General features: G+C 44.0%; 1 protein-coding gene across 1 annotated transcript; it reads left to right on the top strand.

Moving 5' to 3' along the window:
- The first annotated feature begins 30,467 nt into the window (after nt 1–30,467).
- PLA2G15 (phospholipase A2 group XV) lies at nt 30,468–68,827 on the top strand. Its single transcript, XM_075008786.1, has 6 exons — nt 30,468–30,717; nt 44,483–44,639; nt 47,313–47,431; nt 48,647–48,745; nt 50,585–50,809; nt 64,632–68,827. The coding sequence occupies exons 1-6, from the start codon at nt 30,576–30,578 to the stop codon at nt 65,141–65,143; spliced, it is 1,254 nt and encodes a 417-aa protein (XP_074864887.1). The 5' UTR covers nt 30,468–30,575; the 3' UTR covers nt 65,144–68,827.
- The last annotated feature ends 3,262 nt before the right edge of the window (nt 68,828–72,089 follow it).

Below are 72,089 nucleotides of genomic sequence, written 5' to 3'. Positions count from 1 at the left end.
GCTGCACATCAAGGACTTGGACGACCTTGAAAGAGACTTTGCCCCAGTGGAGGTAGAAGCCTGGCTTAATAGGATCACCAACACTGCTCCCAGGAGGGGCCACTCCAGGTGCCCAATTTGACTGACAATGGGAAACATCTAAGCAACAGGCCTACAATGAAGAAAGATGCAGTGGGGGACCCCATTTCTCGCCCCTCCCCCCCGCTCTTCCTTTTCCAATAGGTGCCACTAGGAGCCACAACAAGAAGTCAAGGATGAGAAACCAGACATGCCACCACCTGATGATCACTGGGCTCACACCAGCCAATCATCCCAGCTAAACATTGGCTCGGCCCCTGAGGAGACTCTGGCAGCCTTCCACCTGAGTGGAAAGGAGCCAGAGTCCTCACTGTCCCATCTCCCCAAAGGGCCTCTCCTTCTTTCATCCACATGTGGAAGCAAGAGACCAGAGGCCTAGGAAACGTTTGGTCAAACTATAGCCTGGACTGAAAGGAATGATGGGTACTACGCTGAAGGTATGAGGAGACGAGAGATGAGATGCCAATGCTTCTAGCTTACTGATAATGTCAGGAGCTTTGAGATAAGCCAGACCCAGGCAACGCCAGCTCCCATTAATTAGGAGAATAAGCTTTGAAGTTTGTCTGTGACTAAGCCATGTGACTATTGTTTTCTTTACTTGTAAAAGTACATATATCTGCCCAAATTGGTGTTCGGGGAGACACCTGTCACTGGCTAGGGGAAACCCTGTCAGTTGGTGCTTTCCCCTGCAGCTGCTTGTATATTCTAATAAAGAGTCTCTGACAGTTTCTAACCAAATGCAGAGTGAAGCTTTGTTTGTTCCACACACAGATGTGGATAGAAACCACCTCTGGGTGAACCCAAGATAGGACTGGGACCGCCGGCGAGTGACAGGATGAGGACACATCCACTGCTGTCCTCCTAGTGACCTTACAAGAAAACATATGGGACTACCCGCCATGAAGGGCCACAGTGAGTAGGGGGCCCTCAACACCCCCCTCACTTTCTTTTCTCCTTTCATGTTTGTTTCTCCCCACAGATGCCGGAAGAGGCCACAGACAAGGAGCACAAGGGGCCAGAGAGGTACAGGACAGGGGATGACGAGTAGTATGCCCCAAATGAAAAAACACAGTAAGAGACCTAACAAAGAACCACCATGGCTTAACAGCCATGTTAAAAAGGCAGTGAGAGAGAAAAGGGCAGCTTTTAAACAGTGGAAGTCAAATCCTAGTGAGGAAAATAGAAAGGAACATAAACACTCCCAAATTAAGTGTCATAGGCTACGTCTACACGTGAAGCCTACATCGAAATAGGCTATTTCGATGAGTAACGTCTACACGTCCTCCAGGGCTGGCAATGTCAATGTTCAACTTCGACATTGCGCGGCACCACATCGAAATAGGTGCTGCGAGGGAATGTCTACATGCCAAAGTAGCACACATCGAAATAAGGGTGCCAGGCACAGCTGCAGACAGGGTCACAGGGTGGACTCAACAGCAAGCCGCTCCCTTAAAGGGCCCCTCCCAGACACAGTTGCACTAAACAACACAAGATACACAGAGCTGACAACTGCTTGCAGACCCTGTGCCTGCAGCATGGATCCCCAGCTGCCGCAGCAGCAGCCAAAAGCCCTGGGCTAAGGGCTGCTGCCCACGGTGACCACAGAGCCCTGCAGGGGCTCGAGAGAGAGCGTCTCTCAACCCCTCAGTTGATGGTCGCCATGGCGGACCCCGTTATTTCGAAGTTGCGGGACGCGCAACGACTACACGGTCCCTACTTCGACGTTGAACGTCGAAGTAGGGCGCTATTCCTATCCCCTCATGGGGTTAGCGACTTCGACGTCTCGCTGCCTAACGTCGAAGTTAACTTTGAAATAGCGCCCGGCGCGTGTAGCCGTGACAGGTGCTATTTCGAAGTTAGTGCCGCTACTTCGAAGTAGCATGCACAGGTAGACACGGCTATAATGTAGTAAGAAAAGCCAAAAAAGATTTTGAGGAACAGCTAGCCAAAAATTCAAAAAATGATAATAAAATGTTTTTTAAATACATTAGAAGCAGGAAGCCTGCTAAAAAAGCAGTGGGGCCCTTGGACGATAAAGATATAAAAGGAGCGATCAAGGAAGACAGTGCCATTGCGGAGCGATTAAATGATTTCTTTGCTTCAGTCTTCACGGCTGAGGATGTTACAGAGGTTCCTAAATCTGAGCCAGCCTTTTTAGGTGACAAATCTGAGGAACTCTCCCAGATTGAAGTGACATTACAGGAGGTTTTGGAGTTAACTGATAAGCTGAATAGTAACAAGTCTCCAGGACCAGATGGTATTCACCCAAGGGTTCTGAAAGAACTCAAATGTGAAATTGCAGAGTTATTAACAGTGGTTTGTAACCTATCCTTTAAATCCGCTTCAGTACCCAATGACTGGAAGATGGCCAATATAACGCCAATATTTAAAAAAGGCTCCAGACGAGACCGTGGCAATTATAGACCGATAAGTCTAACATCAGTACCAGGCAAATTAGTAGAAGCAATAGTAAAGAATAAAATTGCAAGGCACGTAGAAGAGCACGAATTGTTGGGCAAAAGTCAGCATGGTTTCTGCGGAGGGAAGTCGTGTCTAACTAATCTATTAGAATTCTTTGAAGGGGTTAATAAACATGCGGACAAGGGGCACCCAGTGGACATAATATACCTAGATTTCCAGAAAGCCTTTGACACGGTCCCACACCAAAGGCTTTTATGTAAATTAGGCGGTCATGGGATAGGAGGAAAGATCCTTTCATGGATCGGGAATTGGTTAAAAGACAGAAAATAAAGGGTTGGAATAAATGGTAAATTTTCACAATGGAGGGGGGTAACTAGTGGTGTTCCCCAGGGGTCAGTCCTGGGACCGATCCTGTTCAACTTGTTCATCAATGATCTAGAAAATGAGGTAAGCAGTGAGGTGGCAAAGTTTGCAGATGACACCAAGTTGTTCAGAACAGTCAAAACCAAAAGGGATTGTGAAGAACTACAAAAAGATCTCAGCAAACTGAGTGATTGGGCAGCAAAATGGCAAATGAAATTTAATGTGGGTAAGTGTAAGGTAATGCATGTTGGAAAAAATAACCCAAATTACACGTACTACATGATAGGGTCAAATTTAGCTACGACAGATCAGGAAAGGGATCTTGGAGTTATAGTGGATAATTCTCTGAAGACATCCACGCAGTGTGCAGCGGCAGTTAGTAAAGCAAATAGGATGTTAGGAATTATTAAAAAAGGGATAGATAATAAGACAAAAGATATCATACTTCCCCTATATAAAACTATGGTACTCCCACATCTTGAGTACTGTGTGCAGATGTGGTCTCCTCACCACAAAAAAGATATATTGGCATTAGAAAAGGTTCAGAAAAGGGCGACTAAGATGATTAGGGGTTGGAACGGGTCCCATATGGGGAGAGGCTAGAGAGACTGGGACTTTTCAGTCTGGAAAAGAGGCGATTGAGGGGCGATATGATAGAGGTATATAAAATCATGAATGGTGTGGAGAAAGTGAATATAGAAAAATTATTTACCTTTTCCCATAATACAAGAACTAGGGGACACCAAATGAAATTGATGGGTAGTAGGTTCAAAACTAATAAAAGGAAATTTTTCTTCACACAGTGCACAGTCAACCTGTGGAACTCCTTGCTGGAGGAGGCTGTGAAGGCCAGGACTCTATTAGGGTTTAAAAAAGAGCTCGATAAATTTTTGCAGGTTAGGTCCATAAATGGCTATTAGCCAGGGGTAAAGTGTGGTGCCCTAGCCTTCAGTACAAGGGCAGGAGATGGATGGCAGGAGATAAATCACTTGATCATTGTCTTCTGTTCTCCTTCTCTGGGGCACCTGGCATTGGCCACTGTCAGCAGACGGGATACTGGGCTGGATGGACCTTTGGTCTGACCCAGTATGGCCATTCTTATGTTCTTATGTTCTTATGTAGTAAACACCCTGCAGGACCACACTCCTGACTTCAACGGCAGCATTCCAGACTACCCCAGAGACTACATTCTGAGACACCACCACCCCCGACGGATAGAAAGGGACACCTCAGAGAGTCTTCAACAAGGATCCCGGCCAGAGGAAGATCTGAACGCTCTCTCCTGATGGACTGTGATTTGGCACCTCTGTTCACGACAAAGATCAAGGTCAGTAGAAGCGTTGGCCTTTTCCTCTTTCTGACAGACTATGTCTTCACCCAGGGGAAACACTGGCTTCCTTTACCTGGCAGACTGTGCTTACGGCCCGCAACGAGGGACAAGTTGCGAGGCAGTGGCTTCCTCTACATGATGGACTGTTCCTATGGACTGCGATGAGATATGAGGTCAAGGGAAGCATTGGCTTCTTTTACCTGATGGACTATGTTTACCATAGGAACTGCACAGGATGGAAGAGGATGGGAAAAGGACCCCATCACTGAACGCAGTCCTGCCCAAGGACTTGAACTTTTCCCTGCCTTTTGGGTGGTGCCCACCAGGACACTTATAGGCTAAAGCTCCCACTTCAACCACAACTCGGTCAATATGGGACATGGACAACAAAAATGCATGACAAGAGTTGAGAGACGATGACGAAGGACCAGGCCAGGGGGAAGCATTGGCTTCCGTCCAGCTGATGAACTATAACTAAAGGACCACTTCTCTTCCTTTTAGGTCAACTGCAGAATCAACAGACAGACTCCAACTTGGAGAGTGCTCCACCCATTACCATATGTACTCTGCAGACTTTTAGACTATGCTATACCTCATGGGTGATGCCCACCACTGGATAGCTTATAGACTGTCATGTAAAACACCTCCCATGTATATATGGAACGAGGAGGGTTACGCCTTTGGGCTTTCTTGTTTTACACTATATTTGATTCAACCCTGCTCACATCAATTTACCCTCAATCCCTGGATCTCAAATCCTTTATCACGTTGCATATACTTTTGCCGTTACTTGTTAGAAACATTAGCTACTGTCTCTCACAGAAGTGGATTAGCTATACTAGCAGGAAAAGTTCTCCTGTCAGCATAGTAGCATCTCCATCACTGTGGCTTTTTAAGTGTAGACATGTCGTCAACATATAATAATGCCTGTATGGCTACAGCTACTCTAGGAGATAAATTTGAATTTAAGGGAGTTAGCTCGATATTAGCAAGTGACCGTCTTCACTGTAAATATCATTAGCTTGATTTAGGGAGCACTAATATTGATATCACAATATCATTGGAACCTGCTGGGTGTAACGTCAAGTTCAAATTTAAAAGTTCGAATAAAGGCCAGGGTGGATGCGCTATGTCTTAAAATCAAATTTATTAGCCTCCAAAGATGTCCCCTATGTAACGCACAATGCCCTTCAGTGCTCTGCTCTAGTTGCTGCTTTCTGAGCGTGCAGGAATTAGGTAACAGGAAGACCAGGAATTTCAAATCGGGACCAGGAAGCCTATGGCTGTGGGCTCATGTTTGCATGGGAACCTGAGAAATGTCTCTCTCTCTTTGCTATTAGCACTGTGAGCGCATCTACCCATTACAAATAGGCCTGGCATGGAGTTCATGATTCTGTCTCTACACTTGGTAATTTTTTCTATGCTGCCTGGCATCAGCCACTGCCCCACCGCACCACGTGGCAACAAGGCTGTTGTGGGAGGGTTGTGCTTGCATAACAGGAAGAGAAACTTCTCCTTAGTGGTTTACATTTGTGCATGCCGCCCTCCCTTTCCCACAGGTGTCATGCAGTCAGGGTCTTTCCAGCACTCAGCCACATTACGTGGGTAGCCCCTGCCCCAATAAAAGGACATGCCTGCTGTTGGGTGGTGACCATGCTGCCAGACAGCACCATGTCCTAGCATGCATCCATTTAGGGTTCCAAGGGTGGGAAAGATTTTCAGGGTCCAACAAGGACTCGGGGGGTGCTAGCTGCCAATGGGGGAAAGTCTCCCCCAGCAGCTAAGATTTTTGGGACCTTTCTAATGCATGGGGGGACTACTTCCACTGGCCCCCCACCAAAATATTTTCAGGGCCTTTCTGCCTTTCTCCCCCAGGCCTAAGATTTTCAGGGTGTTGCTGCCATCCCCAATGTTGGCAATTTCTGTGTAGTGAAGAGATTAGACAAAAATCTTTTTCTCTAGCCTTTTCTGTCCTCTTTCTTCCACCTTTGGTTCCCTTCACACAGGGAAGAGTGAGTGGAGGGCCAGTTGAGAACCTGTTGGCTTTTGCAAAAACCAAGAAATTTCAGCCCCATCCCCCATGTTGGCAATTTCTGTGTAGTGGAAGACACACATTTATTTTCCTAGCCTCTTCTATCCTCTTTCTTCTAATGTTGGACCCCTTAATGCAGGGAAGAGTGTGTGGAGGGCCAGTTAAGAATACAGACTGTGCACAGAAGGGCCGTGCCTACGCTAGCCCCCACCTTTTGAAAGGGAGATGCTAATGAGCCATTTCAGCAGATGCCAATGAGGCACTTGCATGAATATGCAGTGCCTCATTAGCATAATGGCGGCCACATGCATTTCAAAATTGCCGCTTTCAAAATGCATGCTGCTTGTGTAGACAGGGGCCTTTCGAAAGGACCCCCCCCTGGATTTCAAAAGCCCGTTTTTCCCAAAACCAAATGGGAGGAAGGGGCTTTTAAAGTCTGGGGGAGCACCTTTCTAATGGCCTCTGTCTACATGAGCAGCGTATGTTTCGAAAGCAGCACTTTTGAAATGTGCATAACTGCCATTATGCTAATGAGGTACTGCATATTCATGCCAGTGCCTCATTAGCATCTGCCGAAGCGGCTCATTAGCATACCCCTTTCGAAAGGCAGTGGTTAGTGTAGCCACAGCCAAGCTGCATAATGGACTGGGAAGTCAAATACCCTCCCCTCAGCAACTCTCTTTTTTCAAAAACTTTACTATCAACACTTTCTTCATGCTTTTCATTGTCCCTATATTATTTTCAGGGATTATATGCAAACAAGGGGGGGCAGTTAGTGAATGGTCAGTCGAGAAGACACACACCTGCTGATTTTTATAAAATCCTTCATAAGTCAGTTACAAAAGAGATTTCTGTTAACTTGGCGATCTTTGTCGATGCCCTGCTTTTGTTTCGTTCCATGGGAAAATGGACATTTGCTTACCACAGCAGGGAAATGAGGGCAATGCAATGAGGGAAGATGATGTCAAAGACCAGTGAAAATACCCAGACTGCTTCAGGTATGAGGGAACTGTGGGATAGGTTCCCACAATGCACTGCTGCAATAGTCGATGTTTGCCGACTGAGTATGGCAGCAATAAGTCAACTTTGTGAGGAGCAGGTGGGGTGGTGAGGATAGTCAAATTTGAATTTATGAAATCCATCATTACAAAACTGATACTAATAAATTGAATTTATTTCATAGTGTAGATGTAGCCTATATGTGACTTGCCGTGTTTTTGTAGCCGTGTTGGTCCCAACATGTAAGAGAGATGAAGCAAGTAAAGTAATATCTTTTACTGGGGTGACTTCTGTAGATGGAAGAAGCAATCTTTCAAGCTTCATAGAGCTCTTCAGGTCTAGAAAAGGTTGCTGGTGTCACAGCTGAATACAAGGTAGCACAGATTAGTAAGCATAAGGAGTTAACCCATGGAGCAAGAAACAACTGAAAATGAAGTGGGCAATTAACACCTCTGCAGTCATCAGACAAAGGCAGGTTAGTAGGGTACAAATTGTAGTAATGAGCCATAACACCAGCATCTCTGTCGAGGCCATGACTTTAAAGGTATGTCTACATTACCAAATTTTGTTGAAGAAATGGAAGAAACTAATGTCAACATAAACAACAAGAAGTCCTATGGTGCCTTACAGACTAACACATTGGGTCATGAGCTGTCATGGGCAAAGAGCCACTTCATCAGATGCATCTGACAAATTGGGTCTTTGCCCACGAAAGCTTATGCTCCAATAAATCTGTTATTCTATGAGGCGCCACAGGACTTCTCATTGTTTTTGCAGATACAGACTGTTGCTGGCAAAAGTAATTTAGGTTCAATACTGGGTTCTCTAAGTACAAAGACACTGACCAGATGCTCGTTAACACAGGCAGTTTATTGCCTGACAATTATTAACTAGACCCTTAACTAAAAGACATGGAAGGAAAATGATGCTTACATCCCTTCAGCAGCAGGGGACTCCAGACAGGTGCGGACATGCACAAGTTCTCTCACAGTTCCAAAGCACCGGTACCGAGGTCCATCAATGAAGTCCAAGTTGCATTCATTTCTGTGTGGCTTATACACAGTTCTTTTCTGCCTGGTCAGGCAGTTGCTATGGTTACTCATTGCCATTTAAGGTATTTGTTTTAATTGTCCATTAGTGGTTGTAGGTTTTCCTTTTGTCCTTTATTTTGACTATGTGAGACTGTTACGTCTGGTTACACAAGATCATCATATATCTGTTCTTTCCTTATCTATATATGTTTTGCTGTAGTGGCATCACCGTTTATCTTCACAGGGGATTACCTCATACATTCTCCTGCTTCATCTGATATGGGGAAGTGTGTGCCAAACCACCCCTAAGCCGTTGCATGCAAAGTTCTTTTGCAATTACCCCCAGTTTAGTGGACTGTCGGATATTGTGCTGATTCAATACTCGCGCTCTCAGACGTCCTAGTGCCCAGCTGGCCGGGCAGATTCTGGCATTGATTTCTTTGTCAAGGGAGCCATCAAGGTACTTGAACTCGTCTACTGCTTATAACTCTGTTCCTTCAATAAAGATTGAAGTGGGGAGAACAGCAGATCCTGGAGCAGGTTGAAACAGTACCTCAGTCTGTCCGAGGCTGATGGTCAAACCAAAGTGAGTGGCACCAGCAAACTTGTTGATGATGAGTGGAGATCAGATTCCTTGTGTGCCATAAGTGCTCAGTCATCAGCAAAAAGAGCTTCAAGGATAAGCCTCTCAAGCGTCTTGGTTTTAGCATTCAGACAACGATGGTCAAAAAGTGACCAATCAAATCTGTATTTTATGTAGACTCCATGGTCCAGGTCCCTAACTGCGTGGCTGAGGACATATGTGAAAAAGAGGTTGAATAACACTGGGGCCAGCACACACCCTTGCTTTACACCACTGGATAGTTCAAATGGACCTGAGGACTCACCATTTGAAAGAACTAGAGGGAGAATAAGACAGAGAATATCTTATTGCCGTTCTATAAATCCATGGTATGCCCACATCTTGAATATTGCATACAGATGTGATTGTCTCATCCCAAAAAAGATATCTTGGCATTGGAAAGGTTCAGAAAAGAGCAACAAAAATGATGAAGGGTTTGGAATGGGTGTCATATGAAGAAAGATTAAAAAGACTGGGACTTTCCAGCTTCAAAAAAAGAAGACTAAAGCTGTGTCTACACTATGAGATAAAACTTTATTAATGGTGTTTTGATAACTCTGGAATTTATAAATTTGATTTGGCTATCCTCATCTCTCCACATGCTCCTCACAAAGTTGACTTACTGCTGCCACCCTCAATTGGCAAATATCAGTCACTGCAGTAGTGCATTATGGGAATCTATCCCGCAGTTCCCTCATCCCCGTAGCATTCTGGATATGTTCATCGGTCTTTGACATCATATTCCCACATTGCACTTTCCTCATTCTCCTGTCCTAAGCAAATGTCCATTTCCCCATCAGAAGGAAGGAAAAGTAGGGCATCCACACAGTTTGCAAAAAAGTTAACAGAAATCTCTTTCTTCTGTGGCTGGCTATCCACTGGCTGTCCCCAATCCCATGATTGCATCTGATCCCCAAAAATAACACAGGGACAGACTGTATTCTCAAAGTTAGAAGAAAGAGGATAGAAAAATCTAAGGAAAAAAATCTTTGTCTTCCCTCTTCACTACACAGACATTGCCCACACAGGGGATGGCAGTGAAATCTCATACACTGAACTTATAACAGAAACAGGAATCTCAGCTGGCCCTCCCCCTGTGTTTTTGGGGGGTCAAAGCATGGAGATAGATAGGAAATGTTAAGAAAAGGATTCTATAACAGAAATATAAAAGCAGCAGGTGTCTGCAGGGGACAGCGAGTCCCTGAAATATTTTTTTGGGGGGATGCTGTCTATGGCTGCAGAGCCAGTTGAAATGTTGAAGTAGCTGAAGTAGTCCCCCTGACTATTTTAGCCACCAGGGGAGAGTTCCCCTTGGCAACAGCAAGCCCCACTGGTCTCTTGCTAGGGATGTGGGAGTTGGGTTTCAGAGGGGGACCAGTTGAATTAGTCCCTCCAAATATCTTAGTTGCCAGGGGAGACTTCCCTCTCTCAGCTGCAAGCCCCAGAATATCTTAGCCACTGGGAGAGACTCCCTCCTGGCAGCTGCAAGCCCTTGAAATTCTTTCCCACCAGGGCAGACTTCCCTCCCAGCGGTATTGAGCCACCTGAATATATTAGCCACTGGCAGAGACTCCCCAACGACCCCCGGCAGCAGAAAGGCTCTGAAAATAGTTTTGGTGGAAGGCCAGTTGAAGTAGTCCCCCCAGACATCATAGCTGCAGGGGAAGACTTCCCCCAGCAGCTGCAAGTCCCTGAAATTCTTTCCCACCCTTGGAGCCCTTACTGTGCACAAGGTAGGACATGGTGCTGCCTGGCAGCAGGCTCAGCACCGAAGAGCAGGCACATCCTTTTATTGGGTTGGGGCTACCCACATGATGTGGCAGAGCACAGGAAAGACCCCGACTGCATGGTGCCTGTGGGGAGGGAGGAGGGTTCATGCAAAAATGTAAACTGCTGAGAAGTTTTTCAGCCTCTTGTTCAAGAACTACCCCCACAACAACCTTACTGCCATGTACCAAGTGTAGAGACAGAACCACGAACTCCGGCTGGGTCTATTTATAATGGGTAGATGTGCTCACAGCACTCATGGCAAAGAGAGGGAGACATTTCTCAGTCTCTCATACAAACATGAGCCCACAGCCATAGGCTTGCTGCTCCTGCTTTGAAATTCAGGGTCTTCCTGTTAGCTAATTCCTTTGCACCTGGAGAGCAGCAGCCAGAGGGGCACTGTGGGTTACATACAGGCCACCCCTGGAGGCTAATAAATTTGATTTTAAGATCTGGTGCTTCCAGACTGGCCTTTAATCAAATTTTTGTGTAGGGAATGTGGCAGAAGGAACGCAATGCTGCTGAAGGCTGGGAGGAATGTGTCTCCCAGAGGTCATCTGCATGAGAATGCAAAGGGCTGCAGGTGTGATACTGAGGCTGGGAGGAGTGTGTCTCCCAGTGATCATTTGCATGAGAATGCAAAGGTGTGCATGTGTGACACCTTTTCAGGCAAAGCCTAATGGGTAGCAAGTAAGCCATGAGATTTGGTTTATTGTAAACATGTAGTTGTAAAATCACAATTTAAGCTGACACTTAATGCGGGAGTTGTGAGATCTCACCAAGCTCTGGGTTGTTGTGGGGGACAGGGCAGTCACCTTAGCTGTGTAAGACATTGATTATACAGGGTTCCCTGGTTTAAAGCATTGTGAGAAAGAAGGGGAGGGGCACTGGTTGAGCCAGCTTGCTGAGTGCCATGGCCCTGCATATGCCTTGGCCATATAGCTATAAGCCTGGCTTGACTAACCCTCTCCACCTGTTGAAAGATAGAGCTGGATACTAGGGTGTTTGTGAAACCCCCCCATGAGAGATACCAGGAGCTGAAATCACAGAGTGGCAGCTGAGGCCACGCAGAGCTGAAATCACAGGGTTTTGCCTTAGAGCGATCCCAAGCAGTGGGGTTGGGAGTGACGATGGGGACCGGCGGGCAGCTGGTAGGAGCGGTGGTGGATGATGGCGACCAGTAGGAGCGACAGTGACTGGCTGGTAGGAGCAGCAGCGGACGATGGCGACTGGTGGGCGGCTGGTAGGAGGAGTGGATGATGGTGACCGGCGGCCGGTAGGAGCAGCGGCAGACGACGGCGACCGGCGGGCTGCAGGGGGGTGGCTGGTGGCAGCAAGGGGAGGCTGCAGACAAGTGGACAGCTAGTACTGCCCTGGTGATGTATCTGCGGGCTTTGGGTTTGGGACTGCACCGCAGAAGGTACACCCTGTAACTGTGTATGGAGTAAAGGGCCAAGAGCCCCAGCAAGAGACTGGGTTCTACTGCATATGGGGATGGTATCTGGGTGAAGGGGATTTGTCTCTTCTTTGCTTAGATATACTGCATCTGTCACTGTAACCTTGGGGTAGGTTTTGGTCATTAAACGAGCCATTTCTATCTCAGACTCTGTGCTTGTGACGGGGGGAGAACCGCCTTACAGGCACCCAGCACGGGGGTGAAAATGTCCCAGGCCACTGGGTGGGGGCTCGAGCCAGTTGGTTGTATCCTTGACAGGAAAACCCCACAAGAGTTGAACCCGGCCCTTCTGGCAGGCATCTGGCATTAATAGAAGGGTTACATTTGAATTCGAGCTTGACACTCTACCCATCTGGTACTGATGATATTGTAATATCGATCTTAGTGCTCCCTAAATCAAGCTAATGGTATTTACAATGACACAGTCGTGTAGTAATATTGAGATAACTGCCTCAAATTCAAATTTATCAGCCATAGTGGGGTATGATAAAGTCTATAAAATCATGACTGGAGTGGAGAAAGGAATAAGGAAATGTTATTTACCTCTTCCCATAACAAAAGAACTAGGGGTCACCAAATGAAATTAATGGGTAGCAGATTTTGAACTAACAAAAGGAAGCTTTTCTTCACACAGCACATAGTAGGCCTGTGGAACTCCTTGCCTGGTCTTTAACAGGGTTCAAAAAAGAACTAGATAAATTCATGAAGGTTAGATTCATCCATGGATATCAGCCAGGATAGGTAAGAATGGTGTCCCTAGCCTCTTTGTCAGAGGTTGGGAACAGATGGCAGAAGAGAGATCACTATTGTGTTCACTCCTGGGGGATCAGAAGATGGGGTATTGAGCTAGTGGACCTTTGGTCTCACCTAGTATGGCTGTTCTTATTCTTATCCCCTCACTGTAGCTTGATTACTGACTCACGGCTGGTCTACACTAGGAGCTATGCCACTTTAAGTTCTGTTTTCAGGTGAGTGAGCTTTCTACACTCATGAGAGATACAGCCATGCCAGCTAATCCTTGGTGTAGGCACCATTAGGTCGATGGAAGCATAGGTACCGCTTCTGAGGGAGGTGGATTACCTATATCAATGGCAGAGCCCCTCTCATGGGTGTAGGCAATATCTACACTGAAGCACTCCAGCAGCACAGCTGCAACATTGCAACATTGCCTTTGGCAAATCCCTGATTTCTTGTGCTTCAGTTTCACCATCTGTAACAGATAATATTGGTTTGCTGACCCAGTGGGTTACTGTCAGGATATGAAAGGGTTTGTGCAGTGCCATACAATATAATATGCTGTATAAGGGCTAGACATTACTGTTGTTTTATTCATTGAATATGAATGTGTGGCTGCACTTCCTCTCATCAGTGACGTAAACGACATGCTGCATGTTGCATTTGCTGGCATTATGTGCTGGTTGGACCCCAAACCTACATCTGGCATTCATTCCCTTGGTAATAAACCCTGCCAAGTATGGGTAAATACAGGACAGAACTGGCAGCTCCTGTGCTTGACTGACTTTTCTTGCATATCTAGTCCAATCATCTGAGGAAGTGGATCTTACCCACAAAAGCTCATGACCGAATACATTTGTTAGTTTCCGAGGTGCTACAGGACTGCTCATTATTTGTGAAGCTACAGACTAGCACGGCTCCCCTCTGAGACCCTTCGGTTACTGTGTGATTGCAATTTTCATGGTGGCCTAGTTCACCAAGGTTCTCAAAGAGCTTCAAACCGGGGGTCTCAAACTAGTGGGCACCTACAGCCCAAGCAGGTCTACAGTCCAGCCCACATGTAACTGCCAGCATGGGAGTCCCTGTGACCTGGAGGCAGAGGGGAGGGGTGTCCATACCTTTCTCTCTAGCCTGGCCCTTGTTCAGCCCAGCCTCTTCTGCCCATTGTTCCCTTTTCCCCACCTCCTCTCCCAAAGATGTGCCTCAGGGATTACCAGGGGCCTGGTGTAGCCCCCTCCCACTCACCATGGCAGCAGCAGCTGTGGAGAAGCAGTGCAATGCAGCAGCCTCTGCTCCACTCTGCAGCCATCTCCCAGCCTAGCCCAACCACAGGGGCTGTGCCACTCTGGTGGTGGGAAGCAGAGCATAGCAGGCTGCTGCCACACTCTGCTTCCCTGTGACCCCTGCTGCTGGCCCTGGCCTGCACAGGGGCCCAGCTGACCTGAGTATGCAGGGCCTGAGTATGGGGAACTGTCCATAAGACAAATAGAGGAGCCACAGTGGGGCCCTCCAAAGCATGGGGCCCGAGACAACTGTCCGGAAACTCACTATAGACCTGACAGCTCTGCACACACACCTTTCCCGGGGCACAGGGCTGTGCTGGCAGAGACACAAAGCTGGGAGCCAGATGCCATGTTAGCCCTGCTGCACTGCTGGTGGTGGTGGCAGGGGCCCCGTGGGGTTTTAATTGCCCAGGGGTGGCAAGTGGGGCAAGGAGACATGTGCGGGAGGGGCAGGTGGGCAGGCAGCTGAGGCCAGAGGACACACGGGTGGATTGTGTGGAGACTCCCACCCACACCCCCCCAGAGTCCTGCCAGAGGGAGGTGACCACTGAGCCTTGAGGGGGAGCTGAGAACTGGCGCTGGCCCTACGGTAAATTGAGTGTGAGCTCCCTGCTTTAAACGAGCCCGAAAGCCTCAAAATGTCTCTGTAAAGCAGGCAACTGTCACCCCCATTACACATGAGAAGAACCTGACGCACAGAGCATTTAACTGTGTTCACCAGGATTACACAGCAAGTCAGTCGCAGAAGCGGGAGCTGAATCTTTGATGTACTCCCTTATTATTGGTAGGCATGCGTGGCTGCACCTGACGGGACAGCTTCTCCATTCGTTTCACTCAGCGCCATCCTGCAGCAGTGTCACTGAGTAAACAGTTTGGTCATATATATTTAAATTACTGGCATCAACATGCTAAGTATTTTTGACCAGTTTGGGTTCCTTTAAATTGCATACAGTTTTCAGGCATAATAAATGGATCTGTTCCCTATTTCCCTCATCCCAGTCTGCACTGCAGCATTGAAGAAATAAGCAGAGGGTCGTTTCACCCTCAGTCCAGAGAATCTGCTGTGTCACTCTTCTTCCAGTTACCCAGAATGTTGCATTCCCAGGGAAGCTGCTGGTCTCTCATGGTAGACTGCTGGCCCCTGGAGCTACTGCTGTATGTCTACATCGTAACAGCCCTTTCATGCAGCAGCTTTGCTCAGCCTTGAATTGCACTATTTGGCATTGTATAAGAGGCAGGCTTGGTCTTTTTATGTGATTTCATAAGCGTGAACAATGTCTTCTTCCATGCTTCTGATGTCAGCCCTTTTCCCACACTCTGTCAATGATGTGTGGCAAGTTTAGTTTTCACATGACTGCAAATTTCCTGTAATTTGAGCCACAGTGTGTTAACATATCTGTGTGGTATTTAACCACCGTGCTAAAACTACTAAGCAAGCTCTAATAGTTTTGCTTCCCTTAGTGCCAGCAGACCAGGCTTCACTCTGGCAGCACTAATGATTTAGTTTAGGGGTGCATTTTTCCCTTTACCGAACTTCAATCCTGTATTTTTCCATTGATAGAGTTAGTTACAAAGATCAGTTATATGCTATCCCCAAGTTCAAGAGTGCTTTCATCTAGGCTTTTAGTTAATTTTCTGAAGAGATAGAGGAAACAATGACATTTGGTTTCCACTTAACTACCCATACTCCAGTGTTCCATCTCTTTCACCTGGGCTTATGAGTAATTTTTTCTTTGCTGCTTATCTCCTGACCAGTGTGTGATTCACATGAGTTCTTTGTAAATATATATATAAATAGATGGGAACTATGACAGAAGAAGTTGTTTGGTGTGTCTTCTGCTTCTTTTCTCATAGCCCTTTGACAGCCTCTTGTGACTGTGTTGGTTTCAGAGCAGAGTAACGCAACTCAGTGGTTGGGTAGATTTCCAAAGATAGGTGTTACAAAAGGAAAGGAGGGAAGCACAGAAGCCTGAAAGAGATCTGTGTCCATCAGGTTATAGAATCTGCTATGCAGCCCTGTACAATAAGACTGTTTTCACAGGTTATATGGCTGGGAGCACAAAGAGAGAACATAAGAACAGCCACACTGGGTCAGACCAAAGGTCCATTTAGCCCATATCCTATCTTCTGACAGTGGCCAGTGCTAGATGCTCAGACGAAGTGAATAGAACAAGTGGTCATTGAGTGATCCCTCCTGTCATCCATTTCTAGCCTCTGAGAAACAGAGGCTAGGGACACCATTCCTGCCCATCCTAGCTAATAAGTATTGATAGACCTAACCTCCATGAATATATCTAGTTCTTGTTTGAACCTTAATATTGATCTTCACAACATCCTCTGGCACGAAGTTCTGCAAGTTGACTGTGCAGTGTGAAGAAAAACTTCCTTTTGTTTGTTTTAAACCTGCTACCCATTAATTTCATTTGGTGACCCTTAGTTCATGTGTTACGGAAACAAATAAATAACTTTTCCTTATTCACTTTGGCCGTGGCTACACTAACACTCCCCCTTTCAAAAGGGGGATGCTAATTAGCCACTTTGGCAGATGCTAACGAGGCACTGCCATGCATATGCAGCACCTCATTAGCATAATGGCAGCAGCGCATGTTTCAAAAGTGCCTTCAAAACACACACCGCCGGTATAGACAGGGGCCTTTCAAAAGAACCCATGGATTTCAAAAGCCTTTTCTTCCCATTTGTTTTTGGGGAAGAAGGGGCTTTTGAAATCTGTGGGATCCTTTCGAAAGGCCCCTGTCTACACCGGCAACGTGTGTTTTGAAAGCGGCACGTTTGAAACACGTGCTGTCGCCATTATGCTAATAAGGCATTGCATTTGCATGGCAGCAACTCATTAGCATCTGCTGAAGTGGCTCATTAGCATCCCCCTTTCAAAAGGGGTATGCTAGTGTAGCCATGGCCTTTTTCTATGTCTGTCATGATTTTACAGACCTCTGTCATATCCTCCCTTAATCTCCTCTTTTCTAAGATGAAAAGTCTCAGTCATTTTAATCTCTCTTCATATGGCACCTGTTCCAAAGCCCTAATCATTTTTCTTGTCCTTTTCTGAACTGTTTCCAGTTCCAATATATCTTTTTGAGACAGGTTGACATCATCTCAAAGCAGTGTTCAAGATATGGGCCTCATCATCATCATCATCAACAACAACCATGGGCTCAGCACCCATTGGTGTCTCATGCCCCTCCCACTATTTCCTTCCATCTTTCCCTGTCCACTGTGTACTGGCTTAGTGGCTGTAGACTAGACCTTGTTTATCCGGGTGATGTCCGAGCTGTCATCTTTTATCATTTAGTCGTGTTGGCATCAGATTTCATTCATATTGTTGTTTCAGTCAGCACATTGTCACTCATCTGGCCAACCCCACTCCTTTATGCGGGCTTGAGAATGGCATGGAACCCCTAGAGGCTTGATGGAAGAGATGTGGGCCTACCATGGTTTTATAGAAAGGTAGTAAGATATTCTTTGTTTTATTCTCTATCTATTTTTAAATGATTCCTAACATTCTGTTTGCCTTTTTTGACTGCTGCTGCACACTGAGTGGATGTTTTCAGAGAACTATCCACAATGACACCAAGATCTCTCTCTTAAGTATATAGCTGTTAGTCCCCATCATTTTGTATGTATAGTTGGGATTATTTTTCCAGTGTGCATTTCTTTGCATTTAGCAGCATTAAAATTAATTTGCCATTTTTGTTGCCCAATGACCTAGTTTTGTGAGATCTTTTTGAAGCTCTTCACAGTCTGCTTTGTTCTTAACTATCCTGAGCAGTTTAGTATCAAGACAGAGTGAGAGAAGGAAATTCCTACATCAAAACATTTTCATTAAATAGAAACTTAGGGCTAAACTATCTATTGATTCAAAAGGGCACAGATCTATTAACTTAGTGCAGTTTACTCATTTTCTTCAGCAGGGAATTGGATCCAGACAACTGGTTGATATGCCACATGATTGCAGTATTCACTTGGTACTACTGCTTCACACATTGTTGGACAGGTGAGACTATGCAACTTGTGTACAGCATAACCGGAGTGCTTGAAATGGCCAAACGGCTTCCAGAAAACAAGGAACTCATTTCCTATGGAGCGTTGTTCTAGTAATACATTTTTGATGCAGTGTAGTGGGATGCACACAAGGTATCTCCAGCTATTTACCCAACAAAATAAAGCTTTCAGTAACTGGAAACTCCATTATCTTATCGTGGTCTTTGGCAAAGGCCTTTTTTAGAATATGCCCAATGAAGCCTCCAAAATAACATTTGCCACGTGCTTGACTGTATAACACAGCTGCAGCTCAAACAGTTCTTCATGCAGCTTGGTGTTGACCCTGGAAAGGACAGTGGATGCTGCTTATTGTGCACGTGTTTGCGTGACATTTAATGGATTTTGTCAGAACTGTCACTTTGGGAAGTCATTAACAGCTGCAACTCCTGACCACCTTTGAAAAATGAGGACACCTCTATTTAAGAGCCTAAATAGGGATTGAGGTTATTAAATGTGCCTTGCCAATATTTTTCCTATGTTGTGCGTGAGGGATTTGAGGGATATAGCCCCATTTGCATTGTAAGACTTGTGGGCGTTTCTGTTAGTGCTCTGTTTTGCTATTGTGGACAAAATTCTATATACTTTTGTGCTTTCATGGGGAGATGAGGATCTCATTGACTGATCAACCATGTTTAGTGATTAATTACTGCTTACTGTCAGAGTTGTCTTTCCTGATATGCATGAGACATTACATTATGCCATTCCAGCAATTGCTCAACTCAAGTCCTCTTTCCCATTGTTTACTGCACCCATTTCCCACGCCCTGCTGAGGGAACTTGGTTCTTTCTTGCATCTGTAGATAACACCCTGCTCGTCCTACCATCTCCAAGGGGATGGGATGGTAGAATGCTTCAACCACAGCCCGAAAAATAAGTTGCTTAGATATATGTTCAGGACATCCTAGTCCTGGTAAAGTGTATCACTAATATTCAGACCTGGGCAATTCATTTTATGGTAGCTCTAAATCTGGCCCTTTAAATTTAGTCTTGAATAAGAGTATTTTTTTCTGTCAGCCTTCACAAAATTAACATAAACAGGGTCAGATCATTCTCTGTTCCTCACCTTCTGCATTAGAAAAACCTGGCACTAAAACAGAGGAAATAGAACCTTAATGACCCTCAAACGTCAAAGTTCCAATGGGTGAAATATAAATGACATTGACACCATTCTCTGCTCTCCTAGATACATTTGTGTTATCAGAATACTCATCTTTCACTGGACAATTGCACCTGCACCTGTTCTAGGCAGATTTTTATCTTTATATATGGATGAAATTCTGCTTTACCAAACATTCTTGACACTGGTTAAAGCCCCTAGGACACAATAACCTTGATTCTGAAATTGAGTGAGACACACAATTGGATTCAGCCCTGGATCAAGATAATTGTTACATATCATAACAAAGTCAGGCCAGTGGACTGCAATAAGGGTGGTAAAATGCAGCACTAAAAGGAGAAAAAAGTCCCATGCCCCTATAAACTAGAAGTGGGTTACCATAGGTAAATCAGAGTCATCTAAAAAGGGGTTGTATCAGGCAGATTAGGATCAGCTCAGACAGGGCTGTGGTGGACCAACTGGGATCAGCTGGTCCCATTTTAGGCCTGCCTGAGACTTTTTTTAAACCCTCCCCTGGTAGGCTCCCTACTTCTTAGAGAAGGTAAGTCTAAACATCTGTTAAGGGGAGGCTGACTTGGGGTGCTTTACCCCAGGCCTATCTCATCCAGGGCAAAAAGAGGGCAATAAATATGAAGGTGAATGCTCTGTAAACTCAGAATTATGTCTCTCATCAATAGAAGTTGATCCACTAAAATTTATTACTTCACCCCTTTTGTGTCTTTATAGAGCTGCTGAGAGTTATGGGAATTTGTATTTGTATGCAAGATATAATCTGTCCCTGAAGGCTCAACCCACTTGCTTTACTTAAAATTACAGTCCTCACTTGGTGTGTTAATGCTATACTCAGCTCTACTGCTGCCACTTGCATCTTTCCATTACTCATTTTTTTCTGCTTATTCCTAATGTATTATTTGCATTACTGTAGTATCTGCTGCCAGAACCCCACTGTGCTAGGGGCTATACATTGACTTCTTTAAGCTCCTACTTCAATATCCTTATTCCTGCAAAACTCCCAGTAGGCCTAAATACAAAGTTCTTACTCAGTTTTCACTTGTTCCAAATGAATTTTGGCAAATTTTCCAATGACTTGAGGGGTGTTTTGAAATTCAGATTGTAAGGATTTGGCACATTGACTCATTAGCTGTTGTGCCAGAGTCAAAATCAAAAATAAGATGAGGCGAAAGGGAGTTAGAACTTGTCCCTTGCAGATTAGAATTGTAATGTTAAGTTTACTATAGATGAAATTCAGTTGGTGAACAATCTTTCTGTACAGGATGAAAAGACATAAGTTTATTGTAAAAACTGCTCTTTATGTAGAAACTACTAAAAAAGTAGATGTCAGCACACAAATATCTGCCAAGGTGGGGCTCAACTATTTGACCTCAGATATAGTTGGGCTCTACAGCACTAATGGTGTAAAAGATCAAACAATCCAACTTAAAGGCTGTGCCTGCACTACCTCCCTACTTCGAAGGGAGGATCATAGGTGGGGTGTTGACAGATTATTAATGAAGTGCTGCGCTGCCTATGCAGCACTTCATTAAGCTAATTCTCCCTTATGGCAACTTTGAAGTGTTAAACTTCAAAGTGCTGGCTTGTGTGTAGCCAGTATTTCGAAGTGCCTGGGCAACTTCAAAGTCCCTTTACTTCTATGTGTAAGCCAGCACTTTGAAGCACTTCATTAGTAATCTCCTGACACCCTTTGAAGTAGGGAGGTAGTGTAGACAAGCCCAAAGTGTGGGCTCTATCTTAAAGGGTACCTCTGGGGAAAAATGGCTTAGTATCTAGTATTGGTGTCTCTCAGTGACCTTCTAGAACTTCAAAAAGTATCCTGGGACTTGACCATCAAGCTGGCTTATTTCTTTCATCTGCATCATAATCTGTAATAAAGGTTTTGAAGTCCAGTTAGGCCCTCTGCACAGAGAGCAAATTTAGATGGTCCTGCAACTTCTATTTATTAAAGAATTTTGATTGCAATGCCCAGGAACAAAGAGGTAGCTTATTCTCTGATGGCATAGCTGTAATAACAGGAATGTGATGATATAATAGTGTTAATAGGAATCAAGAAAAGTAGAATTTTTTGTCACTGAAGCAATTATATACAGCATGATTCTTAAAATGCACAGGGAGCAGGCCTATTGAGTCAGAAGGCTTCATTTTTAAATAGTTGCTTTTCTGGAAGTGCATTGTGGTTTAAAGTAGTCTTTAAAATTGGGCCTTATATTGGGGTCAGATCAGACAACCGGTGTAAAGAATACAAGGCAAGCATTAGGAGTGGGGCTGGTAGCATCACATATTTTATTAATGCTTCCTATTTGAAGGCTGTGTTTTCAGTCATTCAACTGTTTGGACTGAAATTTTCCATATTGGGTGCTGCCTCCCTCAAGCGGAATATTTTCAGGATAATTTTTAAGCAGCTGTTTCTGACAAAGAGGCTAGGAAAAGTACACTGTTTGGCCCAAGATCAAAAAATATCTGAAGACTTGATAAAATGCTTTTATTGTCTTCCTTGTTTAGAAATTAGGTGGGAAGGGGTGGAGATGTGCTTTTTGCCATTCTCATGAAAATCCACCCATATCTGGACAAGATGTCTGAAGTGCGTGGGTTTTTAAATCGTATATGCTTAACAGAGACTTGTTGGAGTTTTACAGTTAAAGTCTCTGACCTCATCCTCACTGAACATATGCAGCCACTCACAGCTTCTGGTGCTGACCAGATTCTGTGTGTGTCGTCCCCACAGAATGAGTAAACGTGGTCCAGTCTAGGGCTATGGGAGTGCAGCCTGACTTTCCTAGTAATGGCTGCTAGCACCTGTTCTGGGCTGGGGCTGGGCTAGATGCCATCTCTTAGAGCAGAAATCTTCCTGTTTTTGCCTTTCATTACCCTTTTGTGGTATCCATATGAAGGAGGAAGCCATCTGACTTGAATGCATAGGGGATAAACTAAATTTCCTTGGAGGGATAGGAGCAGAGGGGGACAAGGAGTCTGAGATGGGGATTGGAGGGGGAGAAACTCTGACAGGAAATGGGATACTGGGACAGCTTGGTAAAGGTGTCCAGGCCAGACAGGGGCAGAGAGGTTGAGGGACTGTGACCTGGGTTGGAGAGAGTGGATGGATTGCCTCCTCAGCAAGTTTTCAGATTACACTAAGCTAGGGGGAGAGGTAAATATGTTGGAGGGTAAGGATAAGATCTAGAGTGACCTAGACAAATTGGAGGATTGGGCCAAGAGAAATCTGAGGTTTAACAAGGATAAGTATGGAGTCCTGCACTTAGGACATAAGAATCCCAAACACTATTAGAGGGTGGGGACCAACTGGTTAAGCAACAGTTCTGCAGAAAAAGACCTGGGCATTACAGTGGATGAGAAGCTGGATATGAGTTAACAATGTACTCTTGTAGCCAAGAAGGCTAATGGTATATAGGGCTGCATTAATAAGAGCATTGCAGCAAATTGAGTGAAGTAATTATTCCCTTTAGTCAACACTGGTGTGGCCATATCTGGAATACTGTGGCCATTTCTGGGTCCCCTTTACAAAAATGATGTGGACACATTGGAGAGAGCCCAGTGGTGGGCAACAAAAATTATTAGGGGGCTGGTGCATATGACCTATGTGTAGAAGTGAGGAATCTAGGCTTATTTAATCTACAAAAGAGAAAAATGGGGGTGGGGGATTTGATAGCCTTCTCTTTTCTGAAGGAGGGTTGCAAAGTGGAGGGAGAGAGGCTGTTTTCAGTGCTGGCAGATGACAGAACAAGGAACAATTTCTCAGGTTGCAGTGGGAGAGGTCTAGGTTGAATATTAGGAACAGCTATTTCGCCAGGAGGGTGGCGAAGCACTGGAATGCATTATCTAGAGGAGTGGTGGAATCCCCATCCCTTGAGGTTTGTAAGGCCTGGCTTGACAAAGACCTGACTGAGATGATTTAGTTGGGATTGGTCCTGCTCTGGGTAGGGGGTTGGAGCTGATGACCTCCTGAGGTCTCTTCCAGCCCTATGATTAGGAAAATATGTGATCCAGAAATTAAGGACTGTATAGAATCATAGAACACTAGAACTGGAAGGGATGCTGAGAGGTCATTGAGTCCAGTCCCCTGCCCTGACAGCAGGACCAAGCACCATATAGACCATCCCTGATAGGTGTCTGTCTAACCTGCTCTTAAATATCTCCAGTGATGGAGATTCCACAACCTCCCTAAGCAATTTATTCCAGTGTTTAACCACCCTGACAGTTAGGAAGTTTTCCCTAATGTCTAATCTAAACCTCCCTTGCTACAGTTTAAGCCCATTGCTCCTTGGCCTCTCACGGTAGAACAATTTTTATCCCTCTTTTAGGTAATTGAAAACTGCTATCATGTCCTCTCTAAGTCTGTTTTTCTAAACTAAACTAGCCCAATTCTTTCAGTCTTCCCTTATAGCTCACGTTCTCTAGATTTTTAATCATTCTTGTTGCGCTTCTCTGGACCTTCTCCAATTTTTGCACACTTTTCTTTAAACGTGGTGCGCAGAACTGGACACAATACTCCAATTGAGGCTAATGAGCACTGAGTAGGGTGAAAGAATGACTTCCCATGTCTTGCTCTCAACACTCCTGTTAATGCATCCCAGAATCAAGTTTGTGGTTTTTGCAACAGCATCACACTGACTCATATTTAGCTTGTCCACTATGACCCCTAAATCCCTTTCTGCAGTACTCCTTCCTCAACAGTTGCTTCCTATTCTGTAGGTGTGAAACTGATTGCTCTTAAGTGGAGCACTTTGCATTTGTCCTTATTAAACTTCATCCTGTTTACCTCAGACCATTTCTCCAGTTTGTTCAGATCATTCTGAATTCTGACCCTATCCTCCAAAGCAATTGCATCCTCTCCCAGCTTGGTATCATCTGCAAACTCCATTAGCACACTCTGTATGCCAATATCTAAATTGTTGATGAAGATATTGAATAGAACTGTTCCCAGAACAAACCCCTGCAGAACCCCACTTTTTATGCCCTTCCAGCAAGAATGTGAGCCATTAACTACTCTCTGGTTATGTCCACACTAGCCAAAAACTTCGAAATGGCCGTTTCGAAGTTTACTAATGAAGCACTGACAGACATATTCAGCGCCTCATTAGCATGTGGGCAGCCGCGGGACTTTGAAATTGACGCGGCTCGCTGCTGGGCAGCTCGTCCAGACGGGGCTCCTTTTCGAAAGGACCTCGCCTACCTCAAAGTCCCCTTATTCCCATCTGCTCATAGCAGTAAGGGGACTTTGAAGTAGGCGGGGTCCTTTCGAAAAGGAGCCCTGTCTGGACGAGCTGCGCGGCGGCAAGCCGCGTCAATTTCGAAGTGCCGCATGCTAATGAGGTGCTGAATATGTATTTCAGCGCTTCATTAGTAAACGTCGAAACGGCCATTTGCATGGCCATTTCGAAGTTTTTGGCTACTGTAGACACGGCTTCTGAGAGTGGTTATCCAGCCAGTTAGGCACCCACCTATAGTAGCCCTGTCTAAGTTGTATTTGCCAAGTTTATTGATAGGATCATGTGAGATGGACTCAAATGCTTTACTAAAGTCTAGGTATACCACATCCACTGCTTCTTCCTGATCTACAAGACTTATTATCCTGTTATGATGTATTTGCATAAGTGAGCTTAAGGTTACATAGGCAGCTTAATTCTGGATTGTCTAACTTTTGAGTGATCGACTTTGCAACATTCACAATATTCTTCTAATACAGTTGGTGTGCGTAGTGCTGGTGACAGACTTGGCCAGGCTCTGGGAAATGTGCTTGTGGGGGGATTAGAGGAATGGGGCTTTGGATGCAAGGGCAGGGTGAGGGGCAGCTAATCTTCAATGCTGCCTCGACGGTGCCAAGATGCCCACAGCCAGCCCTCTGCCCTGCCTGAACTGCATGGTGTGGGGGGGTCCAGCAGCCCCAGGCTCTTTGAAATTTGTGGGCCTGAGGGGGAACTGGTATGTTTGTTTCCCCTCCCACTGTCAGCCCTGTGTGTAATTTATATGATGAGGCTTTTAGAAAACCTTTACTAACTGTAAATAAGAAAATGGTCCCTTCAGAAAGATTTTTGACATGCTGATTTCAACATGTGGTGGTCTCTTATCTAGTTTGCGAAGAAGATTTTAAAGACCAAGAATCCCCTTCCCTGAACGACTCAACAAATACAGGCACTGACTTGCTCTGAGTGTTTTGTGGAATTTTTTTAGATTCTCCAATGAATCCAGCAAAGAAATGCACGTGTAGAATGTTTACAGATGAAATGTTATAGAAATGTGTTTAAAAATGTCAGTTTATTATTCAGCAAACTTGTCCCGTATGCATATTCAGTCAGAACCACTGACTTCAGTGACAAAAACAAATGTCATCTTACTTTAGCTTTCTAATTACAGGGCCAATCATTTATACCTCTGCAAACCAACTTAAAGTTCTTATAGAAAGAACCAGAGAATAGGATGTATTCAGGAGGTCACCCGCAAGGAATTATATAGGAAGATACAACTGAAAAAGAACCTACGGTGGTAGGTTATACAACAGCCGCTGCAGCTGTTTGGGCATATCTGCAGAATGAATGACAAGCAAAAATTCAAGACCCTGGTATTCAGCATAATGGACTGTTGAAATAGGAGAGGGAGACCCCACAGAGTGAGTAGATGTTACAGTAGATTGGTGTGGAGCTAGTCTACAGAAACTAAGCCCCTTCACCATGGACAGGGAAAGATGGAAGGCAATAGTGAGGGAAGCATTGGACATCACCAGGTGCTGAGCCCACGGTTGATGATGATGATGATGATGAAACCAACCAAAGACAAGCAGGTTGCACAGGTACATCTGAGGACTTAGCTGAACTTTCACAGCTTTCTTACTAATCTTGATAGTGGAGGGGAAAAAATCCGGCATGGCTTTCCGATCTCAAGTGGAGTTTTCAGTGTTGGTAGCTAGACAAACATACTTGATCTGGGGTCACTGAAATATAGGTGGTATCATATGACAATTACATAGTACAACATTTAAATGACAAAGACTGTCCAATTGGGATTCCTAAGTAAGTCAGCGTGGAGACCGAAACATCTCTCTTTTCTAGTAGAGAAGCTCAGTGCCTCTATTTGTGAGGTAGAGGTGAGATATATCAGCATAAATATTTTCTGCTCCCTTATACAAAACTATATTCTTTGGCCTTGAGCATCTTTCTAAGAAACAGATCAACTTGCTGGTCTGAAGGTGAAGGACTCGGAACCCTGGTAGTAAAACTAAAAGTAAACTAGAACTTCATGAATTCAGAAAGAAGTTTCAAAAATCTAATTTCAGTTCTCCTTAGTGAAGAGAGAATATAGAATCAGGTCTCTCAAATAGTCAATTTCTTATCTCAGCTCTTTGCAAAGAAGGAAAACTGTCACGTGCTGAGAGCCAGCAGAAGGCCTTTTGCGCTGCTTAAATCTCTGTGGCTGTGTCTATGCTTACCAAAAACTTTGGAATGGCCGTGCTAATGGCCAAATTAGAGCATACTAATGAGGCGCTGAAATGCCTCAAAATTGCCGTGTTTCACTCCCATGCAGCTCATCTACAACGGCAGTCCTTTTCGAAAGGACCCCACCAACATCGAAATCCCCTTTTTCCTATGTACTAGAAGGCAGAAGCAAAATTTAAGTAGGGCATAGGGACACAGTAGCAGTGCATAAATGGTGTCATCCTCTGTAGAGGGCTAGGTGATGAAACATCCTAACGTATTAGGGGATTTATTTTATATATGATCCTATCAGTCCACCTCCTTCATACTCATTTTCATTTACATTTTTCATGCTTGCTTTTTGGTTATCCTCCATGGGGTGAGTTTCAACATCTCATGAAAAACTTTGCAGTATGCCTTTGAGGATGGCATATACTAAATGAGCTTGCTGTGAAAATTTGTACCTTTTGAGGGGCAAGGGATAGAAGGAAGGCCAACCATAGGAAGTATGTGTAGAGCAGAGACTTCACTCACCCCAGATGAGGTCTCAGTGCCTCTGGGTACTACAGGCACTGAGACCTCATCTGGGGTGAGTGAAGTCTCTGGGTTCAAGGCATCCTTCAGTCTGCATAGACTATGGATCGCGCCCTTCATAATTCCATTTAAGATCGTCATTTGCAGCGTTGACTGTGACTGTGGAGGCCCACACGAGAGCGACAGTCCTTGCTACATCTGCTGCATATGTAGTGGGTGTCTGGCAGGTCCTTGCTGTCCTTTCCACAGGCTCGCTTCTCCTCTGCCAGCTGTCCGATCTCCATCTCGCCCTTCTGAAGGCCTTTGTGTAGTTCCTGCTTCTGCGGTCATCTGCGAGCTCTTCCCAACTATCTGGGTCGATGTCTACATCCTTGAGGTCCCTCTTACAGACGTCTTTGTAGTGCAGCTGGGGGCATCTGAGAGGTCTTTTGCCAGAGGCTAGCTCACCGTACAGGATGTCTTTTGGGATCCTTCCATCATTCATCCTGTGGATGTGGCCAAGCCAACAGAGCCGCCACTGCCTGAGGAGGGTGTGCATGGTTGGGATTCCAGCTTGCTCGAGGACGGTGGTGTTGGGCACTCTGTCCTTCCATGATATTCCAAGGATGCGCCTGAGGCAGCGCAAGTGGAAGACATCCAGCCTCTTTTCCTGGCAGGCGTACAAAGTCCAAGACTTGCTGCCGTAGAGGAGGGTGCTGAGGATGCATGCTCTGTAGACTTGCATTTTGGTGTGAGTGTACAGCTTGTTGTTGTTCCACACCCTCTTGTTGAGTCTGAACAGAATTGAGGCTCCTTTTCCAATCCTCCTGTTTAGTTCAGACTCCAGTGACAGGGTGTCAGTGGTGGTGGACCCGAGGTAAGTAAACTCGTGGACGACCTCTAGCATGTAACTGTCAATGCTGATTGATGGAGGGTCAGTAACGTTCTGACCAAGTGCATTTGTCTTCTCTAGGCTGATGGTAAGCCCAAAGTCCTTGCATGCTTTGGAGAACTGATCCAGCAGTTTTTGAAGCTGGCCTTCTGTGTGTGTCGCTACAGCACAGTCTGCGAACAGCATGTCTCTAATGAGCACTTCCCACACCTCAGATTTAGCCTTCAGCCTTGCAAGATTAAACAGTTTCCGGTCAGATCTTGTGTGCAAAAAGATGCCCTCTGTTGAAGATCCAAAGGCGTGCTTCAGGAGGAGTGTGAAGAAGATCCCAAACAATGTTGGCACAAGGACACATCCTTGTTTGACGCCACTCCTGATGCTGAAGGCATCTGATGATGTGCCATCATATTGGATAGTTCCTCTCGTGTCTTTGTCTCTGAGTATTACACATGTAAATAGCTTATTCAGAGATGAGACTTTGAGCTAATTTGTCAGGGCTGAGAACAAACTAGAAATAAATAATTTTTCAGTTAACTGAGAACTCTGCTAAGGCATTAGAGTGGTCATGGGTTTCTGATTAACATTCTCCAAAGCTAATGGGAACATGTGAGAGATGCTGTAGTCCAGTCTGGATAACTGTACGTATATGTGAGACCTGAGCAGGGGGAAAAAGATTTCATCTTGTCCTGCAATCATTAATGTGTAATTGAAGGAGCTACTGTCTGTAAGCCAAGCATCTAGAAATGCAGTGAGGCAAGTCCTGCAAAATGGTCACAAAAGAGTTTTTTAAATAAAAGAGAGAAGTGTTCACTTAATGAATCTTTTTTCTTTTAATCCAACACATTTCTAAGACACTGACATTCTCATTATTAGTAAAACTTTGGCTCTGGCAATCAGGCCAGTATTATTAATTCAAACAGATTTTTCTCCCTGAAAAACCAATATTGCTGGAAGGCAGTTTGATAAAATCTTGCTGTGTTGGGATCATCTAAGTAAACTAGAACTTTCATTTGGAAGTATGGATAGTCAGTAGTAGTGTGTGAAGAAATTCTGAGGACGGGGGCATGAGGCAACCCAGCCCCCCCACCACCAGTCCTTCCTCCTATTTGAAGAAAAAGCCAGCCCTTGCTTCCAGCCCTCAGCCCCTGCCATTTCACGTGGGCTACCCCATGCAGTCGCTATAAAAAGCAGGCAACCCACAAAGGCCCCTATGGAGCTAGCTGCCTTCTGCAAAGGTGAGTGAGTCTGGGTGGGGTGCAGAAGGAGAATGGGGTTAGATGAGGGGCTGGCTTTGGGGGAAGGGAGAGGCTCAGGCAGGGGCTCACAGGTGGCTAGGGAGGCTGGCCTATGGTAAAATAGAGGTGGGGGGTAAGATTTTCCAAAATCAAAAGGGGGGCATGATGCTGAAAAGTTTAGGAATCACTGTTCTATTATGAGTGTGGTACTAGCCCTGCAGTCATCATATGGGGGTCATTACTGTTTTTTATATAAAGCCAAAAGGATGATTTGCAAATACAGACATGTCAGAAGATAAGGAGCAAACTTTATTAACATCCCAGGGTGTAACTGCAAGGGAAGAACCACAACTCTTGACAAAGCACAGCAACGTATATTATTTGGGATTTTAATAGGGTGTTTGTACCCCAGCAAGGTGAGGACTGCTCATGTTGTAGAGGAGGAATTTTTTGGTATGCTTTGTGTTCAGGGGCCTGTTGCTGTATGACCCCTTTGAGACGGCCGATAGGTGAGTTCGTATCTTTCTTGCTTGTGGGACGTAGGCTGACGTTCATTCAATGTTACTGGTCGTCTAAACCCTGAAAACGGAGCAGGGGATGTTTTCAGGCCGCGATGTCTGTGCACCTCTGAGATCAGGCTGCGATCCCCTTTCCTGGGCGGGGGAGACGCCTGGGCGCGCGGCCCCAGCCACGGGTGGGATTTGCCAGCGAAGTCTCCTTCCACACGTGCTGGCGTGCAGCGCTGCTCCCACCCTACCGCTTGCGCTGCGGCAGAAAGGAGCAAGCGGGGAGCAGACGCACTTAGCTCTTCCCCCGTCGCTGCCCACGGGGGTGTCTGTGTGAAACCATCGGCGCTGTCGGGGGCGGGGGGCTGCCGCCCCGCGTTCCCAGGCCAAGCGCTTGGCTCGGCGAGCGATTGAACTTCACTGGCGTGGGAGAGGGAGAGGCTGCGTGAATCAGCACTCTCCGCGCTCGTGCGCAGCGCCTGGTACGAAGTGGAGGCGCGCCTGCTCCCCGCTGATTGGCTGGGCGGGATCCGGGCGCCGTTGATTGGTTGGCTGAGTCAGTTTTCTTCGCTGAGTCTGGCGCGCGCCCCGCCTCAGTCAGCTCCGGCTGCGCCGAGGGGCTCGTCCCTGAGCCCTCCTGCTCCCCCCGTCGTCGCTGTTGTTGCTATTGGCTGTCCGAGGCTGCGGCTCGCGGCATGAGCTGGGGCGATGCGGCCGGTGCTAGGCTCGTGCCGTGCTCGAGGGGCGTCCTTCTCTCCCCTGTTCTCCTCCTGCTGCTGCTGGTTTGCCCTGGGGGCAGCGCCCCCCCTCGGTCCCCGGCGCCGCCCGTCGTGCTGAGTAAGGGCGGGGAGCAGGGGGTGGGTGCGGAGGCAGAGGAGGTGGCTGGGGGGGTGCAGCCGAGGAGGGGTGTCAGTGGGGGCGGAGGGCGGCGGGGGAGGGCAGTTGAGGGCTTCCTGAGCGGCGGACGGTTTCGGAAGGTCCAAGTTAGTGGTCTGTACTTCTTTGGTCAGGAGCAAGCGCTGGGTGAGCGCTGGGGTGGCCGCTTGTGGGATGGCCCTGCACACCTCTGCGTGCTGACGCTGTGCAGAGCCGCGCTGATTGAGGCTGTGCGCACGCCAGGATTAAGCTGTGATGTGCCTAAATGTCAGCTCGCATTGCTTAAAGTAGGGGTGTTAGCAGTTATGTAGCTAACTGGTAAATCTCATCTGTTTTTACTGGTTACAGTTAACCTGCAGGGCCGCTGGAAGTGGGGGGCACTCCAGCAGGGCAGGAGCAGCCCCCATCCGCAGTGGCCTGAATGGTGGTGTAGGTGGGTTGCTGGGTGGGGTGCTACAGTCCAGCCAGGGTGGAACAGCGCCCCCCCGCCCCGGCTGAGGACAGGGGCTGCTCTGGCCCAGCTGGAGCCTCTCTACCCACTGGGAACATGGGCTTCTCCAGCCTGGTGGAGCACCCACTCTTGTGGTGTGCTGGGGGCCGCTATGGGTGAGACAGGGATGCTCTAGCTGGGGCAAGGGGGCCTTACCAGCTCTCTTTCCCCTCTCCCCCACCAGTTTAACAATTAACAGCTAAACCTAGCTTTTAACAGTTAAATCATTAAATAGGATTTCACATCCCTGTTTTCAGAGTACTACGGACAAAGCATGTTGCTTTTAATACATGCTAAACTGGTTGTCAGCCAGCCAAAGGGGCACTCTTGGCTTTCACTGGACTAGATTTGTGTGTATTTAAAGGAAGCACATCTGGTCTACACTTGGCATTTTAAAACTTCTTTTGGCAATTGTCTGTTAATGTCACATCTTTAAATCCTATCCCAGGTGAGGCTTTATGATGCTGAATTGAATGTTTATATATGTTAGCTTTTGTGTGGATTTGCAATGAAGTTAAATGATCTCAAGTAAAATCTGCAAGTGTGTGTGTGATTCGTTTTACAGAGGACTGGACTGGTTTGAAAACTTTTTCCAGTTAAAGTGGTGGTGGTGGTTTCCTCTAATTCTGGAATAAGTAACGTGAAGAGAATAAGAGGAGTATTTTCAGTTTATTTTAAGTTGTTTCTGAAGAGGCATAAACTAAACTGGCAAAAGGCAATTTCATAGCACAAAATGTTTGAAAAGGGAGTTATAGTGATATAACTAGCAGTTCAAATTTGCACTTGAGCTTATATCTGAGCTGCCTTGCTGCTTATTTATAGTTTTGTGGACATGCCAATAATGTTTTGTTTGTTTTCTAATATGTAATATTTTCTAGGGTATAATGATTCTACTTGAGTAGGGGTGATTTTCGTAAATGGTGATTTTGGCCAGCTCAAAAAGCTAGAGATTGTTCTTTATCAACTTCATTATTCTTTTCCACATTTTGAAACAGTGATGAAAACTTTTACCAGATCTACTAATCCAAAGGTTAAACCACTAGCCAGAAGCCAGTGCAGAGGCTGCAAGGGTGTGTGATACTCATTTCTCATTTAGACTGTCTTCTCAATCATATTGACTGGAAGTTTTTCGTAAAATGAAAATGCATATGCTACTGAAGTTGACTTCTAAGCCCTTCAGTTTACCAAGGAAAGCTTTCACTTGTCATTGGCATGTGGGTACTTAGATTTTCTTTTCTTTTTTTTTTTCCAAATCCTAACATGACTTGAATCAAGTTAACATGAGAGAACCTCCCCAAGTGATTGAGTTTAAACTTGTCCTTGAAACAAGGGAGGGATTGGGTTTCAAAGTAGTTAGAAAGTAACATTAAGAATTCATCTTCACGCAACCCAGAAAATTCTTTGCACCTTGTAAACCCTTTGCTGCTGTGACAAGTCTCTGCATCAGTGTTAATATGAAATAACTTGTATTAATAGAATCACAGAATACCAAAACGGAAGGGACCTCGAGGTCCTCAAGTCCAGTCGCCTGCCCTCACAGCAGGACCAAGCACCATCTGTATCATTCCTATTAGAGAGTTAGCCAATCTGTTCTTAAATATCTCCAATGAGATAAAATTAAATGCAAGCAAAGCATTTGCTGTGAGCACTTTTTGTGAAGATTATGATGAAAATGTTCCACCTATCTACCTCCTACCCTTCTTCCTTGTTTCCTTTAAAACACTGAATCTTGGCAATAAACTTTGTTATTTGCATTCCAGTGCAAGCAACTTCTTGATACAGCTGACAGTGTAGTAATCACTGATCCAAATCAGACTGCAGCCACATAAGAGGCAAATGAGATTGTGTAACTGTCATGTGATAAACACGTTGTCTATGGCACTGTAATGTGGTTACTTATGGAACAGTTATGGATACACAGATTCCTCAAGCGTAGAATCATAAAACTAATAGAAGGGACCTTGAGAGGTCGAGTCCAGTCTCCTGCACTCATGGCAGGACCAAGCACCATCTAGATCAGCAACGGACAACCTAGACTAGTGAGGGGGCCCCAGGACTGGCACTTTATCTCAATGAGCCGTAAGATTGCAATCATCAATACGATCTCCCAAGATAGGTTAGTTTTGATAACTGCACTTACATACCTAGAATTTGCCAAGTGTGCCAATTGGTCTGTAGCAGTGCTTTGATTGGATGCCAGGGGAATGTGTGGTTCTCAGTCAATGTTGTATGCAGTCAGCACATGGATCATTTCACGTGCCCTTGCTTTACATGTGTGTCAATTTAGTAGTAATGGTGGAGAAAAAACACTACGTGGATGGAAACTGGTGGCTTCTGGCAACATTGTGGGGACAACGGCAAACAAAATGTCCTGTGGGCCACATATAGACCCTGGATGGGCTGCATGTGGCCCTCAGGCTGCAGTTTGCCTGCCACTGATCTAGATAATCCCTGACTGGTGTTTGGAGATTTTTAAGATTAGACAGTGGTGGAGAGTTCTCAGCCTCCCTAGGCAATTTCTTCCAGTGCTTAACCATCCTCACAGGAAGTTCTTCCTAAAGTCAAACCTAAATCTCCCTTGCTGCAATTTAAGACCATTACTTCTTGGCCTGTCTGAGGTGAAGAACAATTTCTCCCTCCTCCTCATAACAACCTTTTTAGGTACTTGAAAATCATGTCCCCTCCCAGTCTTCTCATTTCCAGACAAAACAAACCGAATTCTTTCAATCTTCCCTCATTGATCGTGTTTTCAAGACTTCTGATAAATTTTGTTCCAGTCCCTTCCGGCTTGGTATCCTTTAAACTTGATAACTGTGCTCTCTCTGCCATTATCTAAATCAGTGATGGAAATATTTAACAGAACTGGACCCAGAACTGCAGAACACCATTCATTAGGCTCTTCCAACATGACGGCAAACCATTGATAACTGCTCTGTGGGAATAGTAATCCAGCAAGTTATGCACCCACATTATAATAGCTCCATCTAGGTCAGGGTTCAGCAACTTGTGTCTCACATCTGGGTGATCGTTTTCTGAGGGGGCGGGGGAAGTAAACTGAGTTAATGATGGAGCAGGTTCATGCATGTCATCTCTTCATGCTGCTCCTGCAAACAGGTGGCTATTAGCATGCCTATGTGTGCCTAGGGTGGGGGTAGGAGCATCTGCATTTGCTACCCATGTCCCCAGCCCTGTTTTTACAGCTCCCTTTGGCTGGGAACCACTGCCTCTCTCCTTTCAAGGGATGTGTAGAGATGTGCCAGCAGCCAGCCACTTGTTGCAGTGGTGTGCAGCTATTGGTTTCACAGCTCCCATTGGCACAGAGACCCTCTGCCTTCCTCCCCCATGCGGTGTCTAGGGATGGGCTAGCTGCCAGATGCTTCTAGGGGTGCCATGGGGCCATGGCATGCAGACAACCTGCCTGACCTGTGCTGCACCGCCAGCCAGGAGCCACCTGTGGCAAGTGCCTTCTTGTGAGAGCCTGCACCTTGCACTCTCCTGTACCCCAGCCCCAGGTCAGAAGGCCCTTCTGTACCCAAACTCCCTCCCAGACCCCCCAGTCTCTTGTGCCAGCCCCAAGCCCCCTCCTGTATGGAACTCTCTCCTAGGTTCACACACCTCATCCTCTCCTGGACGCAGTCCCCAGCTGCAGCCCAGAGCTTTGCGTGTGGTGTGTTCCCCCCACCAAATATTTTTGTCAAAGACAAAAACACAAAAAGGCTCTTCTTTGAAAGGTTGACAACCCATGATACAGGTTGTATGTGAGACTGTATCGAGAGCCTTACTAAAGTCTAAGTATACCATGTCTAGTGTTCCCCACACGCAGGCTTGTTAGCATGATAAAGGAATTTTCCTTAATTTATAAGATCTTGCTGCTTTTGCGAGCAAACTTCAGCATGGATTCCGTTGTTGAAAATGTATTTTTCAGATGGGGGGAAAGAGATGCTTGAAGAAAAGCTCTTCTCTGCATAGTCCGAATGAGTTGTTAATCAGCATTTGTAAAACTAAAAACTTACATTGACTGTCTCCATTCTAGTCTGTTCCTACACTCTCCTTCACCAAGCTCCTCACCTAAGTTGTCATGTGCCTGATACAATCTTCAAGAAACAGAACTGACCTCCTTCTAACTCTCACCCATTTCCAAACCAAGTGGGTAAAATTCCACCTGTTTTATGACCATATGCAGTTGTTTTGAATATATGTGAAAGGGTAGAAGGCTTTTCATGGCTGGGACCTCTTTGACATAGCTCTCTCTAGTAAAATACTGGCATTTTGGAAATGCATATTTATGTCCAGAAGAGTTTAGTCTAAATTGAACCTGATATAACAAGTGAATGGCAAGGATGATAACTATAGAAGTACAGGGCTGGAAGGGGTCTCTGTAGGTCTTTTAGGCCAGTCCCTTGCACTGAGACAGGTCTAAATGTTATCTAGACAAGTGGCTGTCAGCTTTTTCAGACTACTGTACCTCTTATTTAGATAGCATCTTAGTTTCACAGCCTATGCATAATCTTAGACAGTGGTGCCTTCTCACTAGGTCACATACTGCCTATATCTTAGTTACCTATCTGAAAATTGTAGCTTCACCTCCCCTCACCCCCAGGAAAAGAAAAGTAAGGGGAGCTTTATTCATCTGGAATTACAATCAGGCCCCAGAAAGTCCAATGTAATTTATTGTAAATTTCTCTACCCTACAGGTGTTGTAGCATGAAATCTGGTTTGTTAGTCATTCAATTCTAAACACAGCTGCCTGCTGCTTGAATAACAAGAGGGTGTGTGGTTGGTATGTTTTTAGCTGCTACTCTTTTAAAAAAAATTCTGTGGTAAACTGTCTTTGGGTATACAGGTGAAGCTTTTGGAAAAAAGTGTGACAAGTTACATAAATTGGTATGGAAAACTATAGTATGCTAAAGGAAAGACAGTTTCCTGGAATAATGTTCATATAGACGTCTCAACTTCTGATTTGCAAATTGAAATATGGACGTGACAATACTTTGGCTAACCACATTAACAGGAATTGAGAAGAAATTTCTGTTGTGGGCAAACTAGGGTGATTGGCTTGTGCCCAAAAACGTGTACTTCTATATTTGTTACATTTTTTTCTAATATAACTGGTTATCCTTGCTGTATAAATACCTTTGTTGTTGTTTAATGAGAAGATAGCAAATCAGACAATTCTACTTACCTTTTTCATTGAGTCATATAACAACTCACATTTTCTTTGCTGTAAATAGCCTTAGTCTTGCATGTTTTTTCAGAGGACACTCACAAAATTAGAGAATAGTTCAGTTTGAGATCCCATCTTAAAATTTTAAGAGTTGTGAGCTCTACTAATCTGTGCAGGTGTGACTGTGTAGCTGCTGTTTGAAACAACTCTCTCCTAATATCTCTCATCCTTATCTGGGCTTCCAAGCAGTACCTTTTGCTGAAAGAGCAAGTTTTAATAAAGCAGCCAAAGTTTTGGGTGAGAGTGGTCAGTTACGTGTCTCTTTTGATTTGCACTGGAACTCAAGACAAAATAATCTTATCGGGCCTTTTTTGGCAGGCCAGTCATTGGAACCAGCCATGAGTGATAACCTAAATATAGTTGTGATTTTTGTGCTTTCTAGTTAAGAGCCTTGATGCGGCAGCCAAAATAGGCATGAGATTATGTGAAATAACATGAGGCCAGTTAGTTCTGTAAGCAGAGACTAATATAGCAGTTTCTGGGTTCTGAGTTTAAACGTCGATGTTTTAACCTTATCAGATTTTTCAAGAGTGTAATGCAGTGCTACAACTCCTATTACTAAGGATAGCTACACTTTCCATTATGTTAGTTTTTGAAATGATTTAAAAGAAGTCTCACCTGCTATTGTGCTTAGAGAGAGAGGCTACATCTACACCATGAGATGAATTTGAATTTAAGGCCATAAGCTCAATATTACCGCTGACTGTCTTCACTTTAAATGCCATTAGCTCCATTTAGGGAGTAGTATTATCGAGATTAGTAGAGCATCAAGCTCAAATTCAAAAGTCTGATTAAAGGCCAGTTTGGAAGTTCTATGTCTTAAAATCGAATTTATCAGCCTCCAGAGGTGGTCCTGTACATACCCCACAATGCCCTTCAGTGCTCCACTCTAGCTGCTGCTCTCCAGGTTCATAGGAATTAGGTATGTTAGAGATGGTATTGATATTAATATTGTAAAAAGTTTCAAACAAACAGTCCATGTCCCAAAAAAAACTGTTTCTGAAATGAACACCTTGCCTGTGCAATAGTACTGAATATTTGTCTGTTTCCTAATTTCTAAACTAAAGCCCTGGGTGCACTTGAAAAATCTGATGGTGTCTTCCACTAGCAGGCCTTGTTTTTTTTTAATGTAACTTTTTTGTTTTGCTGTATTTTTTGTGCTTTATTGGTACTTGTAGGAAACCAAAGGCAACATACTCCCTGATCCATGTCCAAAAACCCCTGGTGTCACCCAGGAATTTATTTGAAGCTTTTACCTTTTGTCTTAATTTTTTCTTTATATTAATATAAATCTTTAAAGAATGGGGGGGCGGGGGGGCAGGGAACCCAGTGTAGGATTCCACAGGAAGACCATGAATTTCAAATCGTGACCAGGAAGCCTGTGGGTGTGGGATCATCCTTGTAGGAGAGCCTGAGAAATGTATTTCTTTCTTTGCTATTAGTGTTGTGAGTGCATCTACACATTAAAATAGCCCCTGCAGGGAGTTTGTAGTTCTGTCTCTACACTTGTTTCTTTTTCCGTGCTGCCTGGTGCCAGTCGCTGTACCATGTGGCAACAAAGTTGTTGTGGGGGGTGGTGCTTGCATAAGAGGCCAAGAAACTTCTTTTGAGTGGTTTACATTTGTGCGCACCTCCCTCCCTGACAGGTGACACACAGTAGAGGTCTTTCCCGCACTCAGCCACATTACGTGAATATAGAAAGTGAATATAGAAAAATTATTTACCTTTTCCCATAATACAAGAACTAGGGGACACCAAATGAAATTGATGGGTAGTGGGTTCAAAACTAATAAAAGGAAATTTTTCTTCACACAGCGCACAGTCAACCTGTGGAACTCCTTGCCCGAGGCGGCTGTGAAGGCCAGGACTCTATTAGGGTTTAAAAAAGAGCTTGATAAATTTTTGCAGGTCAGGTCCATAAATGGCTATTAGCCAGGGATAAAGTATGGTGCCCTAGCCTTCAGAACAAGGGCAGGAGATGGATGGCAGGAGATAAATCACTTGTCTTCTGTTCTCCTTCTCTGGGGCGCCTGGCATTGGCCACCGTCGGCAGATGGGATGCTGGGCTTGATGGACCTTTGGTCTGACCCAGTATGGCCATTCTTATGTTCTTATGTTCTTATGTACGTGGGTAGTCACAGCTCAGTAAAAGGATGCGCATGCTGTTCGGGGCTGACCAAGTTGCCAGGCAGCACCATGTCCTCGCGTGAGTGCATGTAGGGCTACAAGGGCCGGAAAGAATTTTTGGGGCTTGCTGCTGCCAGGGGAAGTCTTCCTTGATGCCTAAGAGAGAGTGGGGGGGTTAGGGGAGGGGAGGACTGCTTCAGTTACTTAAACATTTCAACCGATTCTGCAGCTGCAGACCACAGCACTCCCAAAGCCAAAAATGTTTTTGGGGGCTTGTTGTCCATTGCAGACACCTGCTGCTTTGATATTTCTGTTTATAAAATCTTTTCCTTAATATTTCCCATCAGTCTTCTTGCTTTGCCCCCCACCCCCTTGAAAAACACGGGGTGGGGGAGTTGAGATTCCTGTTCTGGTTATAAGCTTAGTTTATGATACTTCACTACAATCCCTTCTGTTGGCAATGTCTGTGTAATGAAGAAGGAAGTCAGAAATCTTGTTTCCTAGACTTTTCTGTCATTTGTCTTCTAACTTTGAGAATACATTCAGGGTCCCTCTATTATTTTCAGGCATCGGATGCAATCATGGGATGGGGGGGACAGTCAGTGGATGGCCAGTTGAGAATTCAGCTACAGAGGAAAGAGTTTTCTGTAAAGTTTTTTGCCATCTTTGTGTACACCCTACTTTTCCTTCCAACAGGAAAAATGGACATTTGCTTACCATGGGAGGGGAATGAGGAAAATGCATTGTGGTAAGATGATGTCAAAGACCAGTGAGCATACCCAGAATGCTACCGGGATGAGGGAACTGTGGGACAGGTTTCCCCCAATGCATTACTTCAGCAGTTGATGTTTACCAACTGAGTATGACAGCAATAAGGGGTTGCCTTTGTGAGGCGCACATGGGGAGGTGAGGATAGTCAAAATTGAATTTATAAATTTCAGGATTGCAAAATCTGTGTTAAGAAATTTGAATTTCCCTCATAGTGTAGACGCAGCCAAAGGGTAGTTAATAGAGAAATAGAGTGAAATGTTTGAGACAGCGAACATTTCCCATTATCTTCTTTACAAAATAAACTAGAGGAACAGATATGCTCAATCTTTTATACACACCAGAAGTTCTTTATTGCTGACAACTTTAAGTGATGCGTTTGGAATCTGTTTTAAACTATCAGAGGGGTAGCCGTGTTAGTCTGGATCTGTAGAGCAACGAAGGGTCCTGTGGCACCTTATAGACTAACAGAAAAGTTTAGAGCTTGAGCTTTCGTGAGTTAAGCTTTCGTGAGTTAACTCACTTCTTGAGTTAACTCAAGTTAACTTCATGAGTTAACTCACTGCAGATTTCCAGGACCAGCATCTGAAGAAGTGAGTTAACTCACAAAAGCTCATGCTGTAAACTTTTCTGTTAGTCTATAAGGTGCCACAGGACCCTTCGTTGCTCTACAGATCCAGACTAACACGGCTACCCCTCTGATTCTTTTGAAGGGTTTACTTTCAAAAGAGGCATGTTTACACTGCTTTTCTTCTTTGCAAAGAATAAGCAAATGAGGTGCCAGGTATGTGAATCTGTGCCTTATTTGCATTTTCAGTTTTCTTCATTTGCATGCTTATTTCAAAAGAAGAATGCTAGTGTAGACATAGCCTATATGTGTTCCAAGATTTCCACAGAAAAGAATTGGGGGTCCGGGAGAGAATTTAAATTTCTCCACATCCTAGTAACATTGCTGGAATCAGCTCTTTATGATGGTCTGCTCTCAGTAAGTCAACTTAAAATGGATTTATTTTCTCTTTAAATGAAATCTGTAGCAGGACTACTTACTGTCTTAACCCGGATTCCTTGTCTGTCAGTCTCACCGAGCACTTTACAGGGCAATCAAACTAGTGACTTGCACATGCAGCGTGATGCTTCAGTCTAGACTAACATGGAGACACTTTTAAAAGGTTCAAAGGATGAGGAAAAAGCAGAATACTGCAATAAACTGGTAAAATGCCCTGATATTAAATACAAATAGCTGAACCAGGACTATTTTCCCTCTCTAACTAATAATAGGAAACTCTAGATAGCAAAATCCTATGTTTTTATGGGTTAGTTTGATTTCTTTTACCCTCATAAAACTAACTGGGAACTCTGAAGACATATGTAAAAGTCTCAAGATGTCAGGTGTACATGCAGAAAACTATACACCTAGCTTCACATCTGCTGAATATTTTCACATGAAAATAAATTACACAACCTCTAGTTGATAATTTGCAAAATTATACTTGCAAACAGTCTGTCGCAGTAAATGCACGTGTTTATATATGCTCCTGTCATATGCTTTGTAAATATGTCCCTAATTGTTTTAACTTATCAATAATGGATGGATGGTAGGATGGGAAATAGAAGGTGGATTGGGAACAGCTTGAAAGGGAAACCCTGGAATGTTCATTATTTCAGTCAAAAAGCTTCATGGTAACAGCCAAAATGTTTTCTTTTGGAAGTTTTTAAAATTGTTATATATGTGGAAGTTAATCCATATTGATTTGTCTGTTGTTGTAATCTGTCCCCCCCGACCCACGCACTTGAAATGCTTGTGTTGGACAGCAGCAAATCTGACAAGTGTAGTAAAATGGAATGAATTGAGTCTGGTAGGAACTTGCATTGGTACAGCACGTGTATGTACTGTTGTATCGCCAGCTAAAGGGGCAGATTCAGTACATTTTAAGATACCATTGAGTAGTTACAATATTCATTGTTAGGGCTCTACCAAACTCAGAACAATGAAAAATGGGTCCCAGACTGTGTGATATTTGGTCTCCCCCATGAAATCTGTTCTTCACTGTGCTTTTACCTTATACTGTACAGCAGGGATGGGGAGCTCATGGGCCAGATCCACCCCACAGCTTGCCTTGGATGCAGCCCTTCCAGCTCCGTTCCAGTTCACAGCATCTGGCATGCGGCAGGGTGGGGGTGTGTTGGAGTCAGTCAGGCCAGGGCTCTGCCTAGCAAGGGCAGGATATGGCTCTCTGTGGTGGCAATCCCTCCGCCCCACCTGAGGTATGGAAGTCTTTTCTCCAGCTGCTCTATCTGGCCACAGTTACAGACAATCAAAATAGGGGAATGGGCGGTGCCTGGAAGTGGCAGGGGAGCTGCACCAGATAAGCAGCCCCATCACACAGACCCCTCATCCCCAGACCACTCCTGGACCTCCCTCCCACTGACATTCCACTCCCACTCCCCTAAGTTCCTGTACCTTCCCTCCAGCCCACGTGCATTGGGCCATTATGTGCCTGCTCCTGCTTGAATGGCCAGCCACCACCCACTCCTGCACCCTCCCTCCTGCCCAGGCCCCCACCCTGAGCCCAGTTCCTGTCAGATCCCTCCCACACTGAACCCCTCATTTCTGGTCCCACCTCAGAGTCCTGGGGGACCCACAAAATCTACTAGCTCGGGGCGGTGGTGTGCAAGGGGAATGAAGGACGTGTCTTTTTCGTTCGGTCTGGCACCACATCAGAGGGGAGTTCTTTGCTGCTCACTCGTGTGGCTCCCAGCTGATTTTTCCTGTGGCTCAGTAACACCTGGCACCAAAAATGGTTCCCCACCCCTGCTGTACAGCTTTAATAGGGGAGGAGACCAGCATTTCTTTGACTGGGGGCCCTGATCCAGAAGGGAGTTGTGTGGGGGTGGGTTTCATGGTACTGCCTTACTTTTCTGCTGCCTGCAGAGCTAGGTGGCCAGGGAACAGCAGCTGTTAGTCAGGCACCCAGGGCTGAAGGCAGCACCCTACCAGCAAAGTAAGATCATCAATATCGTACTATGTCACCCTTACTTCTACACTGCTGTCTTCAGAGCTGTGGCCAGAGAGAGGTGGCTGCTGACTGTGTGCCCAGCTCTGCAGGCCGCAGTGCAGAAGTAAAGGTAATGTGATATGATATTGTTATCCTTCCTTCTGCCCTGCTGGTGGCATTGGCTCTGCTTTCAGATGTATTCTCTGAAACAGCAAGTAACCTCTCTTGCATAATACGACACCATGGAACGTAAGAATATAATATTGCCTGAGCTTCAAGCCTGGCAGAGAGCCTTTTTTAGGTGCTCAGTAACCTTGTTTTGTTTTTAATAGTCTTTGTGGAAGTCTTGGCACTAAAGGTTGTCAGCCTTCATTTGCATTTGTCACATTTGTGTTGGGAGATCAGTTTCAGAAAAGGTAAAAATAGCGGGTGATTTGTTTGCTGACTTGGGATGGATACAGTTAAACTTCTCTTGTTCAGCACCCTCAGGACCTAACCAGTGCCAAACAAGAGAATTTGCCGGACCACGGGAAGTCAGTATTGTCTGGTACATTACCAACACTTCCCTGTTTACAAAGCTCATGGAAGACATTTAGGGGTGAATTAGAGCTAAGTAGCAGCACAGAACACTGAGAGCCAGGACTGCTGGCTGTAAACAAACTTTATGGGACCACAGAAAACTTGGCCATACCCATGAGAAGTGGTCATTCTGCTAACTAAAATCATGCCAGATTATAGATGATGTTGGATGAAAGGGATCTGGATTAGAGAGGTTTAACATGTACTACAATAGTGCCAAAAATCTGGATGCAAAGGACCCAGGGATGTGTGCACACATCAGTAACTGCACTGGAATAAAATTCTGTGAAATGGAGCTGTTGTGCCAGCAGATATGAAGTAATGAAAATAAAGTTCCAATAATGAAGAGAGAGAGAGAGTGTGTGTGTGTGTGTGTGTTTTAAACGCCAAATTCAATTTTTGTGCACACTGGTGAGAATGTTAAGTAGGGAGTTGTGCAACCAGTTAGTGTTGCAATGTTCTGAAGGGGAAATACTGTGTTCCAAAAGCTGTGGAATTGCTCTCTCTTGGAAACACAGGTTTTTGATACAAGTGGCTTGTGATACCCCTGTGTTATGATAACCCTCCCTCAGCTCCAAAGAAATCTAATAGTTTGAGTCATGCATTCTTTTTTGACTCTTCCCCCCAACACTGTGTTCATCTAGGCACAGGTACCGACTCCTTGGGCCACTCCAGGGCTGGAACACCCGTAAGAAAAAAATAAGCATCTGCTTAGCACCCACTGAAAGCTAAGTTCAGCCCTCTCCCCAGTGCCTCTCACTCACTGGCGACCCTGTTGACGAACTCCTTCCCCATTCTGCCAAGTGCTTTCTGCCCTGTCCAAACAGTTGTTTCACCCAACATCCACAATGCTCTGGGAGGAATGAGGAGGGGCCAGGACCGTGTGCACTTGGGGCAAAATGGGGTGGGAAGAGGTGGGGTGAGGGTGTGGGCTTGGGGAAATGTGGGTAGGGCCAGGGTCGGGTCAAGCACCCCTGAGCTAGAAGGGAAGCTGGCACTTATGCATCAGTGTCTGAGAATTCCATTCTTTCCTATAGCTTCAACCAGTTTTCTGGATATGGAAGGTAGAATTACTGACCTGTCATTCCCAGGATTGCCTCTGGAACCTTTGATTTAAATTCTGTCACATGCCGTACTCTAGTCATCTGGGACAGAGGCTGATTTAAGTGATAGGTTACGCACCACTTAGTAATTCTGTAATTTTGTATTTGAGTTTTTTCGGAACTCTTGAGCAAACACTGTTTGGTGCTGGTGACCTCTTACTGTTGAATTTATCTCATTTATTTGAAAATGTCCTTTCCTGACACCTCTGCCAAGGGCAGTTCTTCACATTTGTCAGTTAAAAAGAATGGCTGAGGTTTAGAATCATCCTTACATCCTCTGCAGTGAAGATGGATGCAGAGAATTAATTTAACTTCTCTGCACCAGCCTAGTCTTCCTATAATAATGCCTTTCTTCCATTTTTTGACATCTAGCAAGTATCTTTGCTAATGCAGTAATATAACTAGTCATACAGTTTTGCTTTTTACATGTTTCTTGCAGTCCCAGGGGATTTGGGTAATCAGCTGGAAGCCAAATTGGACAAACCCACCGTGGTGCACTACCTTTGCTCCAAGAAGACAGACAGTTATTTCACACTGTGGCTGAACTTAGAATTGCTTCTGCCTGTCATCATTGACTGTTGGATTGACAATATCAGGTAGGACTACAACCCTGTCCAGGGAAGTACGTAGTTCTCCTGGGCCCTTTCCTTCAGGGGCAAATATCTTACATATATTTATGCAATCTAAAAATCTGTCTTCCAGTTCAGGAATTGCAAGAAGATTCCTTCAGTAGCCATTTGGATGGCTTGGATTGGGGAGGGAAGTCTTAGATTGCTTACTGTCATAAAACGGAGAAATCTTCAGCGCGTGTATCAAGAAAAGTCTCCTGAAAGTATCTTTTTTGGTTTTAAAAATGGCATAACTCTACTGCTTCATCTGGAGTTCAGCATGAATTTGCAATAAAGTTTCTTGAAAAATAAACCTAGATTTAGCCATTTAAAATGCCAAATCTGCTTCCTTAGAATATTTTTAGTTTTAAAAGTCTATGTGACACTAGTTTCTCTCCTTGTAAAATTTCTAACTGCTACTAGTTATACAAAACTATTTAGTAAATCAAAATTCTCCAGGTAGTAAGTTTTAACTTCCTGTATAGTGCAGTACTCTTAATATTGCACTCACACGCTTCTTGCTATTGTCTGTCTGTGTCCTGGTTCTGAAAAGCGCTGGGTTTGGCAAGAATACATAACATGTGGATTCCTGGGTTGGTAGATGGATTGCCAAATCGAGGGACTGCATTTTAACATTGTTACAAGCCCACAGTTCAGCCAGTTGACTTTCAAACATGTTCCTATCCCAGTGAAATGATTCTACTGTATTTTAAATGGAATATTAAAGCAGCTCTGTATAACTTTTCCTAGTCCTCTTTTCCAGCTCAGGCAGAAGCCTTTGTAAACAAGGCATCCTACACATTCTGAATGTCTGCATTCTAAGGAATGCAAATTCTAGAGCTGAAGAGTCCCCCACTCCCCACCAGAGTATCCTGTCTCCAAGTCCAAATATTTAAATCTTAGAAACCTTAGAGCACCTCAGCTGTCTCAAGTGACGTGTAAGAATAGTCAAGCCAAGATGTAAACCAAATTGGAATTTCTAGATTGATGTCAGCACCTTCTGTTGCGCATGGAAATTAATAGACACAAAACGTATTCACCTGAAAACTCTTTTCTTCTCTCTGGCTAATGCTGCCAAGTAGAGAGTCATTCGTGTTCACTTGATAGCCCTAGGCGCACTGTAGTACTCCAGCTTGTAAATCATAAAGGCTAAGAGCTACACTAGAGAAATTGACCAGATGAAAAATGTTTTTGGCCATAGTCAAGGGATAATGCCTATGGGTGGGGACTGTCCACAAGCAGCCTCATGCAAATGTGAAAATTACCTTGGAGGTAAAAATTAGTTTAATGTATGTACCCTGAGGCTGTTGTCTTCCATGCACAAAGCACCAAGTTTACTTGGGTGTTTAACTTCTGCCCCCAGTCCTGTAACCAAATTTGGTTCTCAATGTAGACTAGCTGGTCTAGACTGAGGCACAGCAAGAGCTCTGTCTGGTAATCTGCCCATCTTGCAGTCACGAAGGTTAAACTCACTCAAATGCTGGTAGTCCCTGACTTTCTTGAGTGTCCCTATACAGACATGCCTGTAGTAATGGCTTTTTAAAATGCTGTTTCCTGTAAGGCACCCTGGGTAAAGTCCAGTTCTATTTTGTAACGTAAACAGGGCCCCTAACCTAGTTAATGGACCCTTGGTTTAGACTGCTTCTGTAATACAGTTAAGGACTCATTTGTACTGCACTTACCCTCTGTCAAAGGACAAACCTTATAACCAGATTACCCAATAAGATATTTCTGGTGTAAGTAACCTCTTAGGTGGCTCCTTGGTAGCTATTTTATTGCTGTTTGATGAATGGCTAAGAGAAATCTAGCAAGTAGACCAGAGTAATAGAGAAGCAAGTGTATTCCACACTTCCCTTTTCATGGGTCAAAAGAAATATAATTGAAATCTGGGTTTGCATTGTCTGAGATACCAGGTTTTTTTTACAGGTATTCAATGTTCTGAGCTTCTGTTCTCTACCAGATTACTCAAAATAGTTTAATTATTTCACTACTGATAGAAACAGACAAATGTTTGGCTTGCAAACGTGAAGTACCACATATAACTATTAGACTGACTGACTGCAGGGGTAAGAATCTGCATTCCTGACATTTCATACCCTCTTGAGATTCATGGAACCTGAATAGGAGCTGTAAAACATTGTGTCTATGTAGTCTTTGTTTTCCCAAATATTCCTTCTAGCATGACAGCTATTCTACATAAAAATTATTCTTTCTTCTGTTTAGGTAATAGGTATAGTGAAGTCCTATTTTTAGTGCTCTATTCTCTATTATTGCATTACCTTCCTTCTTACGTTCATAACTCTAGCTTCTTGATAAATGTAGACCGACAGGTCCCTGAACTATAAATGCTATTTCATACTTAGTCTCCCTGAGGCTGATGTCTGCTTCATTTACCATACACCCAGTTTCTACAGAAAGAAGATAGAGCTTTATATGCTTATCTTTAGAAACTTAGTAGAGAACAAAAAACTTTGTTTGCACTGTGTGAAGCCACTTGGTATTGAAGTATCCTTGTAATGGTACCTGATTCTGTGCTTTTCCATGTAGAAGTAGCTCTCAATTCTTTTGTTGTATTCAGCAAACATAAGACACACCTCAATTCAGAGCTGCCAAGTAGTTAGATGATAGTCTCATATTTATTATGTTTTTCCTTTTCCCCAGGTTAATATACAACCGAACACGTAAGATCACAGAACCTCCAGATGGAGTGGATGTTAGAGTCCCAGGGTTTGGACAAACATTTTCCTTGGAATTCCTTGACCCTAGTAAGCGAAGTGTTGGTATGTACTATTTTTCTCCATTGTTTCACATTTAATTTCTTTTCCTTCTTTTCCAGTTGCAGCAGGGCCAGCAACCCCTGTGGGGCTGAGAGCCTGGTTGAGGCAGGCAGTAGTGGGGCTGGGAGCCCTGTCTCCAAGGACTAAAAGTGGAGCCGGTCTGGAAGGGCTGGCAGCTGGGGTCAGGAGCAGAGTTGGTGGGCAGGGGGGCAGAACTGACTTTGCCTGGTCCAGCAAACTCCCTCAGTCTGTACCACTAAGCTCCTGAGGGTGCCAGACCAGAGAGGTTCAACTTTTATTTTGATAAGCTTTGTAGTCTTAAAACGATCTGTGGAGTATAACTATAAATGCACTACGTCCCTCTGACCTTTATAGTATTGGCCACACTTAAATAGCGGTCCCAGTTACTTTAGAAATTAGTATTTATATCAGCCTGGACTAGTGACAGAAATCATCATAGTGATCAAATCAAAAGTGAAACCAGGTTTTGATCTCCTTAGGTTGTGTTAGGCCTCTGGTTAAATGTTTTTTGCAGGTTTTTATTCTAATATGCAACCTATTTCTCCAGGTTTCAGCTTTTGTTGACGTGTTTAAGGTATAACTTTACTTGCCCCCTTCACTACATACTTTTCAGGTTAAATAAAATGCAGTTTATCTTATCACTTGAGATAACTAATTTGCAAATACTCTGTTTGCTGTTAAAGAACAGGATTAAAATTCCTAATCTTTTGATGGAAATAAAACTAGTTTCACAGTAGCTTCCAGGGCAAAATAACAAGCATCTGTGTTTGACAGACCCAGACTAGTTTATACAAATTTTAACTTCCAAACTAGCTAATTTTTCTGAAAGAATAAACCTATTTGTATCTTTGGTATATGCTTAACATAAATCCTTTACTTTGCCTAATGCATCCAGCCATTTAAACGGTGTCAACAGCTCTTGGACTTCAGTAATAACCTATCTGTATGGTGACAGTAATCTAACTGTAAAAACAAGAAGACGTCCTGTGACACCTTATAGGCTAACAGATATTTTGGAGCATAAGTTTTTGTGGGCAAATGCAAGCATCTGACAAAGCTGGTAACAACTTGTTTTTGAAGGTACAGACTAACTCGACTACCTCTCTGAATCTAACTATAGTTATTTCAGTTTCACTCTTGCTAGACCCCCAAGAAGGCTGTTATGATGCTAATCTTGTCATTCTTTTTTGTCCACAGGCACTTACTTTTACACATTGGTACAGTGTCTGGTAGACTGGGGCTACCAACGGGATAAAGATGTAAGAGGAGCTCCCTATGATTGGCGAAAAGCACCAAGTAAATGAAATATCATTACCTGACTTAATCTTTTACTGATTTTACTAATTTCCTAGGCAGCAAATTTAGCTGAATTTGCATGTTCACCCTCCCTTATCTGGCACCCTTGGAACCCAAGCAGTCCTGGACCAGGGATGGTCAAGTCTGCCCCTCTGCTGGCCTCGGCCTCAGCCCCTGCTCCTGGGCTCCCTGCCTGCAGTTTTTCAACCTCCTCTCCTCTTGCACAGGCTCCCCAGCTGCTGGTCTGCCCCAGCCACGGCTTCCTCACGGCCTCCTCGATGAGCAGCCAGCTTATGAGCCTAGACTCGGGCCACTGCTCCCTGCTGCTGCTCCTGGCCCAGGCTCCCTGGCTGGTGCTGGGCCCCCCTTGCAGCCAGACAAGCTGTAGCTGCTCTGCCCTGGGTTCCTGCTGCTGGTCTGGCTGGCCCCTTCTCCCAGCCCTGGGACTCTCTGGTCCTGCAAGGTGTATGTTCTTGCTGGATGACTGGTGTTGCCAGACAAGAGAATGCCGGTTTTAACCTGTATTACGCTTTTCTTCATGAGAACCCTTTTGCAGCCCTGATCCTAATTAAAGTGACTGTTAGGGTCCTAACACTGCGAACACTCCACAGGAATTTGCTAAAACTAGGTAAGATTCTGAACAAAGCCAAAATAATAATGGAAAGCTCTAAAATGCCTCACTGAAATTAAATTAGTCATCTGTTAGCAAGGCATAATCCACAGAATTACAATGTCACCTGAAAGTTTTTTAAATATTACTTTGTACATTGCTTTGTTTGGAGAAATTGGCTGCTGTTCTGTTAGTGTCATTAAATTTAGGGCAAAGGGACAATGTTCCAACCTGTATTCTTCATTCACACATTCCTTTAGCTGTGTAAGGAGGTCAGAACCTCTGTAGTCTGTCTTTACTTATCTCCTGTCCATAGTTTGGGGTAAACAATACACTCTTCATATTATATAGGAAGACACAACAAAAAGCAGTATATTTATGCACCTAATATTTTAGATTCCCAGGCCTTTGCCTCCCCTGCAGAATTTAATCCTGAAACATTTAGAATCTAGACATGGTCTTAATTTGAAATCCAGGGGTAATTGTTCAATAAAATCAACAATGCTGATTGTTTAGTAACAGGCTGGTCTGCAGTTGGTCTAAAAAGATTAGGACAGGGACACATCCATTTTATTGGATTTTCTTTTGTCTGACAAATATTTAGCTGTTAGACAGGAATGGTGTTGTTTCAGAAGGGCTTTACAGGATCTCTCAATTAGCAGTGCTTGGGCTTGTTAAATCCTATTAAGTCCATTGACAAATGAAAATAAGTTGGCAACTGCTGCATATAGAATTTTTCAAAGGTCAAAAATACTGAAAAGCAATGGCTTTACTCAGTAATTGAATAGTGGAGTTTTACTGTCTTTTAGACAGCTAAAGGTGATCTTCCGTACAGCTTCAGGTAGGATTTTTAGAAGTGCTCAGTGCTGGCCTAATTCTGTTCCAATTAACATCAGTGTGATTTTTGCTGTTAACTTCAGTGAAGTTAGACCAATGTGGAGCACTTTTTTGGAAAATCTTGCTCTTTGATACATATATGCTCCTGAGACAGAAGCAGGATAAGTAGTCTTCTGAGTTTGAAACAATTCAGTTTTACATTTTTAGCAATAAGTCTAAGCACACAAAAGTGAGGAAAATCTGGTTTCCAGGAAGGTGACGTGTGACTTAATTATATGAACAGCTCTATTTAGTTTTAGCGTCAGAACATAAGCTTTAAAACTTGTGTGTTTAAAGGTGAGATTTTCACGTAACCTTTGTCCTTAACTCTACTGTATTCTCAATGTTTCTAGATGAGAATGGAGACTATTTTGTGGCCCTTCGGAAGATGATTGAGTCGATGTATGAGCAATATGGAAGTCCTGTGGTCTTAATTGCCCACAGTATGGGCAATATGTACACTCTCTATTTCCTCAACCATCAGACTCAGGACTGGAAAGACAAGTACATAAAAGACTATGTATCACTGGGTGCTCCATGGGGAGGAGTGGCTAAAACTCTCCGTGTGCTGGCTTCGGGTAGGTAGCCCTTTTAAATACTTGAATTTAAATTTAGGTTGCCACAGGTTGTTAAATGGTTATTGTTGAGTATAGCATTAGAGCAGCATTTCCAAACAGTGTTCCATGGAACACTGCTGTTCTGCGCGATGTGAATAGGTGTTCCATGAAAACATTTGGATGCGAGCAATATTTTTTCTTTTAAATATGAAATTGTGTGTATGAAAAATGCTAAGGTATTTTAATGGTATTCAGATTGTAGATATATTATTTACAACACATTTATAATAGTGTAGATGTTAATATGCAACTCATGCCAAAACAATCTGAGTCCATTTGGATTGTTTCAGCATGAGTTCTGGTCAGAGAAATCACATGATGCTGCATCTGGATCCAACTCTGCAGCATCGTTCCTAATATTAAGCAGATTTGTGACCAAAAGATGGAAAGCATTCTTCCCATTTAAAAAACTGTGAAATGTTACTTATTTTTATTTTTCAGTAGTTTTCTTTAAAAGTAACACTTACAAAAACACATCATTTAAAAATACTTTTCCATACTTAGTTTGGTTTGCAATTTTTTCTTCAGAAAATGTTTTTATGTTTTAAGGAAGTACAGTCCTTTATTTGAACAATATTGTCCTTTCTGTTTTTGGACAAAAGAACAACACTAACCATCCTTCTTTCAGCTCTGTTGTTGAGGTTTTGTTTGTACTTAATTTTTAATTTTTTTTTTTTACTTAATTATAGGGTTGCTAACCATCCTCCTATCAGAAATTATTCACTCAGCTGATTTTCTCTTTACTTTTTTTCTTTGTAAAATAAGACATCTAAAACACCTAGCTCTTTTAAATCAACTTCTTGAGCATTATGTGCAGCAATTTTTTGGCATGAAACACCCCTTCCCAACATGTATGTGTTCTGTCAATATATTTCAAGCCCAAAAGTGTGTTCCATGACCGAGTGAGTTTGGGAAATGCTGAATTGGAGGACAGTGTATGAGATAGTATAAACATAATTTTAAAAACAACTTTGTCCGTAAGATGTAGCTGCACCAGTTTATGATTTCCAAATTCAGTTCCCTCCTTGTACTCTTCCCCTTGCCCTCACCCCCCATATAGAATAAGGTTGAAATGACTGAGGAGGAGTATAAATATATGGCTGGAAAATGCTGGGCAGTAATCAGGACAGCTAAGGCATAATTGGAACTGCAGCTGGTAAGGGATGTGAAGGGTAACAACAAGGGTTTCTACAGGCATGTTAACAATAAGAGGGTTATCAGGGAATGTGTGGGACCGTTGCTGGGTGAGAGAGGTAACCTCAAGATAGAAGATGTAAGAACAGCTGAAGTACTCGGTGCTTTTTTGTCTCAGTCTTCATTCCTGCACTATGGTGCTAGACAATGCAGCATGGGAAGGTGGAGGGCAGCCCTCGGTGGGGAAGGAACGAGTTAAGAGCTACTTAGAAAAACTAGATGTACACAAATCCATGGGTCTGGATTTAATGCACCCAAGGGTATTGAGGGAATTGGCAGATGTCATTGCCAAAATTTGGCCATTATCTTGGAGATTGGAAAAAGGCAAATGTAGTGCCCATCTTTAATAATTGAAGGAAGGACAATCCAGGGAACTATAGACTGGTCAGCCTTATCTCAGAACCTTTGAAAATAATGGAAGTGATCCTCCTGGAATCCATTTTGAAGTACTTGGGAAAGGGGAAAGTGATCAAAAGTAGTCAGCATGGATTCACCAAGGGCAAGTACTGTCTGACTAATCTGATTAGCTTCTATGATGAAGTAACTGGCTCTGTGGATATGGGGGAGTCGGTGGATGTGATATACCTTGACTTCAGCAAAGCTTTCAGTACAGTCTCACAACATTCTTGTCCGTAAGTTGAGGAGGTAGGTACTGGGTACATGGACTATAAGAGGGATAGAAGGCTGGCTTGACAGATGGGCCTAACGGGTAGTGGTCACTGGCTCATATCTGGATGACTGTTGGTTTCAAGTGGAGTGCCCGAAGGCTTGGTTCTGGGGCCAGTGTTGTTCAACATCTTTATTAATAACCTGGATGAGGGGCTGGATTGCACCCTCACCAAGTTTTGCAGATAACACTAAGCTAGTGGAAAAGGTAGATACATTAGGATTGAGAGTGACCTGGATAAATTGGAGGATTGACCCAAGGGAAATCTGATGCCATTCAACAAGAAGTGTAGAGTCCTGCATCTGGGATGGAAGAATTGTTATAGGCTGGGGCCCGACTGGCTAAGCGGCAGTACGGTGGAAAGGGACCTAGGGGTTATGGTGGATGAAAGGCTGGGTATGAGTCAATGGTGTGCCCTTGTAGTGCAGAAGACCAATGGCATATTGAGGTGCATTAGGAGGAGCATTTCAAGCCGATCAAGAGAAGTTGTTTTTTTCCCCCATTTGGCACTGGTGAGGCCACGTGGAGTATTGCGTCCAGTTTGGGACTCCCCAGTATAGAAAGAACGTGGATGTGCTGGAGCAGGTTCAGTGGAGGGCAATGAAAATGATTGAGGGGCTGGAGCACATGACCTATGAGGAGAGGCTGAGGGATTTGGGGTTATTTAGTTTGCAGAAGAGAAGAGTGAGGGGCGATTTGATAGCAGCCTTCAGCTTCCTGAAGGGGAGCTCTAAAGAGGATGGAGAGAAACTGCTTTCAATGGTGACTGATGGCAGAACAAGGAGCAATGGTTTGAAGTTATAAAAGGAGAGGAGTAGGTTGGATATTAGGAAAATCTCTTTCCACCAGGAGGGTGGTGTGAAGCACTGGAATGCGCTGTGTAGGGAGGTGGTGGAATCTTCATCCCTAGAGGTTTTTAAGTCCTGGCTTGACATAGTCCTGGCTGGGATGACTTAATTGGGTTTGGCCCTGCTTGGGGCAGGGGGCTGGACTCGATGGCATCCTGAGGTCCCCCTTCCAGCTCTGTGATTCTAGGATTTTTATGGATTTTCATATCCTGCCATCAGAATCTGTCCTATTTCCTCCCCTTTGGGGTGATGGGACCAGGAGACAGAGGGGCTATTGCTGGGAATGCTGAGGGAAGCTGAGGAATAGGGTGAGGGAACAATGGGACTGAGCATCGAATGGACTTACAAGCTGGTAGGAGGAACCATTGGGACCTTACCAGCCTGGAGACACCCTTCTCTCTCTCCCCTGCTTCCTCCCTGAAATTTCAGTACTTTTGCTCCCTTTATCCTTTCTGCAGCTGCTAATTTTGTCTGTTCCTCTTTGCAGCTGTGTGGCTACCTAAACCCTACCATTCCATTCTTTGGTCTTCCCCTCCCAGTCTCTTTACTCTCAATTTTTTATGGCAAAACTGATTTGGAAGCTTCTGAATGTTTGTTCACAAGTATAATACCAGTTGGCTTGGGCGTGAGCAGACTTGGCAGTGCTTCAGGTATGTGGAATCCTGAATGATGGCAGAAGTTTGACCACCTGCAGAACTCTGAGTAAGGCGCACACCCCATAGCATTTGAAGTGGTTGTTAAGAAACTGAACCTCAAAATGTCTGTCATTTTATTTATTGGTAGTAATGCAATGTTCAGTTGCTGAAGTGAATATCAAAGAAGCCACTCATGAGGCTAAAACAAAATGAAGGTAAATAAATCTAATAAACACTCTTCTTTCATTATCAAAACAAAAAGCAGTCAAGTAGCACTTTAAAGACTGGCAAAATAGTTTATTAGGTGAGCTTTCGTGGGACAGACCCACTTCTTCAGACCAGCCTGCAAAGAAGTATTCCTGAGGTGTGTGGAGGGGTAGGGGGGCGGAAAAAGCCCACGTACCTTTTTGTAATTTCAATGTCATGATCTCATGCTTAAACATGTCCTGTAGCAGAGAGGTGAATTAATTTTTGCGTATTGCTACTTAACTCTTTAGACCTTTGGCATCCACATTACTCACTGCTAATTTATGGTAGATTTGTTTGCAGTTTTTGTTCCTGAAAAACTTGTATCAAGAAAATTAGCATGCATCCAAAAGCAAGATGAATACCAAAGTGTTTACTAGGCATGGGTGCTTCAAAAGAACATTTAATGTGCTTAAACAAGGCACTTGATTTTGAGATGGAATATACAGCTCAAAGCTGTATATTCCACTAATTGAAAAGCTGAAATTGCATACATGCATCCCTCATTATACGAGTACTTGTGAGTACTCGCTAAAACAAGGGACACGTATACATACCTATGTTCAGTAGATTAGTGAACCCCACCCAACCTGCCACCAGGTTTTAACACCCCCACCTGCCCCAGGGACCCAACCTTCTGCCAGGCACAGTAATCCCCGTGAGACCTGCACATTCAACATTCACATATCTCGAGTTTAGGCGAGGAGTGTGGAGGTGTGCCATAGGAGGCACGGAGACCTGTAGCCCTGCTGCTGGAGCAGAGCCAGCTGTGGGGTCCCTGACCAGGAGGTGGGGAAACCTCCAGCCCCACACCCGGAAGCCAGCTGGGTCAGCAGAGCCAGCCTGTGTGGTCCTTGGCTGTGGGGTGGGGAGACCTGCAGCTCCACAGCTGGCTGTGTTCCAGCTGTGGGGCACTGGCCAGGGGTGAGAAGACCTGCAGCCCCACAGCTGGAGCCTTTTCCCACCCTGCCCTCAAACATGCAGCTGTCTGTCAACCCTGTGACTGGGGGAAGAGAAGAAGGCTCTTAGCCCAGTTCCCAGCTCCCCTGCACTGGCAGAATGTGAAACTGACCAGCCATGAGGTGATCAGTTTCCCAGTCCTGCAGGTTATGGGAAGACTGGAACCAGACTGCCCCCCCCCCGCTCCCGCCACTGTGGGAGCCAGGAAACTGACCAGGCTGGTGGTTCCTGGCTCCCTTCCCCTTGCAGGAAAATTCAAGTTGTGCAAGGGTTGCAGGAACAATCCCTGCATAACTCAAGGCTTTACTGTATTAGTCCCCCCTGCTGATCCTGCAGACCTCGCCCTGGTTTTACCTCCCCCTCCAGGACCCACATGGCCCCCGGCCTTAGACACCCCCCCCAGCAGCCCCAAGTAGCCAGCAGCCCCAAATAGTCCCCAGTTTTAGACACCCACCCCCTGCATCACTAAACAGCCCCAGCCTTAGACACTCCCTCTCCTCCTGTAGCCTTTCACTGGGGCTGCTAGGCTGAGTGGCTCCCCCAGCCCTCCTGTTCCCAGCAGTTAACAGTCGTTAAAACCAATTAACCCAAATGTTAAGCTTTCAGTGCCTAGGCATATGGTAGTTGCTGTCTCTAGTGATAGAGAGTTGCTGGAGACAGCAGCTGTCTCTATTGATAAATATCTGCCTGAGACAGCAGTGTTAAGAAACTGCAAATGGCTTCTTTTAACAGCCCCATGCAGCTCAGAACTGGCCAGCTGGTGACCCTTAACAAATCTAATGGACACCTATGTTTGGGTTTTGACCCATAAGCTGGGAATCCCTGCTCCACATACATACACTACATCCTATTTCTGGTGCCAGACTATTCAAATACATCAGAAAAGTACCTAAACTCAACTGGTTTATGTCAGGTTACGAGCACTTGAAACAAACTGGGGACTTTTGCATGTATTTTAATAGGAATTTAGTGTCACTTTTACGAGTTTTTTGCCTACGAGCAGAAATTTGGGAATTAATTGCGCTCGTATAGCGAGGGATGAGTGTATATTCCTGTTGGTGCTTACAACTGTTTACTTTGTATAGCATTGTAAATTGATTCCCTTCTCCCAAATGGCAGCCTATGACCTGCAGGCTTCTGCAGAAACTGCTAACTTACATGTGGTATTTTTAAATCTTGAGAGCAGGAGGCTTTACTGAATAATTAACTTTGCACAGTGTACCAGGTGATACAGGGTGAGAGCAGAATTAGACAGCACCTCATAGGATCTCCCCATACCTACAGTGTTGTGCTTCTTACCTGTTGCAATAAATATTGCTCATACAGTATGTGGTATCTCTCAGCACACAGTGGCTGTTTGTACATATGCATGCAGAAGAATCACTTCAATTTCTCCCTTTCATAAGCCTGTATAATTGGACCTTTGGACTCTCCACTACAGTCCATCTGATGAAGTGGGTCTTTGCCCATGAAAGCTTATGCTCCAAAATATCTGTTAGCCTATAAGGTGCCACAGGACTTGTTTTTTCAATTTCCATTGAAATACAGCCACACTGGGACAGAATGTAGTCATTATCACAGTGTACAGCTGCAGGGAACACTACCAGCGGTGGGGGAAGGATAGTGCTAGGGAAAGTGAAGTGGGCAGAATGTGCCTGGTAATGTTGAAAATAATCTGTTACATTATGGTGAACCTTGAACTACCACACAGTTGTCTGTAATATCAAGTGGTACTGATTTATTAGACCACATGATAGTCTTTTAAGTAAAGTGATAAAACTTAACTGATGTGGGTGTCTGTAACTAGACAAACATAGAGAACAGCTTTACAATGACATGGGATGTACTCAACCTAAGAAGTCTTTCCTGATTTTAATTCTATGGCTAGGACTTTAATTTTTTTACCTAAGAGACGGTATTGTCCTAGAACACCATTTTCAGGTTACCAATATGAGCTCTTCTGTCTTTCTCTTCAGTGGTCCCTGGTTAGAAGGTTCTTCAGTGGCCCAAAAATTGCTTTGCCAATATGATTTTAAATGATCAGGCTATGGCACATATGATGTGTATTACATACAAGCAATACATTAAAGGAGCATTGTTTAGTTTGCATAGAATTCAAAAATACAACTTCAATTCAGTTTTGCCTTCTGACAGTATGCAGCCTGACCGTTTGTTCACATATGGTGTTTCCATAATGCCCTTGCCTCCTTTAGTGCTCCCATAGTGAGCAGCTCTTCATATTTTGTTTTGTCCTTATTCAGTGTGGCTTTATGTGTTGAACATGATTCAAACTGTGCTCTGAAATGAACTCTGTCCTCTGGTCTTTTCTATAGTGCTCACAATTAGAATCTGGGTGCTTCAATTAATGAACTTATTTTCACCATATGTGTCTAATATCCTGTCCTCTGCCTCATATCTCCTTACAATTCTGCAGACGAGGAACTAAGGCACAGAGACTAGGGTCTGAAGTCCCAGCTAACTTCTTCTGTCCAGTTTGAGACAAGCAGAAATATTTTTTTTCCTGGAAATATAGCATTTGGTCACTTTTGCTACATACCTCATTTGGAACCAGAAGTATGCAATCAGGAAGCCCCAGAGACCAGAAAAGGTGGGGGCAGGGTGGAGGGAGGATCAAATACAAAACAGTTACTGTATTAAAGGTAAACTTAAAAATAAAGGACAAGATTAAAGATTCGATAATGAGGAAACTATTTCTATTCTTGTTTCATTTAAATTAAAATGGTTTAAAAATAGCCTTTTCTTTTGTTCAGTTTTAAACTTGTGAAAGAACCACCACAGTGTGTGTTCAGTTGCAAACATTGCAGTTACCAATATCCTCCATTTCTGAAGTTGGTAGTAACTTTGAGGTGCTGTGGTTTAGCATTCAGCTATCTCAGCTGTGTGACTGTCCTTTTTCTTCCTTCAGTTCTCTGCCTCATTCACTTGGCAATTTTCAGCTTCTGCAACAACTGACGTAGGCATGCTCCTATCAGCATGTCTGCTCTGATTCATCATCAGAGGGCATCAATCCTGTACGGTGAATGGAAAAGGTGGGATCAAGTAATGGAAAACTGTTATAATCCATGCAACATAAGGGGCCTGAATTAAACTTTAAGTGCTTGTCATGGCAAGTGTAACTTGGGTTTTAGATGTGACTTCCTAAGCTCCTTAAGTTTCCTTAAATAAGAAAACTGAAACAATCCATTATGCGGCAACATCGTGGTACCCACGTAAGTCGTTGGTAGGGTTGAATCCTTTTAAATCCACTTCACAGAGCTCTGCTATTTGAGATAATGATAGCAGGAGCTCGGTGTGGACTAGAAAGGATGAGACACAGATTTGCCAGTACATTTCATGAGTTTTTGCTGACAGCAGAAGAATGGAGAGACTCGGGAATCGTCGTTCCATTCCAGACTCAGGAGGGATATGGTCTGTTGGGCACAGGTTGCCAGTGCCCCATGAGCCTGACCCTTTCTGCTCTGTCACGTGTGACCTATTTGCCCAGCAAATCCTAGTTCCATCCCTAGACTTTCAATCTTCCTTTTACACCTCTTTCTAAGGCTGCTTCTACACTGTCACTCTCCTGTTGGAGGTGCCACGGTAATGAGGCAATTCATAGCAGGCTAATGAGGCACTAATGTGCATATTCAGCACCTCATTAGCATAATAGCATCCATGCGAATTTTGAAGTGCAGATTGAGAGTGAAGATGGGGGCAACTTCAAAATAAGCACCCCACTTCAACATTCCCTTACTCCCATAGAACTAGATTGGACCCCTACAAAGTAGGCAGTAGATCAAAGATACTAAACTTGAATCATTCTCTGGGCTCGGCCTTTCTAGAACCGAGGGTATACCACCTTTTAATTTTTCCCACACTAGTAGGGCAGAGTGGAATACTAATTCCCTCTATTTACTCGCCCGTGCTATGACTAGTGGTGTGTATACCTTAGCAAGACAATTCCTGGAGTGAGAATCTAATGCCCCTCCTTTTACCCAGCGGGGCTACAATTGGGGGTTTGCAAACCTTTTGTGATCGATCACTTAAACTTCCCAAAATACTACTGCAGTATAAACATTTCCCCAAACACTTCTGCAGTGTAAATTTTTATCACTAGGGTCAAATACTTTTCACACACTCACTACGGATTCCCAAAAAACAGCACCTGCTGCTCCCCCTTTCGCATTTCTCCACCAAAAATGTTATGCTTATAAGAAGCACACCAGATCTTTTTAGAGGGACAAGGCAAGAACACCACATTTATTGAGAATACAGTATTGGTATATTATATGCATATAATGTACATAGTTCACTTAGACACACATCATCTTGTGGTTGCCAAAGGTTGCTCATTCTAATCCGTTGGCCAGATGGATTAGAGGTGAATGTGGAGCCAGGCTCCGTTGATCTGGATGAATGCTCCAATGTTGAGAAGAGGAACCCAACCTGTAGTGGTGCATGCATCTTTTATGGCATTTAGTCCATAGTTCTGGTTCTGTCCCACTGCCCCAGGCACAATGAGTCACCAGTCAATGGCAGATGGGTTTGATCCTTTTTCCCACTTCCCCAGGTTGCCGTGTGACTCATTACCTACAGATAGGACTTAATCTTCCTCTCCGGGTGGGTCACTGCTGTAGAGACCAATTCTCATTGTTCTTCAACCTCCAAGTCTTTGTTGTCCAGACAAGCTGGCTCCAGAAGGTAGCTCTCTAAGCATCCGCATTCACGCTTCCAGGTGGATCTGTCACCCGCCCATTCTTACATAGAGACAGCCTGAGGTTTACAGGTGAATACAGAAGAGTATATCCCTTAAAATAGAGTCTTAGGTACAATATGGATTTAGATACAAAGTGGTACAAAGCTCATTAAAAGATATGGGATAATACAGGGAAACAAAAATATATGGTAATACAAAGGTTCTATTAAAATCACCTATTTATTTAGGGTGGCTACACTGGGTGGGCGAGTGGCACGTGGCTGGGGTGGGCAGGTGACTGGTCCCAGCAGTGTGAGGCTCGGGCGGCTGGCAGGTGGGTGACTGGACCCGGTGGTTGGCATGTGGCTGGCTGGCCCCAGCAGTGCAGAGTTTGAATGGGCGGCTCTGGCAGCACTGGTCTCAGGTGGGCAGGAGGCTGGCTTGGGCAGCTGTGGCAGCTGGCAAGGGAGTCAAGCAACTAGCCAGCTTGGGCTGCAGCAGGCACCTGCAAGGGGACAAGAAAAACTATTTGTGCTTATTTTCAATTTTAAATAATATTTATATATCAAGTTTTTGTGTTTTAAGTTACGAATTGAATTTTGTGTTCAAAGGGGGGTTGAATGATGGTAAAGAAGAGGTGGTGGGGTATGAGGGTTTCTCAAAAATCAAAAGTGGGGTGTGATGCCGAGAAGTTTGGAACCACTGATGTAGTTTCTTAGATTCACGGGTTGGTATGTTGACTGTGAGTTGCCTTTTATGGAAGTGCTAGCAAGCTTAATTAGGGCATCAGAGGTGCTGTGCTACAGGCTTCCTTAGTGGACCAGAGAATCAACAGCGCCCTCTAGTGAGTTTAAAACCATAGCATGCTTGTTACTCCTTAAAACAGTTACATCCTTTTCTTCTTTTGATTGATTCACATTCTTCCTGCACTTTTTGGAAGGTATTTGAAGGCATTGTCTAGCTGTTGGCGTGGTATAGCTTGTATAGGTACCGTGTTTTACAGGATGGTATTTTTTGTTTTGTTTTTGTTTGAGGTGTGTGTTGTGCAACGGGGTGCTATTTCTTTTACATAGTTGTTCAGAGAGTGCACTTGTTAATGTTTAGGAGCATCCTACTTACTTTCTTCCGGGTTTCTTAGACTCTTTTCTCAGCAAATGGGGAACAGTATAAAGTATAAAATAACATTCCACAGTTAATGTCTTTCATTAGAAGAATAGGAAATAAATACAGCGGGATTTCTAGCATGCAGTTAACATACAGCCAAACTTGGATGGATCGAAGCTAGCCAATAGTAAAACATCATAAGAGTTTCTAAAAGTTACAGATCATTTTCTCACACAACATGTACTCAGAATGAAATAATGCATATTTTGGACCATACTGATGGATCAAGATTAACTAATCACTGGCCTGAGACATTGGTTGCCCAAGAACCAGTGATGGACTTGATTGCTTTCAGTATCCATGGACAGAGAGGGTATGTGTGTGCTTTGGTGCTTCAAGAGAGCTGAATTCCCAAAGCTGAGGAAAACTGAGCAAGAGTAATTAAGAGGAAGTCTTTAGACAGAAAAATGTGAAATTTTGGAGCCTCTTAAGAAGAGGGTTTTTTGTTTGTTTTTTATTTTTTTGAAAAAAGGCCACAATTGCACAATGCAGGGAGAGGGATCACTCAATGACTGCTTGTTCTGTTCATTTCCTCTAGGGTATATGGCATTGACCACTGTTGGAAGATGGGGTACTTGGCAGGTGGACATTCCTATGTTCTTGAGACAACTTTTAGCTAAAGGCCCAACCTGGTTCAGCAGCAAAGAGAAGGGAACTGTGAGAAATAAACAATATATAGCAGGGAGGAGAAGCAGAAAACAGCAGTCAAAATAGAATGGCTACCCTGGTGGTATGCTGAGATGGCTGGTTATCATGCTGACCAGTATTGTTTCCTTGTTACTCCACTCAGCTGTCTGTTATCTCTCATATCTTTCTGATCTCTTGCTACAGCATATTGCATACAAGATGCAGAAAATTGAATTTTTCAACAGTGAAATTAACTAACCATTGCATCAAACTGCCAAGGATGTGCAGAAGCTAAAGGCATCAGCAAAGAATCCATGGCTGGCAGTATTAAGAATAACAAAGTACATTAGAACCAAAAGGAATCATATTTGATGTGTGCATAGGTAAAGATGGTCAAGCTGGTAGTATTGCAAAAAAGACAGGATGGTTATTAGATGTGCTGTATGTTGGTGGGGTTGGTGAGGAAGCAAAATAATTTCCTTATAAGGTACAAGAAAGTGACATACTCAGTACATTACTGACTGATCTTAAACAACATCTTTTAACCTGGAACACATAATAATTAGCTGGATAGGCTCTGATCTGCTGATGTTATTTTAACAACTTGGGACAGTGAACCAATACTGGGGAAATTCCAAAAGACTGGAAGATTGTTACTGTTCTGAAGTGTAATGAATTGGATGATTTGAGTACTATAGGATGGTTAGCCTGATATTAATTCTAGGCAAAATAATGGAAAGGTAATAAGGTAAGAATTAAAGGACAAGAATGTAATGAAAGCCAGTCATATGGTTTTCTAGAACTTGGCCTCGTCAAATTAGATTTAATTTTTTAAGGTAAGTTTGGCTGATAAAATAACAGCATAGATGTAGTATACTTGGGCTTTTATGACATTTAACTTAATTCACAACCTTATGATACAAAACATTGGCTTCTATTGTAATCAGAGATTTAAGGATGTTTGGAATGAGTTACTAATTTAGTAACAGAGAGGCAGCTGTGTTAGTCTGTATTCAAACAAAACAAAACAAAGCACCAGTCATGTAGCACTTCAGAGATTAACAAAATGATTTATTAGGTGATGAGCTTTCATGGGACAGACCCACTACTTCTGACCTATAGAATTTTCAGTCCAGACTCAGTTATATAGCACAGAGGTCCAAAAAAAATTGCAGTAAAAACTGACACATCAAATACCTGGGACTGAAGGAGGAGGGGTGAGGGGCAGGGGATGTCAAGTGTCTTGCATGAGATAATTGCGAACATCGAAGGAAGGGACGCAGTCCTTGTAATGCGTGAGGTAGTTGCTGTCTTTGTTAATACCAAATGTGAACGTGTTGCGTTTGGGTTCCTACTCTACAGTAAGCACTTTCATTTCTGGTAGCCCCGGAACTGGGATATTTAAATATTTCAGGTAACAAAGCTATTCTGCCTGACCCCCAGACACTATCCCCTGCGGAACCACTGCCCTGTTACCTTGTTGGTGGGGATGGCAGGGAGCAGCTTGCTGTGCTTGGGCATGCCAGCGCCATGCGAGGAGCAGTTGCTGTCAGTGGGCCCCGGGTGGGGAGCCACTCAGAAGGCAGCTGCAGGCAGGGAGCCTTTGCCAAGGTCAGCTGCTGTGCAGCTGCTTGGGGGGCAGCTCCCCGTAGCAGGCACTGGGTAGGGAGCTGCTGCCAGGGTTGGCTGCCACATAGCTGCTCGAGGAGTCGCTGCTGGGGTCAGGTGCCAAGAGGCCACTCAGGAAGCTGCTGCTTGCAGTGGGCACAGGGTGGGGAGCTGCTCTGGGGTGTCTGCCATGCGGTCGCATGGGGAGCCACTGATGGTGGTGGGCACTGGGCAAGGAACTGCTCTGGGCATGGCTACTGCACTGCTCTGAGGGCTGTGGCTGCTCTGGGAGGTGAGCACTGGGAGGGTGACTGGAGGAGCCAGAGGCTGCCAGAGTAAGAAGGGGATGGACAGAATGCCAGTTAATTGAGAGTTCTGGTTGATCAAATACCGGATATACAAGAGTTTGTTTTACAAACGTAGCACATCAGCCAGTAAAATCAGTATCTAATGGGGACCCTGCCTCACAAGAGCCATGTGATAGCCGGTGTTGCACCGTAGCTATTGTGAATGATATTTCCCTAGTTGGCTTTGATATGAAAACTATGAAATAGCTTATTAGTGCGCTGTGCGAACCTGGATGTTCACCTTATTTCTTCTGCAGTCTCATGAGAACTCTTGAACGCACAAATGTACTGAGGGTGACATCAGAGCGTCTTCTCCCAAGAAAAACATTTAAGGGAGGATGTTCCTGTGAGTCACTGCAAAATCTGCATCTGTGATTCCTTTAGAAAAATAATTTCAAGCCAGCTTTACGGATGGCCAGGATGAGTGTCTGACACTGAGGAGAACTTTTGGCCCCAGAACTCCTAAGTAGAAAATATTTTCTACTTAAAGGAATATCTCAGAATAGCCTCAGGAAAATGCCATTCTGAGTTGTCTTGTGCACCATTCCTTGTGCCCCTTCAGTCATGCAGCTGATTTGTTTCTCTTCCTCAGGTCTAAGCAGTTACTGGAATTGTATCTACAGTATTTAAAACATCCAGACAGTTTCCTACTAGTGATGATATATTTCCAGTAAGCTCTAATCTTTTAATTAGGCCCCTGGTTCATTTATCTCTAAAAGCAGTAATAATTGATATTTCAACGTACAATAATTGAAACTTGTGATCAGTAACAAATCTGTTAACTTTTGTAGGTGACAATAACAGGATTCCTGTCATCAGTTCACTTAAAATTCGAGACCAGCAGAGATCTGCAGTTTCAACCAACTGGATGCTCCCCTACAATTACACGTGGCCTCCAGATAAAATCTTTGTAAGCACACCCTCAGCTAACTACACTCTCCGGGATTACCACAAGTTCTACAAGGACATCAACTTTGAGGATGGCTGGCTCATGCGACAAGACACTGAGCCCTTAGTCTACCAGATGATGCCACCTGGTGTGCGTATGCACTGTCTCTTTGGCACTGGTGTAGAAACACCTGACTCATTCTACTATGAGGCCTTTCCTGATAAAGAACCCAAGATCTATTACAGTGATGGGGACGGTACGGTGAATTTGCAGAGTGCCTTACAATGTCAGAAGTGGGTGGACGTGCAAAAACAGGAGGTGATACTGAAGGAGCTGTCAGGAAATGAGCATATTGAGATGCTGTCTAATGCTACAACTATTTCCTATGTGAAAAAATTGCTTTTTGGCTTGTGACATCCTATGTGGACTGTTTTTCTCCATCACCTGTGATGCCTTCCCTTAAGTGATCAAAAGGCATTTTGATCCTTTGGTTTTTAAACACTTGGATTATTTATTTGGTCTTTTTTCAGGCCATGTTCAGAAAGCTATTTGATGTCTTAATGATCACTTCTCTCTTGGATTAGTGTTCCTAATGAATCATAGTGTTTCACATTATAAAGGCTTGGTCAAATGTGTGTTCTGGTGCTGCTAGACAAATGTCCAGTGTTCGTACAGAAGTTCACTTGAACATTTTTCAAAACCTTTGTGCAGAATGTGCAATTGACACTCTTGATTTCTTGTGATCTTTGGAGTGGTGGAGAGAGGGAAAGAATTACTGAATGGTTACTGTCAGCTGTGTATTAAAGCAAGGGAGAGGTGGTGGGAAGGGTCTTTTTAAGTCAGAAACTTTCCCAAACAAAGTTCGGAATCATTGTCCACAAATAAGCTAGTAAATATGAAGGTACTAGCAGGTGTTTTAAATAAACATGGAGTTTAAGATATTGCAGGACTTTTGTCCCATCCAACCTGTTACTTCATTTGTACTGCTGCTAAAGAAGAGGGGAAGTGCATTATTTACTTGAAGTTCCTTATTTGATGTCTTGGAAAAATTGAAGAGCATTCAGGTGTTCTTAACTCTATGCTGGCTTTAGACTTTTTCCTTAATTAACAATCAGTAGTTGTCAATTTCATATAATAGCACTGAAATCCACAGACCTTATTAGCAAATTTTGTCTGAGGTGCTGATTTCACATGTCAAAGTGAAAAGTATCTGGTTTATTTCAAACAGCAAGTAAACAGACTGTGATCTCAAATAAACAAAACTAACTCCCATCCAAATAAAAGTAATGTTCCCAGAATGGGTGGAAACGCTATTTTATGTATTTTAATTTCAAGTATGTTTCCACTTTGATCAAGTTTCCAGCTAACTGACCATCTATCCAATTCTTTTTAGCTGAAAAAAATGTTAGAATTCTAAATAAAAGCTTGTCATGAGATAAAAGAGCTGTTCTTAATTTGGGCTGAGAGAGAATTGAAAGGTGCACTATGTATTAGACCCCAGAACACTGCATAGTGTTCAACTTTCCATGAAACAATACTGCAGATGCTTAATCCTTTTAGGCCACTACTGTTTGCATTTGCAGGATGCACGATTCTTCAGAAAAAGTTAGCTTGAGAGTTATGCTCTTTGGAAATCCTACAGAATTAAGAATCTTTTGATTTCTAATGTTAGCAGATTTTGGTTATGTTAAAGGTAAAGTTTAACTATTCAGGTAGTGTATGGAGGTTGCTCGCAGCCCTTGAAATCTTCAATTAGGATGTACTGATCTAGCAGCTCTCAAGAGTATTTGCCACTGCAGAATGTAAACACTGGCATGGAGATGGACTAGACAAAACCTGAGTGTTCTAAAGTACTTTGCATTAGCTAATCACTTCTAGAACGCCTGACCAGAATCATTGGTAGGTTGTCTTCCTGTGCAGAAGAAAGAACATGACTAGCATGCTGTTTCTGAGGAAGGATAAGCACTCCCCAGTAGAATGGAAGGTCTGTCACTTGGAATCAGTTACCTAAAATCTAGTGCTTGGCAACTATGTAGCCCAAATAAACGTTCCTGCCTCAAAGGTGTGTGCTAGTCCACTACCAGATACACTAGTCTGCAGACTGACTAGAATATTGGGGTCTATGGCTTAAGTCTTAACAGAAGGATTAAGTCCTTTTTAGTCAGACTTTTTGTGATGGGCTTCTGCAGATTGGTTTACACCAAGACTCTCAGTTCTAGTCTAAGGCTCTTCCTAGAATCTAACTCCGTTGTGAACAAGACTGCGCCTGCAGTAGCTAGAACTATGCAAAGTCACTGATGCAAAAGTCCAGCTTTTTAAAGTCCATGATACTTGCCCAGGTAGAATGCGTGCTTGCTAACTAGCATGAGGATGGGAAGAACTGAAATGCATACTGGCTCCCAGCAAAGGCTAAAGAATGTTGGTAGAGCTGCAGAAGCAAGTTTTTAGGCTGTGGTACTGTCTGTACTGGAATAAGCAGAAAAAATGATGCTTCCAAAAGAGCTGCACTGGATTAGTTCTGATTTAGCATTTGATATTTACTGTATTTTCTCACTTTGGGAAATGTACCAGTCTGTGTTTGCACCTGATTCCATCTCATTCTTGTACTTCAGTGACAGTGGTCCTTTATTCCACACTCACTTAGCTTTCCATTAGCGCAGCGTTTCCCAATTTTACTTGGCCATGGAACCCTTTTAAACTCAAAAGAATTTTGCGGAATCCCATTCCAGGCTCTGCCCCCAGTCAGTTCCTAAACCCAACCTCTGGCCCTTAAACCAATTAAATTTAGTTTTTCTGTTTCAGCAACAGCAGGGCAGGGAGCCACAGAGGAGTCAGCTATTGTAATGGAATTTTCTTGCGGAACTTTTTTTTTCATTTCACAGAACCCCAGGGTTCTGTGGAACAGCATTTGGGAAACACTGCATTAGTAGATGGACTCTGCAGTTGGCTCTTGTGCTGAATAAGTCTGCTCTGCTGTTTTGAGTTAGCCTGATAGAGTTGTGGTGACAATCTCCAAACCTTGCAGACTTCCTGTGATTTGTCAGTATAAATCTTTCTTTCCTGAGCAAAATTGCACATCTCTAATTACTGACCCCATAGCATTAACATTTTAGAGTTCACACATCTGAAGATTACCTTTTGATTTGGGGGGGTTTGTAAGGTCACATCTGATTTCTCATTTTCCTCAAATCCTCCTGAACCTGTCTGTTGTGCAATCCCAGGGTAGAAATGTCCTCCTTAGGAAAAAAATGCAATGGTATACATCTCAAAAGGTGGACGGAATTAAATTTGTGCATTTCCCTTTTCTACTACAAGTCTGTTTTCTTTATCGCATGTCCCTCTGTGCTAGAAGGCAAACCCAACTCTATTTAGAATCAGTTTAGTAGGGTTCTTTTTGGTATTTCTGTAGCCATGTTGATTCCAGGGTATTAACCAAGATGGGTGATGTGTAATATCTCTTAATAGACCAGTTTCCGTTAGTGAAAATTAGCTTTCAAGCTAACATGGAGCAGTTACAGGTAGGTTGTAAGACTGTTAAAGAATGCAGTCCAGTAGTCTATGTTCTTGTGGAGAAACAATCTGAGAATACATTAATTATTGATGGGAAGAGGAAAATGAATAAAGAACTTCAGGTGCTTTGCATCATTGGTTTGAAATGTGTAATTTGGTGAAATCCCTTCATTTTCAGGATATTTTCAGGAACCAAAAGTAGAGCGGGGGGGGGGCAAATATAGATTTCTGTTTCTAACAGAGAATGTTGGAGGGATTTCCACTGTTACTACAGTGGGTTCAGGGCCTGCTCAGAACTGAAGATTTTGATATCAAGCAATAATTGCAGAGGAGTTGCAGGCCAAAGCAAGGAATGTTTGGCATTAAAATAGTTCTTGGAGTATGATGTATTCAAAGCCCTCTTAAATTCAGGGAATGTTTGGCAGCTACTTTGCTGCTGTAAACTTAACAGTGTTTTGTATGGAACATTACCTGGTGCAACCCAGCATTTTATATATTTTCCTCTTTGTGTATGAATGACTGAGCTAAATAGACTTTTGCATATTTTATTGTCAGACTTTGATAAAATAATAAACTTTATCTAATATGGATGCCTTTTGTGATGGATAACACTACCGATGCTACTCTGCCTCTCAAATAGTTGTGAACTTACTCATGCTTATTGGTGTTTAAAAGCCACCATTTTAACTGAATTATGAACTAAATCAGAAAGCAGCATCACTCCCTTCCAATGTAGCTTGCTTTAGAAGGGAAACTGAATATACAAACATTGTCATCTGTCTACTCTAAAGTATCTACTCAGTTCAAACCAGTTAGTACTACTGGTTAGTTTGGAGACTTGATATAAGCAGAAGTCTTCATCCATGTTTTCCAACCTGTCTGACCTGGGCCTCTTGTCAAGGTAGCTTTTCTTCAAAGAAGTTGACTTCTACTCCCATTAGACCAGTGGTTTCTGGTGACCCAGAAAAGGTGGGGGTGCAGTTGCTGGAAACATTCCACCACCTGTTGCTCTTCCACCTTCCTGCATGTAATTTGACAACATGCTCGTGGGAGGAATTGGGGAAGAAGCTCCAAGAGTGGTTTTATTAGGAAAGATCAGGCAGGTGTTTAGAAAGGGGAGGAAAGTGGTCCCCCCTTTTAAGATAGCAAAGAAAGCCAGGCTGGGAGAACAGTATTTTCATCTGTGTCCTTTTCACTGTTTTAGTCGTGTCCATTTGCCTCATGGCCTGTTCCTACCTGCCCAGGATTTTAATGCTCCTTTATGACGACTCTGTTCTTTGTGTACGGCTTTCTTCTGTTGTTCATTCCTCATACTGTCATTTGTTTCTTCCTAATTCTTTTGTTAAGTTGTACCTGATTTTTTTTATTCCCTCAGTTTCAGGCATATGTGCTGGGAGCTGTGGGTGCTCTGCTAAATAGATGGGACAGCACCTGAAGCTCTCCTGGTTGGCTACCCAAGCGCTCAGCTTACAGAGACCACTGCTGCTTGGTAATAGCAGCAATACTGTAATTAAACTTAACATTCCAGTGTGTGAGAGGCAATGGGGAGGAAAGAGAAGAGATCAAAGAAGCCCACCACAGTAGCATTTGATTTCAGAAAGGGGAACAATACAAAAATGAGGATGATTAAATGGAATGTAGAAGATCCAGGACCCCAAAAAATCTTCATGGGAACTTTTCAAATGTATAAAAAGAGACTCAAATGTACACCCCAAAATAAAAAGTAGCAAGGGACAAAAAAGTACCACCCACGCTAAACAACAAAGTAAAATAAATGGGTAGAGGCAAAACCCATCCTTTCTATCTTTAAAGTCTATCCTAAGTAGAATGAAAAATGTGGATAAACTCTGGCAAGTGTAGTGTAAAAGTATGTTGAGGCAGGCAAGAATCTGAAGAGCAACTAGCAAAGGACCTGGGCATTGTAGTGGATGAGAATCTGGATATGAGTCATCAACGTGCCTGTGTAGCCAAGACAGCTAATGGCATGGTGGGCTGCATTAGTAGGTGCATTGCCAAGAGATCTAGGGAAGTGATTATTTCCTTTTATTGTGTCCAATGCGGGCCCCTGCCCCATTACAAGCAGGATATGGACTCATTAGATTCCAGCAGAGGGCAACAGGAGGAGAGACTGAGGGATTTAAGCTTATTTAGTCTACAGAAGAACAAGGGGGAGTTAATAGCGGCCTTCAACTACCTGAATGGGGGTTACAAAGAAGATGGACAGAGGCCATTTTCAGTGGTGACAGATGACAGAACAAGGAACAATGGTTTCAGGTTGCAGTGGGATACATTGAAATCTAGGGGGAAAAAAAGCTGTCACTAGGCAGGTAGTGAAGCACTGGAATAAGTTACCTAAAGAGGTGGAGGAATCTCCATCTTTAGAGGTTTAAGTCCCAAGTTGGCAAAGAGCTGGCCGGGATGATTTAGTTGGGATTGGCCCTGCTTTGAGCAGGGGTTTGGACTTGACCACCTCTGAAGAGAAATTCAATCCTATGAGTCTATGATTCAAACTAATAGCAAATACTTTAAAGACCATCAGAAGCAGGAAGCCTGCTAAACAATTTGGAGTCACAGGATGATCAAGATGCTAAAGGAATGATCAGGATGCTAAAGGAATAATCAAGGGAAGATGAGGCAATCATGGGCTGTGTCTACACGTGCACGCTACTTCGAAGTAGCGGTGCCAACTTCGAAATAGCGCCCGTCACGGCTACACGTGTTGGGCGCTATTTCGAAGTTGAAATTGATGTTAGGCGGCGAGACGTCAAAGTCGCTAACCCCATGAGGGGAAGGGAATAGCGCCCTACTTCGAAGCTGAACGTTGAAGTAGGGCACATGTAGACGATCCGCGTCCCGCACCATCGAAATAGCGGGGTCTGCCATGGCGGCCATCAGCTGAGGAGTTGAGAGACGCTGTCTCTCCAGTCCCTGTGGGGCTCTATGGTCATCATGTGCAGCAGCCCTTAGCCCAGGGCTTCTGGCTGCTGCTGCCGCAGCTGGGGATCCATGCTGCATGCACAGGGTCTGCAACCAGTTGTCGGCTCTGTGGATCTTGTGTTGTTTAGTGCAACTGTGTCTGGGAGGGGCCCTTTAAGGGAGTGGCGTGCTGTTGAGTCTGCCCTGTGACCCTGTCTGCAGCTGTTCCTGGCACCCTTATTTCGATGTGTGCTGCTTTGGCGTGTAGACGTTCCCTTGCAGCACCTATTTCGATGTGGTGCTACCCAACATCGAAGTTGAACGTCGACGTTGCCAGCCCTGGAGGACGTGTAGACGTTATTCATCGAAATAGACTATTTCGATGTCGCTACATCGACATAAGCTACTTCGATGTAGCGTGCATGTGTAGACATAGCCATGAAGAAAGTAAATTAATTCTTTGCATCAATCTTCATGGCAGAGGAGATGAAGAGATTCCCACTCCTGAGTCATTCTTTTTAGGTAAACATCTGAGGAACTGTTCCAGATTGTTCCAAAACCACCTTTTAAAGCCATGTCAAACTGATACAGTAGTAAGTCACCGGGACCCAATGGTATTCACCCCAGAATTCTGAATTAATTCAAGTATTAAATGGCAGAATCACTAACTGTGGTAAGTAACCTACCATTTAAATCAGCTTCTCTTCCTAATTACTGGGGGATAGTTACTATGACCCCAAGTTTTTAAAATAGGCTCTAGAGACAATCCAGGCAATGACAAGCCATTAAACCTTACTTGAGTACCAAGTGAATTGGTTGAAACTATATTAAACAACAACATTATTAGGCAGATGAATATGATTTGTTGGGGAAGAGTCAGCACAGCTTTTGTAAGGGAAAATCCTGTCTCATCAAGCTATTACAGTTCTTTGAG

This window comes from Carettochelys insculpta, chromosome 14, assembly GCF_033958435.1.
Source record: "Carettochelys insculpta isolate YL-2023 chromosome 14, ASM3395843v1, whole genome shotgun sequence".
Lineage (NCBI taxonomy): Eukaryota > Metazoa > Chordata > Testudines > Carettochelyidae > Carettochelys > Carettochelys insculpta.
Note: the sequence above shows the minus strand (reverse complement) of the source record. Positions and strands in the feature narration are given on the sequence as shown.

Bases quoted from the DNA above. Each gene is read 5' to 3' on its own strand.
- PLA2G15 (XM_075008786.1), top strand. From the start codon at position 30,576: ATGAGCTGGGGCGATGCGGCCGGTGCTAGGCTCGTGCCGTGCTCGAGG. The intron at 44,640-47,312 runs GTAGGACTACAA...CCTTTTCCCCAG, and splicing joins TGTTGGATTGACAATATCAG to GTTAATATACAACCGAACAC. The intron at 50,810-64,631 runs GTAGGTAGCCCT...TAACTTTTGTAG, and splicing joins TCTCCGTGTGCTGGCTTCGG to GTGACAATAACAGGATTCCT.